The sequence below is a fragment of the Apodemus sylvaticus genome, chromosome 1 (genome assembly GCF_947179515.1).
Source record: "Apodemus sylvaticus chromosome 1, mApoSyl1.1, whole genome shotgun sequence".
NCBI classification, from domain to species: Eukaryota; Metazoa; Chordata; class Mammalia; order Rodentia; family Muridae; genus Apodemus; species Apodemus sylvaticus.
Window position 1 is genome coordinate 82820063 of NC_067472.1, and position 72089 is coordinate 82892151.

At 41.7% G+C, this 72089-nt stretch overlaps 1 protein-coding gene across 2 annotated transcripts; it reads right to left on the reverse strand.

Moving 5' to 3' along the window:
• Positions 1–27777: 27777 nt before the first annotated feature.
• On the reverse strand, positions 27778–59597 carry Rbbp6 (RB binding protein 6, ubiquitin ligase). 2 transcript variants are annotated; one of them, XM_052199807.1, is made up of 18 exons: positions 59219–59597; positions 54081–54180; positions 51308–51344; positions 46876–46920; positions 44844–44932; positions 44628–44727; positions 44157–44296; positions 41262–41434; positions 39973–40076; positions 39524–39861; positions 37869–37965; positions 37654–37732; positions 37506–37560; positions 35238–35306; positions 33054–33416; positions 32661–32762; positions 30086–31837; positions 27778–29751 (listed from the first exon to the last, which is right to left on the reverse strand). In XM_052199807.1, the coding sequence occupies exons 1-18, from the start codon at positions 59382–59384 to the stop codon at positions 28191–28193; spliced, it is 5370 nt and encodes a 1789-aa protein (XP_052055767.1). In that variant the 5' UTR covers positions 59385–59597; the 3' UTR covers positions 27778–28190. The 2 variants fall into 2 exon arrangements, with proteins under 2 accessions (XP_052055767.1, XP_052055768.1); XM_052199808.1 differs by lacking the exon at positions 32661–32762.
• Positions 59598–72089: the final 12492 nt, after the last annotated feature.

Genomic DNA, 72089 nt, shown 5'->3' on the forward strand with positions numbered 1-72089 from the left:
GCACATGGAGACCAACGGTTAAGATAGGATCTCTCCCTCACTTGCTCCCCACCTTAGTTTTTGAGACAGGGTCTCTCGTTGAACCATGGATGGTAAGGCTAGCTGGCCAGCATACCTTAGAGATCTGCCTGTCTCTGTCTCCCTAGCTCTGGGATCATGGTGTGTTCCCCTAACTGACAGTGAGATTTGAACTCAGATCCTACTTGCATGGTAAGTACTTTACCAACTGAACTCCAGCACAATGACTCATACAATACTGTATCCTCAGTAGAAAGGTACTTGATACATTAATTTTGTGTGTCAGCTTGCCTAGACATGGGGTATTCAGTGTAGATATTATTTTGAGGTATTCTGTTAGGAGTATTTACCGCTAAGATCGACATTTTACTTCCTCTCAGTATGTAGCCCAGGCTGGCTTTGAACTCTTGATGTTTCTGCCCTGGTCTCCTGAGTGGTGGCAATGTGATATCACAGCTGTTTAATGCTCTGACTGAACCACTCAGCTGTATGTTTTCCCCATCCTGATGTGGATGGACTTCCTTCAGTCCTGTGAGAGCCTGAACAAGTGAGAGACAGTAGAGGAGCAATTTCTCCTTTTGTTGCCTGCCTATCTGTCCTAATTAGCTCTCTAGTTCTGTGATAAAGGCCCTGGTCAAAAACAACATGGGGAGAAAAGAATTTATTTGGCTTAGACATCGTGATCAGAGTTCATCATAGAAGGAAATCAGGGCAGGAGCTCAAGGCAGGAACCAGGAGGCAGGAACTGATGCAGAGACCGTGAGGAATGCTGTCTGTGGATTGGTTTCAGGCTCCCTGCCTGGGGGTGGCACCCCCCCCCATTGAGCAGGGCCCTCCCATATCAATTATCAATCAAGAAAATGCACCACAGACTTGCCCACAGGGCAATCTAATGGTGTCATCTTCTCGGCTGAGATTCCTTCTTTCCAGATGATTTGTGTCAAGTTGAAAAAAAAAATACTGACTAGCACACTGCCTGAACTTGGACAGCTCATCTCATCTCCAGCCTGCACAGTGCCCACCAAGTCCTCAGGCCTTCAGACCCAGACTGAACTCCATGGCTGGCTTACCTGAACCGCCAGCTTACAAGCAGCAGGCTGAGGGGCCTCTCAGCTTCCCTAACTGTAGGACTCTGCCCTTCGTGCTCTCCCCGACCCCTCCACTGATCGTATTACTCTGAAGAATCTGACTAACAACCCCAGAAAACATCAAAAATTTACCTGAACTCTGGGTCAAAAACCAAAGCCAAAAACAAACAAAAAACCTTCCATGATAATTAATAACCGAGTGGGTTTGATCCTTGAACACATACTGCTTTTTTAAAAAAAAGATTTATTTATTATATGTAAGTACACTGTAGTTGTCTTCAGACACACCAGAAGAGGGCATCAGATCCCATTACAGATGGTTGTGAGCCACCATGTGGTTGCTAGGATTTGAATTCAGGACCTCTGGAAGAGCAGTCAGTGCTCTTAAACGCTGAGCCATCTCTCCAGCCCCATATACTACTTTTTATAACCCAGACATAACAAAAATAAGGAATGGGGGCTAGAGATATGGCTCGGTGGTTAGCAGCACTGGCTACTCTTCCAGATGACCCAGGTTTAGTTCCCAGCATCCACACGGTGGCACACAAACATAGGTGACTCCAGTTCCAGGAGACTGGTCCTATATGGTATCAGTCATATAGACACTGCGCAGGTCATACATGCAGGCAAAACACTAAGACACATACCATAAGATAAATGAATGTAAAAATATTTTAATAAGGAATAATCTTTACCAGTTGCACACCCCATAGAAGATATAAAAAGAACGAAAAACAACCACTACCACCACCACCACCACCACCACCACCACCACCACCAACAACAACAACAACAGAATCCAACCAAACAACCAAACCAAATGAAAAAACCTCTGGACATCAAGAAACAAAATAACAAAATTAAAAATGGGGTACACATCCAAACAGAATTCTCAAAAGACAAAACACAATTTGCCAAGAAACACTTAAAGAAATGTTTAACATCCTTAGTTATTCATGAAAGGCAAACCAAAACTCCTTTAAGATTTCATAGTACATGAGTCAGAAGGGCCAAGATCAACAAAACGAACGACAGCCCATGCTGGCAAGGATGTGGGGAAAGGGGACACTTGACCTTTGCTGCTGGGAGTGCAAACTTGTCCAGCCGCAATGTAAATGATTGTGCTGCTTCCTCCAGAAGCTGGGGACAGCTCTACCTCAGACTCCAGCTATATCACTCCTGGGCACACTCAAAGGACTCCGTATCCCACTCCAGAGACACTCACTCAACCATACTCACTGCTGCTCTGTTCATCATAGGCAGAAACTGGGAACCGCCTAAATGCCTATGAGTGGATAAATGGACAAGGAGGATGTGGAACATTTACATAATGTAATATCATAAGATTCTCAGGCAAATGGGTGGAGCTTGAAAAAAGTCATCCTGAGTGAGGTAACCCAGATGAAAAACTACAAATACAGTATGCATTTGCTTATTGTGGATGAGGGCTGTAAGTCTTGGAGAAGCAGGCTACAGTCCGTATAACCACAGAGATTATGTATAGGATGTGTGATAAGGGAAGCTCCCTGGGAGGGGGAAATAGAATAGATAGATATGGGGGAGGGGCACTGGAATGGGAGAATCAAGCAAGAGGAGGCAGGAAGAAGGGAGCACGGGAGGGTATATGGAGAGAGACAGTTAAAATTAAGAGCCATTCGAGGAGTCCTGTAGAAACCCAACACAGGAGAGGCTTCTTAAATTATATGCATATGTGAAAGAAATCTAAATGGAATCACCAAATAATGAGGGAGACAAAGCTCCAACAAGACATCTCTCGCCATCAAATGAGAGCTCCAGCCCCAGGAGTGGGTTACATCTAATCACGAAGTTGGCCAAAGGGGCTTCATGAAACCCCCCAACAACACAGGGTACCACCAAACCTATTGGTTTCTCTCCACAAACTGATGGTAAGGCCCTACTGCTGAAGACGATAACTATATAACTCCCTGAACACAGAGAAATCGAACTGCTGTCTACCGAGGGCCTTTGCCCCACTGACTAATGCTCACGCTACTGGAAGGTCCTCCGAACGCTACAAGAGGGACAAGGGGAAAGGCAACTCAGCTAGAAACCTTTTGACCTTATTTTATCATTTTTTGATGCCTGTTTGTTTTTTAATGAGAGAGAGAATAACAAAGGGTATGGATTTGGGTATGTGGGGAGGCACGGAGGATCTGGGAGAGTTAAGGGAATGGAAAACTGTTAAACAAAACAAAACACTGGCTGCTTTTGCAGAAGAGCTGGGTTTGCTTCCCAGCTCCCACCTGGCGGCTCACAGCCATCCATAACTCCAGATCCAGGGGACCTGATGCTCTTTTCTAAACTCCAAGGACACCAGGCACACGCATAGTGTGACACATATATGCAGGCAGAACACTCATATCCAGAAGATAAAATAAGTAAATCTGAAGGAAGAGGAGGAGGAAGGGCCGAGGCTCGGCTGACATGCTGTTCATCTAGATTATACAGGGCCCTGGGCTCCATCTTCAGCACTGCGCAGACTGGTGGTAGTAGTGCATGTCTGTAATCTCAGGTTGGGATTAGAGGCCAGGGGATTAGAAATTTAAGGTTATCCTCTGATACCTCGTGAGTTGGAAGCAGCCCTGGCCTACATGGGAGTTTGCCTCACAATAACAAAATCCCTAAAACCTAAGGATTCGTCAAAACCAAAATTGAAAATGCCTGCCATCTGATCTCATAGAGAGTGTAAGCCTGGGGTGTGCTGACCTGTCAGGAAGAGGAGCCGCTGTGCTTCCCAGGCTGTTGTCCTGGGTCCCACAGATAATGCTGGGCCAGCCCGTATTAAGAATTAGACCGTCTCAAAAAACAAACAAGCAAAATAAGAAAAAGGAAACCCACAACAACAAAGAAGTAGACGTAATGGCAAAAAGAATTATAAAAGAGCAAAGGAAATCACCCCCCAAAAGACCACAGAGGAGGGAAGACTGGTCCGTGAACAGAGTGTTCCCGAGCTCCGGGAAAGCGAGGAGGCCAGGACAGCTGTAACCCGGCGGGGCGGGGGCTCCAAGGAGGAAGAAGAGGGAGAAGACATGGTAATGGATGAAGCCTGAAAAGCTTCCAAATTTCAGATGAAAACCAACAGCGTTTAAAAGGTTAAACAGACAGCAAGAACAAGGAACAAAACAAAACAAAACATTGTAACAATCAGCGCTCAAATCAGGCCCGGAGCCCCAGCATTTGGGAAGGGAAGGCAGAAGGAATGTGGGCTCAGGGCAAGGACAGCCTGGGCTACATAAGAGAATCTCAGGGTCTCCAGAGCTATTAGACTCTCTCCAAGGGGTGGGGGTGGGGGTAGGGCGATATGGGTTATTTTTCCAGAGCCATCATCATCATCATCATCATCATCATCATCATCATCATCATCATCATCATCGTCATCAAAGCAAGGTGGCCATGGTAATACACGCCTTTAATCCCAGAACTTGGGAGGTAAGGCAGGCAGGCAGATCTCTGTGAGTTCTTGTGTCCAGGCCAGCCAGGGCTGTGAGACTCTATTTCCAAACAAAAAGAAAACCAAAGAAAATCTATACAACATCAAGGTTTGATTGTAAGGATTAGAGAAAGTTGAACACACAGCTCCAACTGACCCAGTAATTCTGAGCACAAGTATTTACCTAAATGAAATGGAAACATCTGTTTATGCCAGATTTATACAGCAGCGTTATCCCAAGAGGCGAAGGCATGACACCTCAAACATCCATCATCTAATGACTGGATCAGTAAGGTGTGAAATATGCATACAACTGTAGAGAGAAATTAAACAGCGATGCAGGTATCAGCATGGAGGAACATTAAAAAAACTGTACTAAGTCACTACAAAATACGGTGTGTAAATATCTTTATGAGAACAGCGGCATCCCAGGAATTCTGTGGGGCCAGGATGTGGAACAGGGTGGAGGTAGGGGCGGGGTGAAGAGGAAGGAAAACCAGAGGGGAAGGCTTTTGCTTGGGAGGGGTGTACAGAGATCGACAAAACAGAACACTGAACACTGGCATAGAAATATCAATGAAAACACAAGCTGCTCTACTCAAATCACAATTGTAAGCCTTTAACCCAGGGGAGAAGGAGATGAGGCAAGGCCCAATGCTAGGAATGGCAGAGGCGCTACTCCAGATCGCGGCAGTAGAGCTGATCGTCAGGGCGCACAGTGTCGTGGATGACTTTATGCTAATAAATTTGGTCATTTAGATGAAGTAGTCAAGCTCTTAAAGAGTCAAGCAGTATTTCTCTCTCAAGAATAGGTAACCTGGGGGCCAGCAAGATGGCTCAGTAGGTAAAGGTGCTTGTGGTTAAGTGTATGGAGCTGAATTCAATCCTGAAGCCTCACATAATAGAATGAGAGAAGTGACTTCCACACGTTATCCTCTGACCGCTGCATGTCCACCTGGTTGCACACACTCACGCACACCCACAATGTATGCACAAATAGATGTAAGGAAAAGAATGGACAACCAGCATAATTAATATGTATTACAGAATTTTTTTTGTTTTTTTTGTTTTTTTGTTTTCGAGACAGGGTTTCTCTGTGTAGCCCTGGCTGTCCTGAAACTCACTCTGTAGACCAGGCTGGCCTAAAACTCAGAAATCCGCCTGCCTCTGACTCCCAAGTGCTGGGATTACAGGCGTGTGCCACCACCGCCTGGCTTATTACAGAAGTTTAAACTGTGGCTTTTCAACCATTGAAAACCCAAGAGCTAGAGGACTCCACTCCTTCACTGAGGACTGGAGCAAATTCCTAAGAGAAAACTAATTCTACTTCTAAGGAGGCTTTTGCAGAGCGCTAGAGGGAGGGGGTCCCTGGATCACTACACGAGGACACCATCGCCACTAGAAAACAAGCAGAGGTGATACAGAGACAAAACAGAGACAAAATCACTGATGAACTTAGTGGGGAAGAAAACTTAATAAAATTTTAGCCAATTGAATGGCCATGTGGGATTTGTGCCAGCAGAGAGGACTGACTTTATGTTCAGACAGTGTAAATCGTACGGTACTCAGAAAGGAAAAACCCTGCCTGTGTAGCTCAGTACACAGTGGAGAGATGATTTGACAAGAGCCGACATTCATTTCTTAAGATTTGTTTTTGTTTTGTTTTTTTTTTGGCTAGGCTGTGGTGGTGCACACCTTTAATCCCAGCACTTGGGAGGCACAAGCAAGTGGATCTCTGAGTTCAAAGCCAGACTAGTCTACAGAGTGAGTTCCAGAACAGCTAGGGCTACACAGAGAAACCCTGTCTCGGAAAAGAAAAAAAACAAAAAACAACAACAACAAATCAAAACCAAAAAAAAAGTTGTTTTTTCTTTTTAAAAAAATGTGTGTGTATGTTTTCCCCCTGGGTGTGACTGTGCATGCATGTGTTGGTGCCCAAGGAGACGAAAGGAGGTGTTGGAGTCCACGGAACTGGAGTTACAGATGGTTATGAGCTGCCGTGTGGGTGCTGGGAACTGAACTCTCATCCTCTGAAGAACAACAAGGGACTTCCTGATCTGATAAAGGGCATCCATTAAAAAGTCCACAGCTAGCCTGGCATGGTGGTGCATGCCTTTAATCTCAGCACTCAGAAGACAGAGTGAGAAGGATCTCTGAAATCAAAGCCAGCCTGGTCTAAAAGAGCAAGTTTAAGGAGATCCAGGGCTATACAGACAAACTCTGTCTCAAAAACAAACAAACAAACAAAACAAACAAGTCTATAGCTAAACTACGGCAAAAGGCTGAAAGCTTTGGTCCTAGATCAGAACATACCGAGGAGGCGTGTCACCATGGACACTCAGCATCGGTCTAACCTAGACACATAGGCGCAGGAAAACCAAAAGACCAAAGGCGGATATCCAGCTTCTAAGAGGAGTGAAACCATTGTAAACAGCATGATATCTGTCTGTCTGTCTGTCTGTCTGTCTATCTTCTATCTATTGATCTATCTATCCTCTATCTATCTGTCTGTCTTGTATGTGCGCATGCATGTATCTCTTGCTATCTCTCTATCTCTAGCTCATTTCTCTCTGTCTCTGTCTCTGTATCTATCTCTATATTTCTCTCTCTCTCTCTCTCTCTCTCTCTCTCTCTCTCTCTCTCTCTCTCTCTGTCTGTCTGTCTCTCCCTCTATAAATACATAGGTGGTCCCTAGTGAAAGAAATTGGAGTTAAATGGTAAGTTTAGCACTATTTTAGGATCCAAGACTTGCATTTCCTCACACTAGAGACAATCAGACATTTTTAAAAAATAAGAAATACCATATGTAATGGTTAGAATGAAACGGCTTCCACAGAGTTCATGTATTTGAGCATTTGTTGCCTAGTTGGAGGACTGTTTGGGAAGGATTAGGAGGTGTGGCCTTGTTGGGGTGTGTGTGTCAATGAGGGTGGGCTCTGAGGGTTCAGAAATGCATTCCAGACTCAGTCTTCCCCCTCTGCCTCCTCCCTGCAGATTAGGTCTAAGCACTTAGCGACTGCCCCGGCGCCATGCCTGTCTGCCTGCTGCCGTGCTCCCTGCCATGGTGGTCATGGAATCGCCCTCTAAAACGGCAAGCAAGGCCTCAGCTAAATGCTTTACAAGCTGCCTTGGTCATGGTGTCTCTTCACAGCAATAGGACAGTAACTAAGACTGTTACTTGGAAAAGTTAAGGATAGATCTAAAAAAAAAAAAATTGTCAGTTCCTTTTATGCTAAAACCGAGTAAACAGCCGAGATCCAAGGGTATTAGCATGAAAGAAAAGCTTAGTTTATTATAAAGATTCCCATTCCTATCTACATCAATCTACTAACTCTGAAAGGCCAGTTACAATCCCAGCTGCTGCTGGTAGCTTCCACCTCCTGCTCCTCCTGCTCCTCCTCCCTTTCCTCCTCCTGCGCCTCCTCCCTTTCCTCCTCCTGTTCCTCCTCCTGCTCCTCCTCCCTTTCCTCCTCCTGCTCCTCCTCCCTTTCCTCCTGCTCCTCCTCCCTTTCCTCCTCTTGCTCCTCCTCCCTTTCCTCCTGCTCCTCCTCCCTTTCCTCCTCCTGCTCCTCCTCCCTTTCCTCCTGCTCCTCCTCCCTTTCCTCCTCTTGCTCCTCCTCCCTTTCCTCCTGCTCCTCCTCCCTTTCCTCCTCTTGCTCCTCCTCCCTTTCCTCCTCTTGCTCCTCCTCCCTTTCCTCCTCTTGCTCCTCCTCCCTTTCCTCCTCTTGTTCCTCCTGCTCCTCCTCCCTTTCCTCCTCTTGTTCCTCCTCCCTTTCCTCCTGCTCTTCCCTTTCCTCCTGCCCCTCCTCCCTTTCCTCCTCCTCCTCCTCTCTTTCCTCCTCCTCCTCCTCCTCCCTTTCTTCCTCCTGCTCCTCCTCCCTTTCTTCCTCCTGCCCCTCCTCCCTTTCTTCCTCCTGCCCCTCCTCCCTTTCCTCCTCCTGCCCCTCCTCCCTTTCCCCCTCCTGTTCCTTCTCCCTTTTCTCCTACCCCTCCTCCCTTTCCTCCTCCTACCCCTCCTCCCTTTCCTCCTCCTGCTCCTCCTCCCTTTTCTCCTCCTGTTCCTTCTCCCTTTCTTCCTACCCTTCCTCACTTTCCTCCTCCTGCTCCTCCTCCCTTTCCTCCTCCTGCTCCTCCCCCCTTTCCTCCTCCTGCCCCTCCTCCCTTTCCTCCTCCTGCTCCTCCTCCCTTTCCTCCTCCTACTCCTCCTCCCTTTCCTCCTACCCCTTCTCCCTTTCCTTCTATTCCTGTTCCTCCTATTCATCCTCTTCTTTCTTCTTTTTATTTTGTTTTGCCTTTTGAGATAGGGTATGTATCCCTGGCTGCTCTGTAACTGACTGTGTAGACTAGGCTGGCCTCAAACTCACAGAAATCTGCCCACTCTGGCCCCCTAGTTCTGGGATTATAGGCATGTTTCATAACTAGCTTCTTTTCTTCTTTTCAATTAAAAAGTTGAGTAAATAAATAAAGTGGGAATAACCCAAACACCGATGAAGAGATGAATGGGTGGATAAACTAAAGTAGGGTAAACAGACAAGGGATTAAATATTATTTAACATTAAATATTCCTTAATCTTCAAAAGAAAGGTAATTCTGACAGCATGTATGTGTAATAAACTTAAAGATTTTATTGCAAAGTGAAATAAGTTAGTTTTAAGGAGACAAACATTTTAAGAGCCTCTACTTATATGAGGAACTAAATGGTGATTTCCAGGATCTTGGAGGAGGGGAGACAGTTCTTTCATGGGAAGAGAGTTTCCTGGAATAAGGAAGTTCTGAAGTGAATGTTGTCAGTGTGAATGTTGTGTCAAGACTTATTCTCTCTCTCTCTCTCTCTCTCTCTCTCTCTCTCTCTCTCCCCCCCTTCTCTTTGGGGGGGGGGCATGTGTGTGCAGTTCCCACAGAGGCCAGAAAAGGGCGTCCTGGAACTGGAGTTACAGGTAGTTGTGAGCTGCCAGAGCTGCGTAGTGGGAACTGGATTCAGGTCCTCTGGAAGAGCACCAAGCTCCCTTAACCACTGAGCCATCGTCTCTTCAGTCTCTGGTGAGATGTTCATAAAACCACTGTGAAAGGCAATCCAAAAAATGACTAATACAAGAAATCTTATGTTATATAAATTATCGCAGTCATAATATTGAGACATCAATTCTAAAATGTATAGAAAAGTAAAGGATGTGGGAAATAAGGATAAAACTTTCAATAAAACCAATTTTGGAGGCTAGAGGAATCAAGATGGCAGTGTAAATGCAAAGACAGATGAAGAATAAGGGGCCCAGAGAGTTCACAGGCAGACCCAACAGCCAACAACACAAAGGGCACCGCAGTGAACACACAGTAGGGCCTTACATGGACGCAGTAGGGCCTTTAAAACAAATGGCAACCACACAGCTGATTTTATACCTGCCAAAGGAGAGCTCGGGTCAGGACATCGCATCATGCATCTGCATTAACCCAGAGGAACCACCCCAACGCCCTCGAGCTCATTTTGTGAGAGCCTGATACCAACGCCAGACAGTAGCAGCACAGAGAGCCAGAAGCCAGTATCTCTACAGATGGGGGAACTGCATAAAACACCAGCAAACTGAATTCAGTCATACATAGAAAAGTATCATACCCAAGTGGGGTTTTGTCCAGAAATATACAGTTAGCTTAACATAAGAAAACAAATGATTACAGTACTCTCTGTTATCAAAATAAGGAGAAAACCCTCAAAACCATGCCAACAACAGTAGGAAAAGCATTCAATCAAATCCAACAGCCTTTCAGAATACAAATATGCAATAAATGGGAGTAGAAAGATGTATTGTTTTTCTAAAATTTTATTTTTATTTTTATGGGCATGAGCATTTTGTCTGAATGTGTATCTGTGCCCCATGTATGTGCTTTGTGCCTGCAGGGGCCACAAAAGGTTGTCATAGTGCCTGTACTGGAGTTACAGAGGGTTGTGAGCCACTGTGTGTGTGTGTGTGCGTGTGTGTGTGTGTGTGTGCACGTGTGCATGTGCATGTGTGTGTGTAGCTTGTGCATGTGCTGTGCGTGTGCTGTGCATGTGTGTGTGTAGCTTGTGCATGTGCTGTGCATGTGTGTGTGTGTGTGTGCACGTGTGCATGTGCATGTGTGTGTGTAGCTTGTACATGTGCTGTGCATGTGCTGTGCATGTGTGTGTGTAGCTTGTGCATGTGCTGTGCATGTGTGTGTGTGTGTGTGTTGGGAGCTCAACTGGGTCTCCAAAACTGCTGAGGCAGCTTTCCAGCCCTACAGAGCATGTTTAACCTGATGTAAGTAGAACTCCACTGACAGAAAGATGGCAGGGAGAACTACTGGGGTTGACTGACCATCTGAGATGGATCTCACGCAGTAAGAGACAGAACTGACTCTTGAAAACTGTCCTTTGATTTACCCATGGCATGAGTGTGCACATCCACACAGATTATATTTTTTATAAAAACTAAAAGTAAAATAAAGCTTCAAAAGACCCTCAGTTTATATATAAAGTTCAGTTTATAACAGCATCAAAGTTATAGATTGGATCAACCAAGAAACACTATTTGGATTAATAAAGGATGAGTACACTATAAAACTATAAAACTCACTGAAGCAAAAATGATTTAACTTAATAGACACTCCTTGCTTGTGGATTGGAACATACAATGCTAAAATTGTGATGCCACCTGAAGAAATGTACAGATTTAATGCATTTTTTGCTAAAATCTTAGCCATCATTTTTTTCAAAGGTAGACAAGGTGACCCTAAAATTTTATGGAAATGTAAAGAACTGAGAATAGCCACAGCAATCTTTAAACATTCTTTTAGAATGCTAGCGGGGGGGGGGGCGTTCAGCAGCAAGAACACTGGCTGTTCTTGCACAGGATTTAGATTTGATTCTTTGCACCTACATGGTGACCCACAAACGTCTATAACTCCTGTTCCAGATGCTCTGATGCCCTCTTCTGGCCTCCTCAGGTACTGCATGCATGCAAAACACCCAAAGATTTTTTTAAAATAGTTAACTCTTTAGAAAACAAAACAACAAACAAACTTTAAGAACAGAATTGGAGAACTCATACTTCTTAATGTCAAAGTATCTCATAAAGGTACAGTGCACTAGTATATAGGTATATATTATCTCTCTGTCTATATGAGTGAATGGGATGAAATTGAGAATTTGCAGGCAAATGGATGGAACTAGAAAAGATCACCTTGACTGAGGTAACCCAGACCTAGAAAGACAAACATGCTGTGTACTCACTTATAAGTGGGTATTAGCTGTAAAATTCACAGACCCAAAGAAGCAAAGCAACAAAGAAGGCTCAAGGTGGGGACATGTGACTCTCACTGAGAAGGAGAAATAGAATAGACATCGTAGTGAGGACCAGATGGGGTGGGTGGGGTTGGGAACAGGAGGGATGAGGTGTGGGGGCAGGGACAGAGGGAGAGAATACTGGGAAAGATGACTGGAATGGGGAAGAGCATCTCTGGGATGAGCTGGAAACTTAGAGCAATGGAAGCTCTCAGGAATCTATAAGGATGACCCTAGCTAAGACTTCTAGCAATGGGGAATACTGAGCCTGAAACGGCCACTTCCTGTAACCAGGCAAGACCATAACTGAGGGATTGGAACATCAACCCAGCTATAAAACCTTCAACCTAAAATTTGTCCTGCCTACAAGATGTGTAGAGGTAAAAGATGGAGCAGAAATTGAGGAAGTGGCCAACTGATGACTGGTCCAGCTTGAGACCCACACCATGAGAGCGAGCCCACCCCCGACACTGCTAATGATAATCTGCTATACCTACAGACAGGCACCTAGGATAACTGTCATCAGAGAGGCTTTGCCCAGCAACTGATAGAAACGGATGCAGAGACCCACAGCCAGACATTAGGCAGAGCTAGGGGAATCCTGTGCAAGAGGGGTGGGGAAGGGTTGTAGAAAACAGAAGGATCAAGGACACCACAAAATCCCCACAGAATCAACTGGTCTGGGTTCATAGGCGCTCACAGAGGCTGAACCACCCACTAAGGAGCTTGCATGGGACTGACCTAGGCCCTCTATACAGAACGGCCTCGGTGTTATGTAAAAATCATTTTCCATAATCTCTGATTGGTTAATAAAGAGCTGATCAGCCTATGGCTGGGCAGGAGAGGACATCTGGGCCCAGTGACAGGGTCTCAAAGTAAAGAGAGGGTGGGGGGGAAGAGAAGGAAGAGAAGAAAGAAGAGGAGGAGAGGAGGAAGAAGGGGAGGAGGTAGAGGAGGAGGGGATAGATGATGATGAGGAGGAGGGGTAGAAAGGTCATGTGGATGGAGCAGGAAGATTCACCATGGGTCTTGATGAGGTTATAGCCATGAGGACAGCTATGGACCACAGTGAGCCAGGGCAAGACCAGATGGCAAGAAATGGGTGTGTGATGAGTGGTGGGCAGGATGGAAGGTTCTAGAACAGCTCAGAACCTGCCCTGCTCAGTGACAGAAGCTCATTAATAAAAATACCAGGTCTCTGTGTCATTCACTCAGGAGCTAAAACAGACTAGAGCAGGTGAAAGAACACCCTGCAATTATGAGAACAAGAGGATTATAAGAAAAACCCAAGGATTCCCTCATGGTGTAGCTTGGTCTTTATGTGGACTCCTGACAGTGGGAGCAGGGACTGCCGCTGACTCTGTTGCCTGCCTTTGGGACCCTTTCCCCTCTGCTGGGATGCATCATCTAGGCTCAATAGGAAAGGATGCAACTAGTCTTATTGCAACTTGATATGCCAGGGCTGGCTGATATCCAAGGGAGTCCTCCTCTTTCTAAAAGAGAAATGGAGAAAGAGGGTAGGATGGGAGAGACTGGGAGGAGAGGAGGAAGGGGAAACTGTGGTGGGGGTGTAAAATTAATTAATTACAAATTTTGAGAATCCAGACATAATTTTTTACTCCAATCATCGGGCAATTTTGGAAATGGTACCAAGCTTCTGCAGAGCAAATACTAGTTCTTCAGTAGGTGGTTCAGGGACATGAAACATTCCCATGCAAAAACATTTAAACGGGGCTAGAGAGATGGCTCAGCAGTTAAGAGCATTTGTTGTTCTTCCAGAAGACCTGGGTTCAGTTCCCAGCACCCACATGGCAGCTCACCAGTCCCAGGGAATCAGAAAGCCCTCTACTGTCACCTAAACATCCGTGCAGGGAAATCACAAGGCTAAAATAAATAAATCTAAAAATAATCTTTTTAATTTGACCCCCACTTCATATCACATATGGAAAAAAATCAATCCAAAGTGCACCATGGACTTGAATGTGCAGGCTGTGTTGGGAGTTGTGTCAGAAAGTGCAGAGCAGACCTCCGTGATGTTGACTCAGTCTTGAAGTTTCTTGTCTGTCCCCAAAAGCACAAATGACTAAGAGAAAATAAATATGTTGATCTTCATCCAAACTAAAAATCTTTGTTTATTTTTATTTTAATTTGTGGAAAGATAACACATGGGAAGGCAAGTCACAGAATGGTAAAAATATTTGTAATCCATTCTATGTGGCTACAAGTCAAATAGGATAAAGTCCAGTAAAATTTCAGAAGAAGCTTGACCAAATAACAAGAGCCTGTACTCCAGATACTCAGAGCTGAAGCTGGGGGGGGGGGGGAGAGGTGGGGGGGACTCAAGCCCTTCTGAGGCAACCTCGTGAGACCTCACTGAAAAATAAAACAACCGAATCCAGAAATGAACATGAAGGATGAGGCAGGAGGATCGCCACAAACTGAAAGCTAAACTAGGCTCCATGTTGAATTCAGGCCAGCCTAGACGATGAGAAGAAATCATGTCTCAGAAACAAAAACAAAAATACCAAACACTTCCTCCTGGAGAAACCAAGGTAACATTAAAACAGACATTTCCCTCAAAAACACAAATAGGCAATAAGCATGGGAAATATGGTCTTGATCTCCATTCCTTAGGAAAACACAAATCAAATCCAGGAGATGCCATTTTATCAGCTAGCAGGGCTTTGTCTGAGGCACGGGGCACCTGCCTGCAGATGCCAAAGGATGCAGAACAAGGTGCTGATGGAAGTGTGAGGAGTGAAGACGACTGACAACCAGGAGTGAAGGTGATTGACAGCCAGGAGTGAGGGTGATTGACAGCCAGGAGTGAAGGTGATTGACAGTCAGGCTCTGAATGGTGAAGGGAATCTAGAAAGAAGCTAAGCAGAAAGGTCCCATGAAGAAGTAGCGTGTAAGCTGGTGTTACTTGGGGAGATTTGCAATGCCCAGAGAAACGAGCTGAGCTGGCACAGACCTATGGCTGAGAGATGGATGAGTACATGGGGCTGATAGACCTGAGCCTGAAATGTCTGAACTGCTTTAAAAGGGGAAGTCTTTAAAAGAAGACAAAGGAGCCAGAGACCTGGTTCAGTCGTTAAAAACACTGGCTATTTTTGCAGAGGACCCCTGTTCACTTCCAAGCTCCCTCAGGACAGCTTACAACCATCCAGTTCCAGGGAATCCGATGCCCTCTGTTGTCTTTTCAGAAATCTCAAACCTGGTGCACATATATGTAAAATGCATATACATACAAAATAAGGTAAATAAGTCTTTTTTAAAAGGCAACAAATATGAGGAAGAAAAAAATTAAAGTCAAGGAGGCAGAGGCTAGTGTGGGATTGTCTGACAGTTGTAGACAGACTAGAAGTGACAATTTCTAACTGGAAGATATACTCAAGTATGCCAAAAGTGGAGCACCAGCGCACACCAGGGATGCTGGACCAGACTCTGTGGACCAGAGCTCCCCAGTCCTTCTCTGATCCTCCCTCTGCTGTGGATGGCCCCAGATCCCAGCCACTGCTAGCTGACCCCTAAACTCCCCTTTCCTGTAGTTTGTTTCCATTTACATTCATTCTGGAGCTTGTCTAGGCCTGAAAGTAGAGGTCAGCACAGCCTGGACTGGTTTTGGTTGTGTCTCAATCATGTGGGACTGTGTCCCTCTCTGAGTGAACTTTTAGAGAGAATTTCTTTACCATCTTATACCTATGCAAATTTGGCAATGCATATGATTAAAATCAGATGTATCACAGGAAGGGACACAGTCTTATGTAATACAAGCATGTCAATCAAAATACAGAACCACCCAAATTCTATCCCTTAGCACCCTGTCCCTCCTTCTCCTAAAACCCTATAGCAGATAACCCAGGACCCGTGAGTACTCTACCGCTCATCTGGTCGTTTGTCACTCTTGACAGCATATCTGTTCTACACCACCACCTTGCTTCTCAATAAAGCCCTCGTGTGACTTTGTAATCGGTATGCCCCTGACTTAGCCAGAGTTTCTATTCCTGCACAAACATCGTGACCAAGAAGCAAATTGGTGAGGAAAGGGTTTATTCAGCTTACATTTCTACATTGCTGTTTATCACCAAAGGAAGTCAGGACTGGAACTCAAGCAGGTCAGGAAGCAGGAGCTGATGCAGAGGTCATGGAGGGATGTTCCTTACTGGCTTGCTTCCCCTGGCTTGCTCAGCCTGCTCTCTTATAGAACCCAAGACTACCAGCCCAGGGATGGTACCACCTACAAGGGGCCCTTCCCCCTTGATCACTAATTGAGAAAATACCTTTCAGCTGGATCTCATGGAGGCAATTCCTCACCTAAGTCTCTTTTCGCTGTGATAACTCCAGTCTGTCAAGTTGACACACAAAAACCAGCCAGTACAATTGACCCCTTATTCATCCCCAAGATCTAAATAACTTTAAAAGCCCACAGGCTTTGCAAATTCTTAAATATTAAAATTTCAATCCTTTTAAAATATCCAATCTTTTTTAAATTTCAGTCTTTTTACAATTCAAAGGCTCTTAACTATGGGCTCCACTTAAATACTTTCTTCCTTCAAGAGGGAAAAATATCAGCTGGGCAGTGGTGGCGCATGCCTTTAATCCCAGCACTTGGGAGGCAGAGGCAAGCAGATTTCTGAGTTCGAGGCCAGCCTGGTCTACAGAATGAGTTCCAGGACAGCCAGGGCTACACAGAGAAACCCTGTCTTGGACAAAAAAAGGGGGGGGGATATCAGGGCACAGTCACAATCAAAAAATCAAACTCCAACTGTCCAGTGTCTGGGATCCACTCACGATCTTCTAGGCTCCTCCAAGGACTTGGGTCACCTCTCCAGCTCTGCTCTTGGTAGGACACACCTTGTCTTCTAGGCTCCAGCTTCCTATATTCCACTGCTGCTGTTTCTGGTGGTTATCTTATGGGATTGGCATCTCCAAAACACTGCTGTCTTCCACTGCAACAAGGCTTCGCCAATAGCCTCTCATAGGCTCTCTTCATGGTGCCAAGCCTCAACTCTTTTGCATGATCCCTTCAGTCCTGAACTATTAATTGAAGCTGAGGCTGTACCTTCACCTATGGCCTTCCATGGCCTCTCACAGTGCCTTAGCAGCTCTTCAGGACCCCTTCATGCCTTCAAAACCAGTACCACCTGGGTGACTCTTACACAATACCAAGTCCAACTGCAGCACCTTGGCTATCTCTGGAACACAACTTCTTTGTGCTCTCAGAAAAACACTTCCTAGAAGATTTCACCTCAATGATACTAGTCTCTTCTTAATCACCACTATTTCTTAGCTCTAGCTAACCAACATCAGTAATCCCAGTGATGGAAAGGTTTCGCTTTAGTAGTTCTGGTATCTTGTTAATCACAGCTGATTCTTCAACCCCAGCTAACCAAAATTACAGAATCTTTACAATCAAAATAGTAAAAGTCCTGATAAGAGTCTTGAATCTTCCTTCTGAAATTCCACAGGTCAGGCCTCCATCTTCTGCCCAGTTCTCAACATTATCTTCCAAGCTCCTACAGAACATCCCACAGAGCTCTTAACATCCCAATGACTCTTCTAGCTCAAAGTTCCAAATTCCTTCCACAGTCCTCCCCAAAACATGATCAGGTATCATGCTGTTACAGGAATATCCCACTATGCTGGTACCAATTTGTCTTAGTCAGGGTTTCTATTCCTGCCATGACCAAGAAGCAAGTTAGGGAGGAAAGGGTTTATTCAGCTTACACTTCTGTTCATAACCAAAGGAAGTCAGGACTGGAACTCAAGCAAGCCAGTAAGTAACATCCCTCCATGGCCTCTGCATCAGCTTCTGCTTCCTGACCTGCTTGAGTCATACCAGAGGTCAGTTCAAGTTCTACAGAGAAAGCCTGTTTGGTTCCCTTAAGTTCCTGGTGTGCAGTTTTGCACTGGCCTATCTTCACCCTATTCAGGAGCAGAGGATTCCTCTGTGAGCAAGAAAAGTACCCGCAAAACGTACAATGAAATGATCCATTGAGTACCCCTTTAACAGAACCCACCTGATAAACTCACACCCACAAACCTCTAATGCAAGGGGTGCCAAGAAGCATTTTTAAAAATATACCATCTTAGTTAGATTTTACTGCTATGAAGAGACACCATGGCCAAGGCAACTTTTACAAAAGACATCTAACTGGGGCTAGCTTACAGGTTAGTCCATCACCATGACAGGAAGCTGGCAGCGTGCACACCGACATGGTGCTGGAGGAGCTGAGAGTTCTACACCTTAATCCAAAGGCAGCCAGGAGAGGATTCTGTCTTCTGCAAGCAGCCAGGAAGAGGGTCTCATGTCACACTGGGTGGAGCTCCAGCACCTACACAGAGACAGGCTTCCTCCAACAAGGCTACACCTCATCTGATAAGCCCACATCCCCTAATAGTGCCACTTCCCATAGGCCAAGCACATCCAAATCACCACACATACCATACCTTCATATGTCCTATTATGGCCACAAAAGAGAACAGGGTGTTATGAAAAGGAGAAGGTAAGAAATGCAAGAAAAAGGACGCTAAGATATTATGCTACATCTGCAGAAATAAACGTTGGGAAATGTTGGAGCGATTTCTTAGCATGTGAGGGAGATCAGTAAGTCAAGATGCCTGCCGCCAAACCTGATGACCCGAGCTTGATCCACAGGACATGCACGATGGGAGGAGAGACGTGACTCCTGCAAACTGCCCTCTGACCTCCACACATGCATTGTGACACCCCACACACAAGTAAACTTTTTAAAAGATGAAATTAAGAGGAAAGGGTAAGAACATTAGAAGTTCAGTCCAAGAAATATAAACCCAAATAATGAATCTCAGGGGGAAAAAGTATGCAGAATGGGCTGGAGTGATGGCTCAGCGGGTTAAGAGCACTGATTGCTCTTCCAAAGGTCATGAGTTCGAATCCCAGCATCCACATGGTGGCTCACAACCATCCATAAAGAGATCTGACACCTACAGTGTACTTACATATAATAAATAAATAAATATTAAAAAAAAAGTATGCAGAAGCCTGGAGAGATGGCTCAGAGGTTAAGAGCACTGACTGCTCTTTTGGAGGTCCTGAGTTCAAATCCCAGAAACACAACCATCTGTAATGAGACTGGATGCACTCTTCTGGTGTGTCTGAAGACAATCACAGTATACTTACATATAATAAATAAACAAACAAACAAACAAACAAACAAATCTTTTCAAAGAAAGTAAGCAGAAACAAATGAGAATTATTATCCACGAATCATAGTTTTTAGAGTCCAAAGACATGGCTTTCCAGATGGAAAAGGCTCACGTGCAAACCAGCAAGGAGGCACCTCTTGAGCTTTACAAACCCCCTTAGATGTCAGTGGTCACCAAATGTGGGTGCCAAGGATGGACTAAGGACAGAAGACCAGGAATGTGTTTCTCATAGCAAGTCCCCAAACAACACACATGTCAAGACAACCACAACAAAATTCAAAAGAAAAACTTCAAGGCTAAAAATAAAGCAAGGTCAGTGGGGTATGGTGGCTGTGTCTTAATCCAGCACTCAGGAGGCAGAGGCAGGCAGAGCTAGGTGAGTCTGAGGTCAGCCTTGTCTATACAGTGAGTTCAAGGATAGCCAGGGCTACATAGAATTTGTCTTGAAAAGAGGGAAAAAAAAGGTAGAGATACAGATATATAGATATATAGATAAATAGATAAATAGATACATACATACATACATACATAAGAAAGAAAAGAAAAAGGAGCAAAACCAATGACTACTAGCTAGAGCTTGGAAAGTTAAATGTCATGAAGAATGAAGACATTACTAGGCTGTATTACACAGGACAGAAGGATGTGCACACTTCTCAAAGGCCTTGCTCTACATCCTTTGTAGAAAGAGCTGATTCCCCAACAGCATCATCAAAATGGACCAGTTAGTGATGATGCTCTACTGGCTCAGCTCTACATCATGATGATGATCAAATTCCCCACAGAGATCAAGATAGCAAACGGTTTTATACAACTCAGAAACAAAAAGTAGGGCTGGCACGAAAATGCACTTAGCACCAAGCTTGATGGCGGGAGTTTGATCCCTGAGCCCTACATGGTAGAAGTTGTCCTCTGGTTTCCCCCTCTGTCCTCACCCCAAGCATGTCGTGTATGTGTGGGCATGTGTGTGTGTGTGCGCGCGCCTGTGTGTATTCCATAAAACAAAGGGAAGTGCCACAAAGATTCCTGTATAGAAATGGATCAATCAAAATAGTGTTGAACTCCTTACTGATACCAGAAATTGTAGTACAGAATTCTACAATTCAAGTGTGAGTGAAACTATTTTTTACACAGAGTCCATGGGGTAGGAAGATCTCTCACATTACAGGGTGAAACATTTTTACCTTCTGTGAACTATATTCATGGATTTATTAGAACATGTGTCCTCCCAATCCAAGTGATAAGAGATAACACTGTTTGTTTTGCACTGTTCTGGTTTGTCTTTATTTATTTATTTATTATTATTATTATTATTATGAGTGAAAAGGAGTATGGATTTGGGAGAGGAAGTGGGGGGATTTGGAAGCTAAGGGAATGGAAAAAGCAATCAGACTACATTGTATGGAAAAAAATCTATTTTCAATTAAAAGAAAAAATACCTAAAATAAAGATCCTGAGTAGAACGATGATTGAAGGGAAGTGCACTGTATCAGAGAGAATTCCCAAGAGCTGGCAGCATGGTAGCTCTGTGACAGGCCTACAAGGGCAGCCTGCTTTTTCTCAATAGGAAGGGAAAGGATATTGAATAACCCAACTGGAAAGAAAACCATGAAATGACTGGAACTCTTAGCTCACTCGAGTGTACTGAGAGGAAGCCATGGTTCTGGGATCTATTGCAACCCATTTTCTAAAATGAGACATTTTATTACTTCCAAGAAAAGTTAAGATTTTATTAGGAAACTTACTGTACCGAACGACTGAGTTTTGAGGTGTTTTATACTGTCATTATGATTGCAGTGTTTATAATGTGAGGAGGGGTACAGCTGCATGTATGGATGCCCAAGGCACACGTGGGAAGGGCCAGTGACAGTCCTGGGGTTCGGACTCTCCTCTGCCTTTCTGTGGGTTCTAGGGATTGAATTCAGGTCATTTGTCTTTCAAGGAGGGCTCGATGGTGCTGAACCAGCTCACTGGCTCTCAGCTTCAGTTTACACATAAACATTTTTAAAGCCCATTTTGATTTAAGCTGATGTTAAAAGTTTTACTTGGGGAGAGGTGCTTCAAAGTACCTCTGGTGTGTGCCTTTGTAAATCTGATTTATGGAGAAAATGTTTTGGTTTTTTTTTTTTTTTTTTTTTTCTAGGATGGGGTTTCTCCAAGTAACCACTGCAGCTTCAAAGTCACAGAGATCCACCTGCCTCCACTTCCCAAGCACTGGGATTAAATGTGTGCACCACCACCACCACCTGGAAATAATGCAACTTTTATTGACTTTTTTGTTTTGCTGTCAGTACATTTAACATTTACAAATCAGCTGGCTATTGTACTTCTGTATAACTTAGGCTGTAATTTTGACAAGCTAAGGCAGAGGAGATGCTGCTGCTTGAAAGCACTGTGTGTAGCGGCCTCTGCTCTGCCCTCTAATGGCATATCCATCCCAGGGGACTGGGCCCTCAGCTAAGGAAAAGGTCCTAGTGACTAATTTAAAAGTTAAAGAGCTATGGTGTACCGGGATGGGGAGGGTGCATGTGAAAAGTTGACCTGCTTTGAGAAGGAAGGAGAGTGGCTAGGACAACTGTAAAGATGGGGTCCCTCTACAGGGAGAATACCAGAAGGGGGAAAAACAGCAAAATAAAAAAGGAAGTAAACTAACAGAAACTAGATCTTGCAATGCAAGCATCAGAGATATTAGGGATGAGCTGGCTGCGTAGCTTGCTTGTCTACCGCGCATGCCGCCCCAGGCTGCATTCCCAGGACTATCACCAGGGTGCTGAAGGTCTGTAATCCTAGCATTTGATGGATGGAGGTAGGAAGACCAGGAGTTTGTGGTTTTCTGGACTACATTGTGTGTTTGAGGCCAGCCTGGGACACACGAGAAAGAAAAAGACAAGAGAAAATGAAATTCCTTATATTAAAAAATATTATCTCTAGATAGTTATAGAGAGCTTAGGTTTTAAGCTGACTAGCAAGTTTGCAAAAATATTTAAACTAGTAAAGATGAGATGATCCTAGAAATGAAAACCTGACCAACACCAACATGCATGTAATAAAATTTTGAATTAAAAAATATTTAAAATGTGAAGATGTGAATTTTTTTTTTCCAGAAACGGTTTCTCTGTGTAGCCCTGGCTGTCCTGGAATATGCTTTTTGGTAGAACAGGCTGGCCTCTAATTCAGAGATCTGTTTGCCTCTGCTGCCTCCCACGTGCAGGAATTAAAGGCGTGAGGCACCATGCCTGGCTGTGATTTTTTCAATGTACCTTGAAAGAAAAATCTGTGCTTATGCTGATGCACAACACAATAACACAATACAGCTCTGTGCTGATAATTTCACATTTAGCCCACTTCTTTCCAAGATTAAATCTTTCCTGTAGCTCTAGTCAGTCACTGTAACCTCAGTCAGTCACTGTAACCTTAGTCACTGTAATGTCAGTCATTGTAACCTCAGTCACTGTAATCTCAGTCATGTAACCCTAGTCAGTCACTGTAACCTCAGTCACTGTAGCTCCAGTCACTGTAATCACAGTCAGTCTCTGTAACCCCAGTCTCTGTAACCCCAGTCTCTGTAGCCCCAGTCAATCACTGTAACCCCAGTCACTGTAGCCCCAGTCAATCACTGTAACCTCAGTCACTGTAGCCCATCAGTCACTGTAATCACAGTCACTGTAGCCCCTGTCGATGTAACCTCAGTCACTGTAGCCCGAGTCAATCATAATTTCAAGCAAAAAGCAAGATTCATGTTGGTTTCAATAAAGTGATTGTTTACCTTCCATAGTGTTTTTGTTTTATTTTATATAATTTTTATTTTGGTTTTTTAAGACAGGGTTTTTCTATTTAGTATTGGCTGTTCTGGAACTCTTAAAAATCAAGCTGGCCTTGAACTCAAAGATCCACCTGCCTCTGCCTCCCCAGTGCTGGGATTAGAGACCTGGTTCAGGGTCTCACCCTTGTAGTCCTCCTGGCTGGCCTTGAACTTGTAGCATTCCTCTTACACTGCTAACATTCTGGGGTGACAAGCACAAGGACCTGTGTAGCTCAATTGGGGTTTTTATAAAGTTAGTGTAGAAGAAAATTAATCCCTTTTTAGAAAATCCTTAATAATGCCAAAAAATGTCAAAAACTGGTCACTGAGGCGGCTTGGGAGGCTGATGATGTGCTTGGAGGGAGGAGGGCTTGCTTAGCCCAGAGCCCCAAGTTTGATTTCTGGCACTGCATAGACCAGTCCAGGTGGTACATGTTCATAACCAAAGACTTGGGAAGCTGTGCTAGAGAGATCTGAGGTTCAAGGTCACTCCTGGGCTACACAATGAGTCAAGAGTCTCAAAGATGAAATGCTTCGATAAACTTATACTGCGCATGACTGTAAGAACTAACTTGACATCTTTGATAGCGCTGCTAATCTTAGTTCTACTGTACCTAGCACGCTTGGTGGGCACTCACAATGGCTCTGGGATCTCAGTGGTTGTACTTGTGGAGCTCGGATGACAGCCTTGACTGGCAGGCTTCCTCTTCCACCCAGTTGCTGTTCACCTCTCTGCAGGCCAGACTAGGTCTGGGAGCTGCTGGGGATTTTCTGTCTCTCACAGAAGTGCTTGAGTTGCAGGTAGTGCTCCTGTGGCAGGTTTTTCTTGGCTTCTGCGGGTCTGAGCTCAGGCCCTCACACCTGACTTAAGCCAGTGGGTCAGCTGCTGGAGAGGACATAAACAACAGAGTCTGTGTACACTGCTGACAGGAACTAAGTTTGCACAGCCCAGAATGAAAAATAGAAAGGTTTTTTTTTTTTAAAGATTTATTCATTTATTATATGTAAGTACACTGTAGCTGTCTTCAGACACTCCAGAAGAGGGCATCAGAGCTCGTTATGGATGGTTGTGAGCCACCATGTGGTTGCTGGGATTTGAACTCAGAACCTCCAGAAGAGCAGTCAGTGCTTTTAACTGCTGAGCCATCTCTCCAACTTTTATGAAGGTTTCTAAAATGATTAAGTAGCTGGTACGGCGCTGTGTACCTATAATTACTCACTACTACTCAGAGGGGAGATACAAAGGTGGGTGGGTGGGAAGAGATCTTGAGCCAAGGAGTGCAGGGCTAGGTCAGGCAATGTGGCAACTCATCTCAAAAATAATTAGCCATATATATCAACACATACCTATAAACCTATTTGGTGTATATATCCAAAGGGAGTTAAACAACTCCTTTTCCATTGTAACACTATTCACAAATAGAAAAAAAAAAAAAAGGAAAAAAGATTGCTAAGTCTATCCAACCAATAAAGATGAAGTACTACTTATTATGCACAGCATGTTTCAGTCATAAAAAGAATGAAACCCTGGGATTTGTAATTTGGGGGGTGTTCTTAAAACATCCTTTACAATTTCATTACATCTACATGTGCATGTCTGTGGACACGCAAGAGCAGAGGTGCACATGTGAAGGTCACTGAACTTGCTTGAGCTGATTGCTTTCTCCCGTGTGGCTCTACCCGCAGCCCCGGCCATAGGCTCTAAAGGCTGATCTGCTTTGTCAGCTCACACCTGCAGGTCCAGCACTTGCGAAGCTGCTGGAGTAGTTTTGAGGCCAGCCTGGGCTACATAGAGTAGATGTACATTTTGAGTTAGTGTTTGAGACCCTGTCGTAAACCAAAAAGCAAAAAATAACACAAAACATTAATTTTACAGGTAAGGGTGCAGTACAGTGAGGTTCAGTGATTACTGAGGCTGAGGAGGCTGGGCAACAAGTTGTGGTGCACTGTTGCACAAGGTAGTGACTATATTGAGCAATGTGCCATAGATTTCATAAACTAGAAAGATTTTGAGTGCACACCCACACTCACACCCCCCACACCCACGGAGCCAGTTACAGGGCAGTTTGATGGCTGGGGCTCACTAGCAGAACATGTGCTTAGCATGCACAAGGTCCCTAAGGCTCAATCCTTAGTACAAAAAAAACAAAACAAAACAAAATCCAACAAAACAGAACCACAGAACAAGAGTTCAACATCAGGGCTGGAGAGATGGCTCAGCGGTTAAGAGCACTGACTGGTCTCCCGAAGGTTCTGAGTTCAAATCCCAGCAACCACATGGTGGCTCACAACCATCTGTAATGAGATCTGACACCCTCTTCTGGAGTGTCTTAAGACTGCTACAGTGTCCTTATATAATAAATAAATCTTAAAAAAAAAAAGAGTTCAAGGTCAGTCTGGGTTACATGATAAGACTGGAAAAAATGAAACTACCCCCAAAGGGCAGGAGAGATGGCTTAATAGCTCAACAGAGTGGTTCCCAACATCCATTTGGGGGTAAGGTAACAAAACCACCTGTTAAGTCCAGATCCCAGGGGATCTGACACCCTCTTCTGGCCTGCACATGGGCCATATACACACTCATATGCACAACTCCACAGACACAAATGACCATTATTTTTAAAAAGGAAAGGCAAATTTATAATGATAAGATGTAATATGGCTAATGGTAAGATGTAATATGGCCTTCTGAGGGACCAGTAAAACAGGGTGGAGATGTCTGATTCCTCTATACAGCAAGGTGCAAGTTGGAACCAACCAGATACTAGCATTAACCACTGATGTTGGAAAACAAATGTACCATGAAGGGTCATGGGTATTTTAAAGGGTTAAAATACACCTGACAGTGCCTAGCAAATAGTAATTAAAACAAAACAAAAATATTGAGTAGTATTTTGAGTTGTCCTCCAAATGCTATGTTCATTTATGGGAGTGGTACACATGCACTGCCTACGTCAGTAAGGGCAAGCCTGGGGTTGACCTATACCTTCTCCCAGTGTCGCTCCTTTGTGGCATACAGGTCTCTACCTTCCATCTCATTGCAGCACCTCACTGTACAACACTGGAGGTACAGATGCACATGCGGCATCTACACTTACTTGGGTTCTAGGGATTCAAACTCAAGTCCTCAGGCTTGTGGAAGCACCTAACTCACTGAGCCATGTCTCTCACCTTTGTAGGTTTCTGTTAAACAACATTCAGCATATAGGTAGTTTGGGGAAGATGGGGAAGGGGGCAGGCACAAGTTCTGTGGCTGTTGGCATAACCAATCTATACGCTACAAGAAAAAAATTAAAGAAATGAAGTTCTACCACCACCAGACAAAGCTGGGAAACTGCTCAGAATTGCAAAGATACAACACTTTGAGGTGATCGGTAGCCAGGAACCTGTCACAGGAGTGGAGCTGCAATTAAAGTGAAGGCTGGATAAGCTTCAGGAATGAGATACTGATGTAACCAGGAAAGATTTGACAGTTCTGTGCACCAAATCGTTAGTCAATGTGGGAAACAGGATCGGGTTATAGATCTGATCAGTAGGAATTAAGAGTATACTCTTGCTGGATGACCTCAAAGCCCTGACAGCAGGTGGAAGTGCTTGGCATCAGGGCAGAGCTGAGCTGTCACAGGACGGCTCCTCTGGCTCAAAGGCAGCAGCATCTCTGATGACACACACCTGTAGCACTTGTGTTACTTGGGCTCATCGGTGACAAGTGCTTGCTGCTCTTGCACAGAACCTGAATTTGGTTCCCAACATCCACACGAGGCAGCTCACAACTACCTGCGACTCCAGCTGGTTACAGAGAGCCCCAATACTCTCCTCTCTATCCATGAACACACACACTTTAAAACAGAAAAAAAAAGTGGGGGGGGATGTTATCACTTAGAAACATCTTGACTCAAAGCCAGACCCAGCAGTCATATGGAGTACCTACCTACCCACATGAGACCCAGCAGTCGTATGGAGTACCTACCCACAAGAGACCCAGCAGTTATATGGAGTACCTACCTACCCACTGAGACCCAGCAGTCGTATGGAGCACCTACCCACTGAGACCCAGCAGTCGTATGGAGTACCTACCTACCCACAGAGACCCAGCAGTTATATGGAGTACCTAACCACAGAGACCCAGCAGTCGTATGGAGTACCTACCTACCCACCGAGACCCAGCAGTCGTATGGAGTACCTACCCAGAGACCCAGCAGTCGTATGGAGTACCTGCCTACCCACAGAGACCCAGCAGTTATATGGAGTACCTAACCACAGAGACCCAGCAGTCGTATGGAGTACCTACCCACCGAGACCCAATGGAGTACCTACCCACAGAGACCCAGCAGTCATATGGAGTACCTACCCACAGAGACCCAGCAGTCATATGGAGTACCTACGTACATGAGACTCCAAGCCTTTTTTCTACCACCAAAGTCTTCTGCTCCTGCCAGCACCTCAGGACAGTGGGCTAGCAATTTAACCATGGACTGTGACAGGTCCTATTCATGCCAGGTTCTATAAAACCACTTAACCTGTCCCGAAGCCCTTTCAGTGCCTTCCCTGAGTTCCAGACACAGTGAAGGAGACACCCCCTGGGCTCACACTACTACTTGCTTTTGTCAGTGGGGCAGAGAATGGACACAACTACACTGCTTAAGTGGATTCTTGTTCATCAAGGTATTAAATATTGACCTAGCACAATTCCAAGAAAATCTTACTGCTAGAAAAGCCCATTTCCTCATCGATGGGAGTTAAGCACTCTGCCCTCCTTTTAAAAAACCTAACTTCTAATTACTAGAAACAAAGATCTTCCACCAGACCCTTCTGGTACATTTTAAACACTTAGAATTCTGCCCATTCAGCTTGACTTGCAGGCTAGAAGGATCTTGGAAAGAGAAGAAATGAGACACTACTGTCTCTAAATAATATATACATTTTCAACAAGTGAAAAGTTTACTGAAAACCTTTATTGTAATCAAAAAGTGACATAACGGGGCTGTAATGAGTTCAGCAAATCATTCTGCTGATATTTTTGAACTTATATCAGCATTTGCCAGGCAATTAAAAAAATTCAAATGTGAAAATTTCACAGTACAGTAAACTCCACCCCAACTAATTAATGGTGGTTAAAAATAATAGGCCCTAGCAAAACCTCTCATGTTCCATGGTCACAACTCACAATTCTGTACAAAAGTTCGTTATAAAGCTCTGATGTAAAAATGAAATAATCAAGCAGCAAATACTTTAAGTGCAGCACAGGGTCTTCCATTCATTATTTACAAGGCTGGAATCTCTTTACATTATAACAGAATTTAATACAGATGACTTAGTAATTAAGTCAATTAAAACATCCGTCCTTCACACAGTGACAGATTTCACTTTTTGGTCATCTTTCTCCTTCTCCTTGTCTTTGTTCTTCTTCGCCTTCTTCTTCTTGTGTTTATGTTTCTGGCTCTTCTCCACATCGCCATCCGCGGCTGCGTGCTTCTTGTGCTTCTTGTGCTTTTTATGCTTCTTGTGCTTTTTCTTGTCTTTCTTCTTTTTCTTCTTCTTGCTGTCTTGGCTTCCTGCTGAGCTGGCACTGCTGCTGTGGCTCCGGGTCTGGCTACCGGAAGGGCTATGACTTCTACTTGGACTAACACTGGGGCTACTTTGGCTCTGGCTCCTGTCTGCAACTGGCTGGCTGGCTGTTGCTACATTCTCGCTCTCTTTTGCCTTCTCTGTGGTTTTCTCTTTCAAGTCCTTGGAGATACTGGCAACAGTTTCTTCTTCCTTCACAGACACATTACTCTCACTGTCGCTCTCGTTATAGTCTGGTTCAAAAGCAGCCTCATCCGTCTCTCTAGTCAGATCAGAGGACAGCCTGGAGGAATGGCTCACCTGGGGCTTTGGCTTGCTGGCGCTCTTCTCCGTCTGCCCAGCAGCCGGCTCCTTCTCGATGGGAGGCTCTGCTACGTTAGGGATGAATGGCACTTTGCTGCCACTGGCCTCTTTCCCGTTCCGAGCGTCAGCAGCATGCTTCTCCCGTTCCTTCCCAGAGTTTTTATCTACCAACTTTGTCTCTTCACATGGGCGTTTCATTTCGTAGGAGGCTTTATGATCATGAGGCTTTTTGTCTCTTGGGGGGCTAGAATTACTTTTTTTTGACTCGGTTCCCTTTTTAGGTAAATCTCTCTCCTCCCTCAGCTTACTTTTCTGTCCAGATAAAGACTCTTTACTCCGAGGAGGAGAGTCTTTTCTTCTTGCTAATTCACTTCTCTCATCTCTTCGTTTGGAACTGGAATAATCTCTGCTGTCATAGTCCACTTTTTTGTCTCTACCAGGAGTGAAGTCTTTATTTGAAGAACCACGAACAGACTCATGCTTCTCTGAAGTCCTGGTCTCTTTGGAAGACTGAGAGAGATTCTTCAGATGTCCTTGTTCACTCAGGCGGTCCACAGTGCTCTCCTTGTCAGGCTGGGCACTGCTCTTCCTCCTGTCAGGGTTGTCCTTCTCCGACCCCGAGTGCTCCCGATCCTTGGCCCTCCCCTTCTCACTGGACGCGGAGCCCTTTGAGCTCCTAAGCTCTGGCTGCATCATCTCAAGGCTCACCTCCTTGGGAAGCTTCTGAATTTTCTCAGACTGCTCGCTTTCTTTCTCAGTGTACTTAACTGTAGCTGATGGCTTAGAAGTAACATTTTTTATAATACTCGATGGCTTCCCTACACTCTGTATAGGTTGTAAGCTTTTAACATCTTCTTCTTCAGATTCAAAGTCATCTTTATCCCATTTGGACTGAGGAACCTGAATCATAATTATAACATCTTCAGCAGGAGCTGTGTTATCATTGTTATATTCCTCCATAGTTTTAATGACTGTCCGCTTTGTATCTGTCTTTTCTTCAGATTTCCTCACAGGACTGCCTCCAGTTGAGCTTGTACTAAAACAAAGGAATATACTTTTAATTAATAAAGTTTACTACTAATAAAACATTGGTAAGTAAATTTTTAAAAATCTACCTTAAGATAGGATGTCTTCTTAGCTTTAAAAAGTTAAATTTTTCTGCCCTAAGTAAGACACATGGACAAACTCTATAAACCAACGTGGTTCACCTCCCGACCTCAGACAGTGCTGCACCCAGACTCATCTGTCCAATCCCCAAGATGCAGACTCATAAGAACTTAAGTTACACACACAGATCAAATGACATTATTTCCCATAAAGGACACTGGTTGCTGTGGTCCCACCTCCCAACCCCATCCCGGCCTCCATACCTGGTGTAATCCACAAGTGTGGAGCTGGAGCCTTCAGTCCCAGCTACCTTCCGTTTGGCCTTTCCCTTGACTTTTTCCTGTTTGATTTTGCTAGATGTTGACTCCAATTTTTCAGAGGGTTCTTTTGTAGTAGATGTGTTTTCTGCATTTCCAATTTTTTTTCCAGTTTCTCTATTGAGCTTGATTTTTTTGGCTGGGGTAGTTGATGATGCAATCTTATCCTTTTCTGGGGTCCTTTCCAGCTTTTCAACATCACCTTCCATTTTCCGCTTTGGTGATGGTTTCACTATTTCTGTTCCTTCTACTTTAGAGATTTTCATTGACGATGACTCAAAATCTTTATCTACACTCTTTTCTTCAGTTTTTCTCTTTCGTTTCTCTCCCTTGTTATCAAGTAGTTTATTTTTCTCGGGTTTCTTAGCCTTCTCCTCCTTACTGGTTAGCTTTTCTGATTTGATGTCTTTGGAACAGTCTTTTTTAACCTTCTCTTCCTTGACTGGCTTTGCCTCCTGGTGTTCTTTTGCAGATTTAGAGTGGGCTTTTCTAGGGGTTCCAGTGACCTTCTCATCCTTCTGAGATGAGGAAGGTTTTACAGAGTCGATCTTTGTAGCCTCCTCTTTGGCTTTTTTGAGTGGAGGTTCAGATCGAGGAGATTTTTCACGGTCTCCATCTACCTTTTCTTGGGGTCCTTTAGAAGGCTTTAAAACATTGTCTTTCTTGGCTGTAGCAGACCCATCACTTTTCCGTTTGGTCTTGTCACTTTTGACTTTTGGCTTATCCTTTTCTCTCTTGTCTTTTTCAGATACCGACTTGAAAGTGATAGATTCTGCATCCATTGGTTCATCCCTAACAGGTGTAGCATCATCCCTGCTTGGGAGAACAAACAGTGCGTCTGTCTTAGTCTCATCAATCCCTGATGATTCCCTGGATTTCCTGGAGGTCTCCAGTAGCTCTGGGTTCAGGAAGCTCTCAGTCTCCTCCCCCTTTCTTCGTTTCCTGTGTTTCTTATGCTTGTTCCCTCTGCCATCTCCTGGAACACTCTCACTCTCCTTCTCTTTTGATTTTGGATTATCTTTTGGATTGTGACTGTCTCTTGTTGAAAGCTTCTCTGGATAGTTGCCACCTAGATTTCTATTTCTATGACTTTGTCCAGCAGCATAGTCCTCTCTGCGCCCTCTTGTGAAGGGCGAATTCCTGATATTAAGAGGTAAGAGTCTCTCTGGAGAGAAGTCCTCTCTGTTGGCCGAGGGTCTAGGCTGCGCTCCCACTGCGTACCCTTTGTAGTACTTCTCATACCACTCTCGGTATTTCCTCTCCCATTCCCGGTAGCGTTCTTTCTCAAATGGGTCTCTAAAGTCGACACTCCGCCCATAATAGGCTTTGATGTCATAAGGGGGTGGAACTTCTCTGTATCTATTAAAATACTCACGCTCTGTCTCTCCTTGAGGTACATTACGTTTAGTGGGAGACTGTCCCCTAAATGCTTGAGGGGATCTGGACCGTGAGTGGTATCGTCTATAGGGAGGTGACCTTGACCTAGATCGGTGGTATCCATGAGATCTGGACCGTGAGCGGTAGTTGCGGCTCTTGCCTCTGCCTCTCCTGGGGTATGGGGGTGATCGTGAATAAGATCGAGAGTGGGAGCGGCTGAAGGACCGAGAGTAAGAGCGAGACCGTGTTGAGCCAGACCTTGACTTTGAGTAAGTGTATGAACTTCTTGAATACGATGACCCACTATAGGGAGATTTAGACCTAAAACAAGAGCACAGTTGATGGTTGAGAAATATACACAAAGTAAAAACACAATCTAGTATTCTTTTCTCACGGTTTTATCTTTCTTTGCATCAAGTTTTGTCTTAGATGATTAAAGAGGCCCAGTGACCTCTACTGGAATGGAATAAATACACAAGTCACTTAGTACAAAACAAAAGCCAAGGCTTGACATCAGAGTGGAGTGCATTAATGTACCGTGAGTTTTATGAGCTATTAACATCAAACAAATGCCAATTAAATTTAAGTTTCACTTCCTGTCTGATTATTTAGGTAAGAATCTATTTTTTATCTTATACTAGCCAACAGTCTAGCTTTAAAAGGAAACACATTTTAAGTGTTAAGTCTAAAAAACAAAGTCTTTAAACAAATTTCCAGGGAACTTCTATAATTTGTTTTTCTTTTCTAATAGTACAGCAAGGCTTACTCTACCACTTTCTTTTAAAATCACACAGGTTAATGTTACAGCAGGAAGCTGCAGCCTTATGACAAAGGCCCTCAGAACACTCTCTGGCTAGCCCCCTGTCTTTCCTTCCATAAACATTTCCCATTTATTTCATATTATGAACAGCTTCAAGGGACAAGGACAACTTAGTCCCCAGAAATGCTGGATCTACACAATAAAATTTACACTGAGATTATTTTAATGGACATATTGGGGAATAAGCTACATCTCCTCCATTCTATAAAACTAGATCGAATCAGAAAAATCTCATAAGTGCAATGTTATTTATATCCATAGGTAATCCCTGGATATTCAAAGTCCCATTTGTAATTCTGTTGTGAAGGCTTGCAAAACACTAACCTGGAAAATGAGCGCCTACGCTCCTTTTGAATCTTTTTGTATTCCATCAATTCCTTAGCAAAATCATTTGTAAACTCATCTAGCTTGGACTTTTTCTTTTCCCTAGTAAAATAAAGTTAAAGAGTGAAAGTTAACAAAAACCATTTAAGAAAACTAACAAGACAAATGTAATTAGATCATGAATGAAATGAATGAAATTGCCATTAGTTTTCTACTTTAAAACTATGAATAACTAGGTATCCCTGAGGAAGTTGCTTGTATGGCTTTGGTTTAAATTTTAGGTGAATTTTCTTTACTAACTGGAAACACTGGAAAATGTTTCCAAAAATACCTATTTAATGTTATATCAGAAAATGAAAAAAGTGTATGGTAATTTCAAACTAAAATACTCACTCTTCCTTTAGTCGTCGTTGTTCTCTATAGAATTCTTCCCTGGACAAAGGAGGTGCTTGTGTTGTAGGGATGGTATTTGAATGGGCAGTCTGCACTCCTGACGATACCCAAGGTGTTGATATATTGGCAGGAGCTGGTGGAAACCCTGGAGGAGGGACACTATATCCTGCTGGTGGAGGCTGGCCAGGAGGAAACTGAGGAGAAAACTGTGGGGGAGGTACACCTGGAGGAAGAGGAAGTGTATGGGGAGGAGGCGGATACAAAGGAGGTGGTGGAACAGGCACAAAGACTGGAGTTGCTGGTAGTGACGGGCCTTGAGTCCTCTGTGATCGTTCGCTGTGGTGTCGCCCGCGGTTTATACTTCTGGAGAGATAAATTCCAAGGTATTATACCTTTACATTAAATTCATCTAAGACAAATGAGGTTTTCTTTTTCTGTATATAATTATTTTCCAAAGTGCAAAAACAGGAATAGAATCAACTACTTCAGTACAAATGCAGTTAAGGTGCATTTGTACACATTAGTCCTACAGGATAGGTAGATTGATACAAGTCTACAGTCTCAATTACTCAGCAGACTGGACAATCACTCTAGTACGTGAGTTTCAGATCAGCTTGGGTAAATAACCAAGAACTTGGCTTAAAAAAACTTCTCAACAACTCTATTTTAACATCTTGGACCCTCTGCCAGAGTAGCCAGTGCTTTTTAGCACTGAACCTACCTCTCCAGCTCAAAGATTCTAATTTCTAAGGCCTTTATCGACAGACAGGAAACCTATTTTGAAGAAGTAACAGGCTAACATGGCTGTAACCTACTTCTCCCCCAGATGCTTTTCTAGACTCAAAGTTTACATTAACAAAAACCTCTGCAACTTCCTTTTGGAGGAAGTGGGTGAAACCACACAAAACAGAATCATACTAATCCCAATATTTGTAATCAAAACTGAAGATTTCAGTATTAAAAGTATTAAAAGGTTAAGCAGAAATAATAGTGCTAAAGTGTCTGAATTGTCTTAAAGAATTTGAGTGCTTTTGCTAAACTAATTGGGCAAATGGTATATAAAGCAGCAGGTGTTCAGACTTGTCAGCTCAGAACCATATCCATGATTTAGTACACATTTCCTTTGTTTAATGCAATCTGTCATGAGATTAGCAATTCTGAGTAGCCCACTAGAAGATCTATCATAGCCTTTATCAAGTTGGCAAGTTTCTGAATCCTGATTTAAATAACTATCACCATATAAAATCTAGTCTTTAAGACAAATTTCCTGGCCTCTTCTTTTGGAAAAGAGAAGGCAAGGAAAGATTGAGACAAACACAATGTTTTCTCCATCTGGAAACAGAGCTAGCTAACTTTCATAAGCGGTATCCTGCTATATACCAATACAGACCAAGTAACCAGTAGAAGAAATACAAAGAACAGAGTCTGAGGGGCAAAGGAGATGGCTCAGAGAGTAGGCCATGGTGCTTGCACAAGTGCAAGGAGCCAAGCCCAAACCCCCAGCACCCACATAGAAAGCCAGGTGTGGCCAGGAATGCCTACAATTAATATGGGAGTGTTGTGGGGGCAGAGACAGACAGATTCCCGGGGCTTGCTGTCCACTAGTCTAGCTCCAGTTTTAGTGAGCTACCTTTTCTCAAGAGTAAGGCAGGGAGTGATAGAGCACAGTACCTGACGTCTTCCTTGGGCCTCGGTAAGCATGTATTCTCATATACACATGAGCATACATAGCAAACATGGGCGCACTTAGCAAAATGAAATTTATGCTTTACTATGTTCCCTCCTTTTCCCCCAGGCATGGGGGACAAATTTCCTGGACAAATGTCATGTCTTGTTATGTCATGTAAACTGGCTTCCAATTCACAATCTTCCTGCCTCAGTCTCCCAAATACCGGGATTACAGGTGTGCTCTATACTTCCCAATAAACAGTTTTTGCAAACATACCTTTAAATGAGACTTTATTCTGCATCTGGTAGGGATTGAACCTAGGGCCTTACATAGGCTAGGCACGAAACTAACCACTGAACTGGAACCCCCAGTTCCCAAATTTCTTAAGGACAACTACTAAAGACTTGAGAAGGAAGGAGACCAAATGCCGTCTCCTCCTTCACAACTCTTGTATTATTTCTTTGTATATTTCCCAGTGCTGTGGGGTTATTTTCCTAGAGTTTTAGCATGCTTACCTGTAACAGCTTCTTTCTCCTCTTCTAATTTGCTGTGGTGGAGAAACTAGGTACCCAAGCTTGTTGGAACTGTGAAAAGTTTAAAACAGGCCAAAAAAACCCCTGAGTATGTATTTGTCTTAGTTATAATGTATCGTTATTACATTACATTACAACCTATCAGTACACACACTTAAGTATCTATTTTAACTTGCTTTGAAAATTTTCCTAATCTTAAACTCTTAAAGTCGTTTCAGAGGAGATCTAAGCAAATATCATATTTACAGAAGATAAGTAAGGATAATGTAGTTTTGATGCAGAACATTTTCTGTATTTTCTTTAGCACTGTACACATTATATAAACTTAGTGTTTAGAAAAGAGCCCTTTACTTTTCAAGGCTCTATCTAGGTATTTTACATGCTTAAGTAGAATACTTTAAGCGTTCAAAAAATGAGAAAATAGAGGTTGAAGAGAAACCTACACACCCACAGTCCTGTACTACTGCAGATACCAAGTACAGTATGTCTGTCTCTATGTTCAAACACAGGCGCACCTGTCTCTAAATTTCATATGCTTTCTAATGACATATCCTACTAGTCTTTCATCGGTCTATTTTCTTTTTTTTTTGGTTTTTTGGATTTGTTTTTTTTCGAGACAGGGTTTCTCTGTGTAGCCCTGGCTGTCCTGGAACTCACTCTGTAGACCAGGCTGGCCTCGAACTCAGAAATCCGCCTGCCTCTGCCCCCAGAGTGCTGGGATTACAGGCGTGTGCCACCACTGCCCGGCTTCTATTTTCTCTATAAGAAATTTTGTTTATCTTTTCAAATAAAAGAAAACAAGATTTAGAATATAAGTTTCATAAAAAATATCTTCATAAATTAAAATATTAAATTAAAAAACACTTAAAAGTGTGTGCATTAGTATTTTGCCTACATGTCTGTCTGTGTGCCAGGTACATGCAATGGCAGCTGCAGAGTTTCAGAAGAGAGCATTAGATACTCTGGAGCTGAATTACAGACAGCTGTGGGTGCTGGGAACCGAATCCAGGTCCTCTGAAAGATGAAGTACTCTTAATTTCTTAGCTATCTCTCCAGCCCAAATCTAACCATTTTTAATGACATAAAGCATCCTACAGACATCAATATTATTTGTGTCAAATCAGAAAAACCAAATCGTGTAGATTTTAATAGCTATTAACAAATCAGGAAAAAAATGAGGATCCTCGTGTAGTAGATACTAATCTTACAATGTATTAATTTACTAAATTGAATTATGATTATCCAAATTAAGACAGAAAAGAGTTCAACCGTTTAGGAAAGTTAAGAGTCTGGAAAACTTAAATATGGGATCAGCTTACTAATTTGAGGTCCTTTCAAGACCCAAATGTTCTAAAGGCAGAAAAGGACTAGAAGTTTTTATTTTACTATTTTGGAAAAGAATTACAAGTGACCTCTGAAATGGGTATAAAATTCATGAGCCCACTTAATGTGGACCTTTTTTTTTTTTTGAGATTTTCAGATAGAAATCTGAAATATTTGTAGACATATCAGATAGCATAAAAGCACTAAAAGAATTAAAGGAGTAAACATATAAAATGTGGTTAAAAGTTTATTTTATTGTTTCTTTTTAAACCACAAAACATCTAAATTTTTAGGTTAAAATTTATTGAACTTCACAGAGTATACACAGCACCATCCAGTCAAGAAAATGCAGTATTAGATCAAAACTGGATAAAATTAATCATTATGTGACTCTGAAGGCAGCTTCCGTTAAGAAGTGCTGCAAAGCACTTAAGACTGCTGCTGATCTCTATATGCAGTTTGCCTTTGCTCAATGGGTTATCATACATTTTTCACCTTATATAATACATATAAGAAGTCAATCAACTATGTTACTAGGGGAAGGTCAGTCAACAGACTGAGTAGCTTTGGGGAGTCAAAAGTGAAGGGCTGTGGGCAAAGCTCCAGGGCAGAATATGTCCCTAGCTGAAGTATTCCCTGTGCTAAAGCCCCGCATTCAATTCCTAGTAACACACACACACCATACATGGAGTTATGTGTACATTTTCTCATGTATAAAGGTGAGTGTCTTAAACCAAGTTTTTCAAATATTATTTTTAGAAAATAATTCAACATATAAATCTGAATTTGTGACATAAAAACTATACTAATCTGGCATATTTAAAGAAGTTTACAATAAAAAGCATTCAGCAAGAGCCTGTCTAATTTGAAGTTGCCACATTTTAGTTCAAAGGCAAGTATCTAAAATTATTTTGAACATGTACTTACTGTTCCCAACCTGGTCGACCACCGCCTGGACGAGCAGCGTTTATTCTTACTGGACCTTATAAACAAAACAAAAACAATGAATAAGAAATTCAATGTTAATTATTTCCTAAAGGGAAAAAAGATCCAAATCAACATTACTTTTACTCACCAGTTGTGGGGATCAGCTGTCCATGTAATAATGACTGTCCCAGCAAAGATGGAGTTCCAAGGACTGGCACCTGGTAACCCTTTAGGAGTAATCATACACAGAGAGAACAGGAATAGGCAACGTTTTAAAAAGTCAAAGCAAAAATTTTTTAAAAAGGTTATTTGTAAACAAACAAACAAAACAAACCCCTAGATTTTAAAGGCAGTAAAATCTACCTTTTCTTCCATAAGAGCAGTAATAGCAATTGAAGAGGCTCCTTTTGAATGTTCTGATGTAAGGGCGGCAGCTGGTAATAATTTATTATCAGAATCCCTAGAAAACAATGTAACATAAAGAAAATGTCACCATAGTGGATGATAATGAGTAAAATAACAACATTCAGTAATACTGCTTATCTACTATATCCATATCCTGTGTTATGAGTTAGTAATGGTGATCACATCTGAGGACAGTCAAATGTCTGGGTGTATAAACAGCTCTTTATGCATAAGAGGTAGGGCCAGTGAGGTGCTTTAATAGGAGGCATCACATGTAGGCCTAACAATGGAAATTTGCTCCTCAGATCCTACAAGATGGCACTAGAGAACCAAGTCCTTACAGTTGTCCTTCGCCTCTACCCACATAGCTGGGGCCGACCGACACACTCCTGCATATACACTAAAAATGACGAAATTGCCTGAAAAAATACTACATATGATATGATAGAAAAATAAGTGCAGAAATGCAAAACTTCAAAATACTGCTACCCTATAATATGGTTCCTCCTATTGTTGTGACCTCCAACCATAAAATTATGTTACTATTTCCTGTAATTTTGCTTTTGTTATGAATCGTAATGTAAATATCTGTGTTTTCCAATGGTAACCCTAAGGTTGAAAAGGTCAGTTAATTTCCAAAGAGGTTTCAGAACAAGTTAAGAACTAACCACTGCTCTAATGTAATTCTTTGTATTTATTTCCTTTACTGATTAAATAAAGGCTAGCCTAGAACAGTGAGGTATCTTACATATATAAAGATTTCACCTTTAAAATTTTCTTTCAGTATATATGAAACAGGACCTGACACCTGTGTTTTGAAAGTTAGCTGTGTGAACGGCTGCTCTATCTGTATGTACACTTGCATGCCAGAAGAGGGCATCAGATCTCAGGATAGATGGTTGTGAGCCACCGTGTGGTTGTCTAGAATTGAACTCAGAACCACCCGAAAAACAATGTTCTAAACTGCTGAGCCATCTCTACAGTCCCAAAAGCTGGCTAATTGTTAATAAACTTTAATGGGTCCATTAAAGAATGGTAATACTTTAGGGGCTGGAGAGATAGATTGGTGGTTAAGAGCATCACTTGCTCTTCTAGAGGATCCAGGTTGTTTTTTTTTTTTTAAAGATTTATTTATTATATGTAAGTATACTATAGCTGTCTTCAGACACCAGAAGAGGGCATCGGATCTCCTTATGGATGGTTGTGAGCCACCATGTGGGTGTTGGGATTTGAACTCAGGACCTTCGGGAGAACAGCTGGTACTCTTACCTGCTGAGCCATCTCTCCAGCCCCAAGGACCCAGGTTTTATTTCTAGCTTTCATAAAGGCTCACAATCAATTGTCTGTAACTCAGTTCTAACTAAGGGTTCCAAAACCCCCTTTTGTCACTGCAGACATAGACATATATGCAAACCATACACTCATACACATGAAATAACAAAAATTAGAAAAAAAAATTAACTTTCAACTTAGCAACCAGGAGGCAGCCAAAGGTAAAACTCTGAATTTAGAGGCTACTTGGGTCTACCCTACCTCAAAAATAATAACTATTATCAAAGAAAAACTACACCACTGATCCCATTTGTTTTCAATAATAAGAGATACAGACTTACCGAAAGGGTCCATCTGATTTTTCTGAATGGACTGATATAGATACTGTTGCAGTTATATCAGGTACTGGAGCTGGGGCAGAAGATGGATTTCCAGGCACAGAAGGAGCCAAGGAAGATGGATTTGAAGTTAATGAAGATATAGAGGGAGTTGGGTGAGCTGAGGAAGATGTCACTGGAATCATCAGAGGATCCTGCTGTCTTGATATGGGAGACCTCATCAGAGGCTGTAGGTTCCGCTGAATGAGTGGTCTTGGCGGTGGTATTGGGGGTGGGGGTGGAGGTAATTGTTTTCGTAGTCTTTTTGTATAGCCAGTTTCATTTTTAAAGTTATTAACAGCCTATAGACACCAAACATAAAAAGGCAAAATATGTAATATATCATTCATTAAAATGGGTTTAATCAGTAAAAATGCTAAAGATACTTTTGTGTAAAAAGGTACAAAAGCTACCTGTCGTAAGAACTTGTTGGCAATTAAAGCATCAGGAGAAACATCATTTTGATGACAAGTTGGACATGTATGCTCATCTGATTCCAGAAGTGCTGTTCTTATACCTATGTATGATAAGACAGTAAACATGAGCTGGCACAGCAGCAACTTGGTGCTGACATAATGAATTAATGACACCTCCTAGGCCTAAATCATGACACTGTCTCAAAAACAAACAAACAAACAAACAAACAAACAAACAAACAAAGCAACTTTACTGACGAGAAGGGTCTAACCCCCTGGAACTGGAGTTAAAGCTGATTATGAGCTGCTATGTGGTACTGGAACTGAATTCTGGTCCACTGAAACAGCAGCCAGCATGTAATAGATGAGCCATCTCTCCAGCCCCAAATATGTTTCTTTGAGACAAGGTCTCACTGTGCAACCCAGGCTGATCTTGAAGTCAACAGATTTCCTCCTGCCTCTACCTCCAAGCGTTTGAGTTAAAAAAATGTGCCACCATCTATGGACCTCAAACGAATGTTTAAACAGACAGAAAATGCATTAACAAATACTCATCTTTTATTTTGCTAGAAATCAAAATATTATTTATTTTTGGTTTTTCAAGACAGGGTTTCTCTACGTAGCCCTGGCTGTCCTAGAACTAACTCTGTAGACCAGGCTGGCCTCGAACTCAGAAATCCGCCTGCCTCTGCCTCCCAAGTGCTGGGATCAAAGGCTACCACTGCCTGGCATAATCAAATATTATACAAAAAATAAAAAATTAAAAAAAAAAAGAACTAAGTCTAGAGAAGAGTGATAAACATTTTACATGCCTTTAGTTTTTAAAATAGCTTAACAAAAACTGGGCATTAAAAAAACAAAACAAAGTAACGAAGAACTAAATAGGGTCAGTGGTTAAGAGCACTTACTGCTCTTACAGAGGACTGAGGTTCAGTTTCCAGCACCTATAAGGCAGCTCACAGTTGTTTCTAACTCTAGTTCCAAGGTATACCTTGCTCTGTGGCTTCCAAGTCACAGACACACACACAGTACAGAGACATACAGGCAGGCAAAGCAATCTCTCCTCTCTCCTCCCCACCCCCACATAATCTAAGGGTCTTGTTAAAAAGTAATGATAAAAGATCAGGGCAGATATTAAATTGAAGGCCAGCTTAAGATTTAAAAAAATAAATAAAAAAGAAAAAAAAAGGGAAATTAGCAAAGGCAAAAATAAAGACCAGTTATTAAAAACAACCATCTACCCAAACATGTGCTACACATCTTTACAAGGGACCTCAATCTCTTACATTCATCACAGTAACTGTTTCCACAGCAGGGAATGACAACGGCATCAGTCATAATGTCCTTGCAGATGAGGCACAAGAGCTCGTCTGGGATAGGATCATCTTCTTCTGAAGATGATGATGGTTCCTCCGGTAAGAAGGGTGGTTTCTCTTTCTTCCCAATTGCATAGGCCTCTCTGTAAAAGCCGCATTTAAGATTGTCAGAAGGTAAAGTGGTCATGTTTTATGCTCAGTATACTATATCAAAACAGGAAGACAGTTTCAGTACATTGACTGTTTACACAAGCATGTCCTCAATGTTAAAGGGCAGTTATAGCTATACTATACAGACACAAAATAGAGTTACAAATAATTAAACAAAAGTAAAGAAGCACTTAAAATAAACTAAAAGGATCTTAGAATCTTTAACTATAAGATCAGGGGTGCGTGTTAGGCTACCAGAATTTCTACCTGCCAGACAGACAGAATTTGAACTAGGAGAATACCCTAAATTACAATTTTCCTTTACCAAGTGTTTCATTAAAAAAAAAAAAAAAATCAAACAAAAAAACAAAAATACCAAAAACTCCTTCTCCCATATTATAGCATTCTGTAACAGCCATGCAGATACCACATGATGGGAACTGTATTATCTATATCTATAACCAGGCCCTCAACCCAACTACATAATCAATCATCTGCCTCTTACTACTTTAAAAGATTATTCTACTTAAGTCAATTAAACATGATTTAATGATCATAATGCATTACACAAATATGAAAGATCATTACACATTCTGAGTCCAGTGTTTTTGTAGAAATGCATTTTCCAGGAGTGGTGGGAATTAAATATATTTAAGAACACACACAAAGTTATTCTCAGACTTGCCTCTGCTGCTTCTACAAACTCAAAGTTGTAAACCATAGGAATTCTTAGAGAAAACCTTTGTTCATTTAGGACAGGATGTGCTCATCTCAGTGCTGAAATGAAAGTCTCAGCTGGATGGAGGAGGGTACCTTAGGTGTGTTATTTGTGTTGCAGCTGCTCCATAGACATCACCACGATTCCACAAATAAGTATCAATTTGCTTATGCCCCATTGTTCCCAATTTGTGAAAGAGGAGTCTCCCACTGCCCAAGAGAAAAGAAAAAAGGGAAAAACAAAAAAGAGGGAGGGGGAAGAAAACAGAGGATAGAAAAAGAAACAGAAGAAGAGTCTGAGTTGCTTATCAGTGGTGTTAGTGGAAAGAGTGAATGTTTCATTTAAAGTATTTGGGCTCCCATCTCTCCCCAGTATGGGCTGTGTGTCTGACACAAATGGGCTTTTCTCCCCCAGGGCTCAAAAGCAATGAATTATTAGTTAGGGTTTCACAGATGATGTTAACTTTTCCAATACAAACTTCTATTCTTTAAGAACTTTTACATAATATAGATGCAGTCTGCTCTTAAATTGACTGCAAAAATCAATTGCAATTTAAAATTGTTCCATAGCATTTATAACATGTCTCTGAATCAGACAGATATAGCATAACAACAGACTGCTTTAAGATGAACCACAGAAAACTCAGGATGGCGGCTGATGAAAGCAGAGGAGTGAGCAGAGCCTGTGAGTGGAGCTGGAGTGGAGGAACAATCATTCTTATTTGGAAACCATCTGAATATTAAAGTACACATCCATCCCTAAATGCTACATCTTTTCAGCAGCAATCCCACCTGCTAACTATGCTATACCTCAACATTCACGTACAAAGCCGGTAAACTAACCTGTCACTTAGAACATGGACACCTAGCCTCTAAAGTGTCATTACTCAAAGGATATTCTAAGATCTCAACTTTGTGATCTTCTGGAAGGCTAGTTTAACAATGAAGAATTGGGATCTTACCACAATTTCTAAATAAAAACTGGAGTTCTTGGTAGAGAATCTAGAATCACGACCTAGAGGAACACTTAAAATATACCTGTGTGTTCAAGCTGTAGAAGATAGTAAAAGAAGGTCACCAAGTACATTACTAAGAGTAGACCTATAGGACACTAAGTTGAATCAGACCACCAGATTCTTCTGTTTGTTCTTTTGTTAAACATTGGCTTGTACGGAACCTAACAAAATGGTTCAGCAGGTAAACTGTCTGCCAGACTTCCTATAAAGTTACAAGAAAACCAATTCCACTAAGTTGCATTGAACTCCACAAAGGCACAATGACACACACACACACACACCCTAAGAAGGAAAAAAACTGGTTTAAAAATACAATCTGAAAGCATATTAAAAATAAGTAAGTGCTAAAGCCTAGTCTGGAGGTGCACATATTTAACACCAGTAACAGGAAGGTCAAAGCAAAGTGAACACAGGAGACTACTTTGAACTACAAAAAAGTCTCATTTCAAAAAAAAAAAAAAAAAAAAAAAAAAGAGCATGAAGGCATCGCAGAGAGCTGGCTGAACTAATAATGACTTGTAAACTTAGCCTGCTTTAGACTGAAGCGTCCTCAGTATTTCAGTTCTGCAGCAGCATTTAAACTGCCTTGGTACCTTACTGCACTTTTACTCCTAAAAGTCTGTTTCTTACAATGATTACTTGTTTTATTCACTTAGGAAATGGAAACGGCTTATGTTAAGAAAATGTAGGAGCATGTATGAGAATGAGGAAGAAAGAAGTGACAGAAAGAAAAAAATCAGAAGACTACAAGGGAAGTGGCACTCACTAATGACAAAAGTCCCCAAATTCATTTGAAATTTGCATAAATGGAGCAGACTGCAGCCTCTCAGAATTAACACAGAAATATAACATGTGGGAATGAAAAGTTCTGGAATGGAAACTTCCCAAGGAATCCGAGTGGCCAAGTTACAAGCCCAAGTCTGAAACACTATACCCTGGGACTGCCTAGTCCCCACAGGTCACCGCTAAGCCGCATACTTACGCATCTATAGTCGGTATGGCATATTTTCCAGTGTTCGTAAGCATTGCACCTTTCATGTTAGGATCTTTCACTTCCATCATAAAACTTCTAGGAATTCCAGTGCTCTTTTTGATCCTAGGACCAGATTCAAAGTTCTTATCCTATTTGGAGGAAGCAAGAGGAAAGGAAGACAAGACAGTCTTCTTTAGCAATGTCTGTACACACCTCCCAGTGCTTCTCCTCTTTTACTTATGATGCCTCACACACAGGAACTGCCATGGGAGCTAAGTACTAATCACCTCTATTTCAGAGAAAACAAGACTTAGGGACAAGGAACACGCTCTATTCAACAAGACAGCCAAGACTTGGGCCTGGCCACCGAGACTCCAAAGTGCTCATCTACCATCTTAATGGAGGAGAGTTTTACCATGGTAAATATAGTTAAATAATTCTAAGGAAAACTACATGTATCAGTTTCTACAAGGAACTTACCCCATTTGTTGGGCAATTCTTAATATAATGACCAGGTTTACCACAACGAAAGCAGGTGTAAGATGGAGGTGGTGGACCTACTAGAGTTTTCTTCATGTAACTGAAAAGGAAAAAGAATTCACGTGTACATAGATACTTAGGAAAAATAATGCTTCTGATTACGGGGGCAAACACACCCCAAAATTCCTATTAGCATAAAAGTATTTATGAACTTACTTGATTGGGTCGTATTCATGGCCAGATTGCGACATCATTGCTTTAATTTTGTCTTCCTCAGAAGCATTGGCTTCAGCCAGATTGGCAGTCTGTTTAACAGGTAATTATTTGACACACACATTAGAAACACATTAAGACCACACAGCAAAGACAACACACACATTCTACACAGAGCAGCTTCTGAATGAGCTGTGCTTAACAGTAGTCTCTGGGCATTCTTATATCACTCTATGCTATCTAGGGGAGCTTGGGAGGCTGCATAAGTCTTTCTGGGGGATTCAAACCTCAGACCTTGTCTGTACCTTACATTAAAGGCCGGGCGAGATTAAAACTCATGATGTCAAATTTTTAAAAGATTTGAAATGCCACAGCACTGAGATTATAATTTACATTTAGAACTTAGAAGGTCGGGGTGGAATAATGATTTAACATTTCTATACACTACAAGTCAGAGGGCTTTTGGTTAGTGGTGTCAGTTTGTACATTTAAGTTCAAAGGTATGCATTAAGCATTCAAAAATTTAAACTATAGATATGAACCTTTATTTTTAATAAGTAAGTCTAGGTATAAACAGGGCCTAAGGGAGTGATTTTCTAATAAGCTGGATATTCACGTATCTATCACTCATACCAGCCACGCACTTCACTGGGTTTTATCTTTACATTCATCCACAAAACAAGCAACCAGTTTTAACACTTTATTGTAATTTTAAATACACAGAATGATTAATATTAACAGAACTTGCAACAACAGTAACATTTACAGAAAACTGATTACAGATGTTCAATAACTAATTTGTTTGAACCCAAACATTATTTTACAAATAGATTAAAAAAAAAAAAAAAGCAACCCAAATCTTCAAACCTTCCCGACTCCTCCCAGCCAAGTAACAACAGTAGAAAAGAACAGCACTCAAACCCGGCCCTTACGACACATAAAAACAGACAGCAGAAGCTATAAACTGCCAAAGATGTGACCTCTGTGCTAGACCACCTTAAACTAGAAACTGACCAGATGATTCATCCAATCTATTTAGGATCATTAATTTTCATGTTTAGTTCCTTAGGACTAGAGCTTAAGTAGCAATTTGTTATCAGGACATCCTATCTAAGGCTACACCTAGAAAAAAAGGACACAACCCACAACCAAGTCAAGGAGAAGATAGGGACATCACTAAAGGATAACTTTTCATGTTCTTCTGATGTTGGCTGTTAAATTGGACTTTACAGTTCTTGATAGTAGGAAAAAAAAAGATTTTTGGGAATCCTTTTGAGCCCTCAGTTCTGCCTGTTCTGTTCTTCTAAAGACACTCTGCAATCTAAAATGCAATCTGTCTTTTAAAAAAAAAATCCATCACTAGTGCTTTCCCAAACAGAAGATATCAGATTATCGAGCATGAATGTAAGCAACCTTATCAAACAACATGGCGAATACAGTGATTTCAGGAGGTAACAATTTGGCCCTCTGCCAAACATACACACTCTTATTCCTGCAAACAGCTTCATAAGTACACACTTAACACAATTCATGTAGTCTGTGTTCAAACAAATTAGGTTAAATTTTTCTAATGCAGACAGACTACAAGTCTAAAGCATAAAGAAACAACTGTACCACATTTAAAATATTGACCTTGGTGGGATCAATTAAAATTGTCAAGAATTAACCACACAACCGTCCATGTAAGGAAATCTTCTGTTTTGGCTATTTTAAAAGTCCACATAATTCACAGCCAAAACTAGGAATTCCTCCAGAATTACGTTAGTTTCCAGTGTCTAATTAAACAAAACGGTGTAAAGGGGGAAAAATGGTTAAGTGTAGCTTCTTGTGTTTCTTCAGTCTTGAAGATGAACATTACACAGGGGCTGACCATGTTACCCCTATCTTCTCAAGCCAGCATGGCCGGAACAGTACATACAATGCATCCACAAAATACATCCTCCCCCACCCATCTTAAAAAATACTGCTTTGCATCTTTAAAATGTTATAAAAGACTTATATTTTCAAGAATATATATATATATATGTATATATACCTTTGTAAGCTGGGCCAGAGAAATAGATGCAGAAGAGTCATCAATCTGTTCACAAAAAATTAAACACACATTCAAGTTCCACACTGAAAACAGCTGAAAGTGATTATTTAGCCCCTAAAGTCACTTTAGTTCAAATATTGGGCATTTTCTTACTTCTCTAAAGACTGTTATATTTTGTTTGAAACCTGAAAATAAGCTCAAGCTATTTTATCTTCTGTTTACATTTCATACCCAGTTTAAAAGGCTACAATGTATACAGTGAAAACTCAGAGGATAAAAAAGTTGACTCAATACTATAATGTAAGTCCCATGTCTTTCAATGACCTCTAAAATCTGATAATGCGCACAACAATGGACAATGCAAGAGAATTTTTTGGGGGAAAAAAAAAAAACTCCCTTTAATTGTAAAAACAAGCCGCTTGCTCTTTAGGGCTCGGGCCATTGCTGTGAAGGGAAGCACTCCCAGGCAATCCCTGCTGTTTTCCTTTTTCAACATTAGCTGCTCAGTCTGTTTGTCCTCTCTGTCCAAGAGCAACAATAGCTTCTCTGGTCAAGAAACCACAAGTTTCTTTATCAAAGCAAAAGATTGCCAAGCATACTCCAATCCCAAGGTCCCAAGCCCGTCCCTCCCACCAAAGAAAGAAAAAAGAAAAACAGGAAAGATAAACCAAAAAGGTAACCTGGGAAAATGTCAGAGTTGTCATACACAATGACAGATTTTAGCATTTGAAGAAGCCATCAGGGCAAGGATATATTAAGGACATAAGAGGGCTTTAAAAATGTATTTTTAAGATGTTAACATATTTAAAGTTCTTTCACTTGATCCCATTAAATGACTGTTTTTTTTAAAAGGTGCTAGTCTGCATGCACAAAGGTATTTTTAGTAATTAACATCTGGATAAGATATCCCTAAATCTCCTTATTTAGTATCCTATTCAATGTTATAAGCTTCTCATGTTAGTGGTCAGAATTCTTTGGAATGGGCAAACTTCAATAAGATATCTGTCTCAAGGAAAATGTCTTCAAATATCTTCTATAAAGTACTGAAAACAAAAACTGAAATCCAACAAGATTCAATATTAAGTCCTTTCCAATGTTCACTATAGAACAAATTCAATAAATACGAGAATTATATTGGCTAGATTTAAGATACATCTTAGCTAGCCAGATGGTACCTGCCCTTGAGACTGAGGCAGAGAACAAGTTCCAGAACTGGGCTACATAGAGGGTCTGAGGTCAGCATGAGCTACATGGCAAAACTCTTGTCTGAAGATAAATCTTACAAATATCTTGGGTTTAGTCTGATGGGTATTAGTACTGGGATGTTTATTGAAAACAAATAGTTCTTTGTTCCACACTTAAGGACTGTAGAGTTCACTGTGCACTAAACTCACATTTCTAATGTATAACCAACCACTAATGCACCAATCAAGAGCTTTCTTGCTTACTTTTACAATTTTTTACTTAGGACTAATCAAGTAAAAGGAAAAAATATAAATACCCTTATCCATAAAAAAGTCTAAGTTACTCAAGTTTCTTTGCAAAGGGCTATATTTTAAATCACCAAGATTTACAAAAAGGGTCTGAGTAAGCAGTTGCTGGCGCAGTCAAATCTAACAACACTGACACTGTCACTTTGTTCTCTTGTCCTTTTTCCCTTTTGCTTTCTTCCACTTCTTTTATTATGGACTTCATGAGTTCAAAGTGGTTTCTCACACAAACTGTATATTAATTATAGTTGTTCTCACCAAATAATCTCTATACTATTTAACAACCTTATAATCTAAGAGATTAAATGTAGCAGGGCATTAAGACATGAGTAAAAAATGTTCACAAAGTTTGCCTGAAAATGTTAAGAATTTAAATTTCCTAAAATGTAAATAAAGTGACTTCTCAGTAAAATTCTGTTAAATCTGCTATGCTTAAAAGATCTTCAAAAAAATAATGTATTACTACAGATATCACTAAGATTAGCCCTCCTCTGTATTAGAGCCTTGTTTCTGGGAGCAAAGACCTGATATCTGTTTAGGTCAACTATATTTGAATGAAAACTAAAAGAACCCAAACAATATAATCACAGTGTTTAGTTAGCAAGAACATCTAGCTTTAGAGTACCAGACCAACATGGAAGGAAGGATGACTAAGGTTTAGAGAATAAACAGATAGTCATCTTTGATCAGACTTGACTTATTATCAAAATTGCACAGGGTATGTGGTGATCCACTTGCAAGGCTGAGGCAGGAGGACTGAGCCATGAGTTCAAGGCTGCTGGCCTGGCTGCACATAAAGTACCAGACCAGCTAGGATTGTTACACGGCAAGACCTTGGTGTCTTCAAAAAACAAAAAAACAAAAAACAAACAAACAAAAAAAACAAAACCCAAAATGGAAAAAAAAAAAAAATCCAAGTTGGGCACGATGGTACAAGCCTACAATCCCAGTACATGGGAGGTGAGGCATAACTCAAGAACTCAGGGGCAGCCTCCTATAGAGAGGCTAGCCTGAGCTACCAAATCTCAAAATAAAAATACTCAAGTATATGAACATACTTTTCCTAATCACAATTTTAAAATTTTGTTCAGGATCTCTATTTTGTGTATGTATACCTACACCATCCTATTCCTAAGTTATGAATACTAGTAAATGAACATGTCTCCGTGATTCTGAATGTCAACAAAAACCCAAGCAAAAAAAGATGGAGACAACAGATTATGTTATGACTCCATCTCACTTAATTCTATCTAAAATTAAAACTGTTTAAGGCACTAAAAGGAAAAGAGAAATCTGAATAAGCTTACAATAAACTTCTTATAAATGTAATACAGACATGCCAGGGAACACACAAGGCTAAAAGAATGTTAACTTTATTTATGAACATGTGACTTGTGTTTATACACATGCTAATAAACAAAAAGGAAATAATTATTTTCAAGAAATAAAACTTCATCTGAATTAATTTAAATACTATATAAAAAAGTTTATACAAATGTGTTACATTGGCTACTACAGTCACCAGGACAGTTTTTCTAATTTGTGCTAGCATTTGGATACATAAAAATCAGTTTTAAACCAATCACCAGCAAAACAGAAACTTGGACAGTTTTTACAGCATGATGCTTTAAAAAACAAAAAACCCAAAGAATAAAAAACAACTCCCCCAACCCCCAAAAAACTCATTTATCCAAAAGTGGGGAAAACCCCCAACCCCCTGAACTTTTTAAACTTGAATCACTGTATTTAGACAGGAACTAAAAGCTCAGTATATTTTAGAGAACAAGTTCCAAGTTGAGATATTCTCCTTATCATGTTTAGATTCAATGATCCAAGGTTAGAGAAATGCCTCACACACAAATGTCAGCAGGATTTTTAAAAGAGTAAAATGAAATAGCAAGCATTACCCCTGACTTCAAAATGAAGATTTCAAATACTGTGTTTTTGTGTACAAGTATTAAGCCTGAGCAGCAAAATGTTTATAGTGAACCATTACATTTACAGACCCCAATTGAGACAGCTCTGTGTTCTGCACCTGTCCCACAGTTTAGAAATGGTGCTTTTACTTAAAAGCTCAAAGTCGAAATAGTGTCACACTTTGGGTTAATCTGTAATTATAAAAAGATGTTACCCCAGTTGATGGGGGTTGCTTCTGGTAAGATACAGCTTTTGATAATCTGTAACTAGTGAAGTAGTTTAGTATTTTCTGAGAAAGGGAACTTTCTAGATTGTGTATGAAATGTATAAACCATCAGAATCAATGGCATGTTTATGCACTCTGGGTGGTGGAGACGCAATTTCAGTCTATTCTGTATAATGCAAGGGTATATACAAAGGCACCAAATAAAGCAAGACTGATTCTAAAGCTGCATCAGAAGTCTCTCAAAAGCTCTCTCCTACTATGTGTTTGCACTTGGAGAAAGGATCAAATAATGTAAGTTCTGCATGGTGCTAATCCATTTCTGAAAGCCATCAATTAGGCAGGGAAAAAAAACCTAATAAACTAAGTGAAACAACGTGGAAATGGCAAAATATACACTCCAAACAATTTTTTATTGCAAGAAACAAAAAGCACAAAACAGCCTGTACATACATACAAAATACTAACTATAGACAGACAGATGCAGAACATGTTGTCATGTTCTTCAGTGTTAAGCCTACATCATCTAAAAAGGATCATACATTACTGTACAACAGTGTCATATAGGGAGAGAGCTGTCATAGTTAATATGAAACAGTAAAGGGCACAAATTACCCATTTCTACAGAGTAACTGCAAATTATACCACATTTATATCCATATTTCAACTGAACTGTCATCAAAATACAATTTATTTACAGTGGGTGCTATGGTCAGTGGTTATTCTAAGTGAGTTACTTCACTGAAACATTATAAAGGTAAAAGCAATTGTGTAGAAAAAGGGTGATTGTGTTTTTACATACTGCTTTTGTAGTTCCCATCACTGGTTCAGTTCGACTTCTAAAAAATAAAACAGAAACAAAAACTAACATTAGCTATTTATGAATTTCATGTCCATATGTGTAAATGTGTATACATAAGTGTGGGTGTGCAGTGTCACTTAGCCTGCGCCAGCCTTGAACTCACTATACAGTCAAGGCCAGATCCTCTTGCCTCTTCCTCACAAGTGCTAGAGTATGTGTGCATCATGCTATCATTGACAAATATAAATATATAGCTCTAATCTTACAACTTTAAGAATGTAATTTTCTTTTGACAAAACTTTAACATAATTTCTGATATACTGAATAAGCAACTCTGATCACTATTTACTACTTCCAAATGGTTTAAGATACATTCATAGTTTCTAAAACAAAACAAAACTGTATCAAGTAATTCTAAGAGACGTATTAGCTGGACAGTGGTGGCACATGCCTTTAATCCCAGCATTTGGAAGGCAGAAGCAGGAGGATTTCTAAGTTCGAGGCCAGCCTGGTCTACAAAGTAAGTTCCAGGACAATAAGTACACAGAAAAACACTGTCTCGAAACTACCCCCCAAAACAAAACAAAACAAAACAACAAAAAAAGGAGATGTATTAGTTATGACATATCACTTCTGAAAGGTACTGTATTTATAATCCCAGTGTTTTACTTATAATGGATTAAAGAGTAGTTTTTCATTTTTTTTGTAAACTTAGATATAAATTTCTACATACCCAGTTTCTTAAGCAAACCACTGCTGGTACATTTATAAATGGAATCTCTGATAGACTGCAGTGCTCAAAACTAGCTTTCAAATTCAGATAGACAGGGTAATGATTATTTTAATTTAAAAAACATTTTACAGATGGTCAGTGATGGCATATGCCTTAAATTCTAACACTTAGGAGTTAGAGGTAAGTGGATCTCTGTAAGTTCCAGGACAGCCAAAGCTATATAGACAGACTGTGTCTCAAAAACCAGACAAACATTTCACAACTATAAGCAAGTAAATAACAAAATTTAAGGTGTCTGGAAAACACAACATAGTCATTAAAGTATTTTAAAACCCACTTCATGCTTATATGTAATAGGACAAATTGTTGCTACAAGAACATATAAACAAATCCAAAGTTTCTTTAGCCTGAATAGATTAGAAGGGGGGAACTGAGGTCATCGTAAAGATTACTGTAGAGAAATACTAGACAGCACCAAAGCTTACACATGATTTTGAGCTACTGACAAAAACAACTTGAACTTTCTATCATTTGCTCAAACTGAGCATTTTATGAGGCAAACATTATCAACAAAAATTCTATATAAAAATTAATAATCAATTTTATATATAAAGTACCTTAAGATGGCCATGAACTTAAAATATTCCTTTTCTCAAGAGTTTCTAAGTACCAAAAGAATTTCAGAGATGAAATATTTGATACTTATTTTTATTATTTTTTTTTTAAAAAGACAAAGTCTTTCTATATAGCTATATAGACTTGGGTGTCCTGATACCTGCCGTGTAGGTCAAACTTGCTATGTAGATAGATCTACTTGCTTCTGCCTCCTGAGTGCTGGGATTAAAAGCATGTGCCACCATACCCTGCTTGATACGGTTTTTGAAAAATCCACACAGCAAGTGTAATTTCATGCTAAGACATAGAATATAATTCTACCTTATTTATGTATTTATGTATTATAGTTCTGCTATCAATATAAAACTTCTGAGATGACCATGCCCAGTGGTAAAGAACTGTAATTCCAGCTACTCACAGAGCTGAGGCAGCAGGGCATCAAATTCAAGTTCATAAGAGCTACAGATTCAAATCTACCACCACCAACCTGAACAACTTAACAATTGGACTGTCTTGAAATACTAAAAGAAGAAAAATTTATGAATGTGGTTCGATGGCAGAATGTTTAATATAAGCAAGGGACTAGGGTTTAATCCTCAGTATTGCATTAATAATAAAGAGAAATTGTTAAGGATATAGTTAATACGAATTCTAAAATACTCGAGGACTGCCCTAAATTTATTTTAATGATAAGTATTCACCCTATGCCAAGCACTACTTAATTCTTTGTAGAAGAGTTAGAGGACAATTACCCCTAGGTATTTATGGGGAATTAGATATAGGATTCTTACTCTTATCAACAATAGATAAAAGGATGCTCAAATCATTTACAGAAAACAGCATGCTCTTTCATATAAACTCTGCAATATTCTATACCTTAAAACACCTTCAGACTGCTTTTATTTAAGAAAAAAAGTGTTCTATGAGCAATTATGACTTTGTTACTTTATACTTATGCTGACAGAGTAGGTGGGTAGAGGTTCTGAGTAGTGTTGCCAGTTGCATTCATAACAAAAATCCTGAGATGAGACAATAGTTTATTCAAAGTTCCATTAGGTGAAGCAATAATGAAGTCAAATATGAACCTGACTCATGTTACTCTATGGCCTTCCAGCCAAAACCTCTGAGAAAAAGCTTGTTGACATTACTTAATATTAGTGATGCTGTCAAAATATGTAAGACAGATCTATGACACAATCATTTTGGGGGTGAAAACACTCCCTATGTAACTGTTTCTAGTAATAGCTCCCTTAACTATAAACTATGCCAACTTAGCCTGGGGGGAGGGGATTAAAAAGAAAAAAAATAAAAATCAAACTCCTATTGCAGTTTTCAGGTTAACATGATAAAATTTTAATATTAGTAAAATGTTTTGAAACCTTTAAAATAGGACATTTTTATAAATGTATGAGCTTTTATACTCACATAACATATGTCTTGCTTGTAGACTTAACACCTCCAATAGGAATTCTTCTGACAATCACAGATGAATTTTTAGGAATGAGCGCATTATCATCAGTATATTCTGTAAACAAAGAATCAAATTTCTATTCAGGGATCTAAGTTCTCAGGAATGAGAAAACTTCAACCGAACATCAGTTTTATCAATATGCGAGCTTACAGTACAAGAACACCAACATCCACATTTCTTGCAATTAGGAATTACTATTATTAGAAGAACTGATACAATATGGTCAGTCAGGGCCTTGGCTCTAGAACCAACTTGGAGAAACTCACGTGCACAATACTAAGCTGCTTTCCAGCTCATTTGCTTAACGTGCAAACTATGGGGCTACTCGAAATGAGTGTACCTCCTTAGTCCTTAACCATTAGCTAGATATCATGACCCCTGTTTGCAGGTTGCTTACTACAAGACAACCTAAACAAGAAATTATAATCTATTTGGTTTTTGTTGTTGTTTTCAGAGACAGGGTTTCTCTGTATAGCCTTGGCTGTCCTGAAACTCACTCTGTAGACCAGGCTGGCCTCGAACTCAGAAATCCACCTGCCTCTGCCTCCCAAGTGCTGGGATTAAAGGCAGGCATCACCACTGCCCGGCTGAAATTATAATCTATTGTTTTTAAAACTAAAGAATGGACAGTGACTAACACTTTGGATAGAATGTTGTACACAAAGCCCCTCTGAAGGACAAGCCAGTCAGACTCACACAAGTAAATGAAATGAATAGTTACTCAGAGAAAGAACAAAGTGAGAAAAAACAAATGACACAAAGAAGACTGCAATGTTAAAGGAAATTAAAGAACGACATAAAATCAAGTATTAAGTATAAACCATTTACTGATTTATACTGTTTCCATGTAAAACAAGGAAATCACTCGTGGATTTTACGTGATATGACAATTTACATTACTCTGGTATCTGCATGGGAGACAAACTGAACAGAAACCGGGTGAGTCACTAAGAAGGCTGCTTTATGGTCTAGTGACAGCCAGCATTGGTGACAATGCTGTGGAGGCTGATCGGGATATGAGTATTGCAATTATGGAAAAAGAACAACTATGCATAAATTTCTATGTTCACAGCTATAGCAAGTGGGTATCATTTTTTGAGCAGATTAAGAGGAGGAATAAGTAACATTTTTCTACCCCATAATTACAAAAGTGGGCCTTAAGTATAGTAAAAAAGAGTTAAGGAAGGAATGAGTAAAATTATCAAGAAAAACAATTTAAGAGATGCAAAAATCTCCCTTAATTCCATGACCTAAAATAAAGTGGCTCATCTTTCAGGCTTTTAATGTTTATCAGTTTTATTATTTTTGGTCATCAAGCATTTAGTTACTCATCATCGTTCTACAGCACATTGCCCAAGCAAGAGTTCTTTCAGCTGTTGACTATATTTCACAGGCATCCAAAGATTTCCTAGATGTAGGCATGTGAGACTGTATTTTGGACAGTTTCCAAATGCCAAGCAAGATGAGTAAGAAAAATCAAAAGCAAAAAATTGGGGTATTTTAAATTTAACAATTCTAGAACCCAAACTTAAGCGTGTCAAACATTTGGCTGTTTTTTATGTGTAGCAACCCTCAAATGTATTCACAAAACTTTCAAAGACAACTTATTAGTTAGGTGGGGTAATGACAACATGTCTGCAATTCTAATACCCAGGAGGCTGAAACGGGAGGATTGCCATTGAGTTCAAGGTTAACCTAGATTACATAAGGCAAGAAGACAAATAACAATTTGATCAACACAGTGCTGTACTATATAGTAGTAAGGTCAGGTGTCCTAATGCCCCTCAACTATAATGTTCCAGCTGGCTAATTAGAGTTTTGCATTTACATGGTTTCCTAAACCCAAGAGTATCTGACATATAAATTCTTAACAAGTAGCTCCTTTAGATTCAAAAGGATTAGGGGCTGGAAATTGATAGAGCACTTGACTTCGCACCAGGAAGAAAAAACAAAAAGGCTTACCAGTGTATGTTTCATCTAAAAACAGGGAAATTGTGGACAGAATGTAAAACAAGATGAATTTGAGAAATAGATAGCCAGAGTAAGGATAAAAACAAATAAAACCCCCTCATACTCAGCTTCCAAAACAACTAAGTTCAATATGAAAGTTACTGGATAGATGGGAGGGCCAGTGTATTTTTGGCAGTGAGCCTAGCCTCCAGTTTTCTTCAAAGACCATTTGGAATTCATTGTAAAATAGTGTAGAAACAAGCAGGATTAAGTCTAAAACAGAACTCTGACAAGCATTTTAGCTTTCCCAAGAGTTCATGGTCCTTGATACCTGACAGATTTCTATAGCTAAAGGAATGCTTTACTGGTACATCAATAATTTAAACTTTTAGGCAATCTATAAAATTTTAAGTATCCTAACCATTTTTTTTGCAACCTTTAATTCACTAGATGATTCTAAACCAAGTAGAATTCTAATTCAACTGCCTTGTAAAGCTTGACCTATTTCTGTGCCTACAAGCATTCATGGTGTCTGAGAGGCCAGAAATAATCTTCAGGGTCCCAGGGAACAGATGTTAAGAGTTTTGAGTTCCTGTGTGGTGGGCGCTAGGAACACAAATGGGGTTTTCTGCAAGAACAGTAAACCAGGCAGCGATGGTGTATGCTTTTAATCCCAGTACTTGTGAAGCAGAAGCAGGCGGATTTCGGAGTTCAAGGCCAGCCTAGTCTACAAAGTGAGTTCCAGGAGAGCCAGGGCTACACAGAGAAACCCTGTCTCAAAAAACAAAACAAAACAAAAAAACCCTAAACCAAACAAAAAACAAAACAAAAAAAACCAGTAAGTATTCTTAAGGACTGAGCCATCTCTCCAGCTCACTGAATTTCTGCACCACCACTACCAATACCCTCCCCTAATCTGAGTGTACATAACAAAGAAAGCTCGGACATCTCTCTTCACCAACCTAACATCAAACTTTCTTCAATTAAAGGCAGCACAGAGAAGAAAACTTGCTGTGACGCAAAGAACTTCCCTGTATTTTAGGTTTTGGATATGTTCTGAACTAGAAAAATTATGCAAAGTCACATAATGTCAATTTGTGGACAAGAATTTTTCAATCACAACTTATTCCAGTCTAAAAGCTGCCTATAAATGTTGGTTGATAGCCAGGCGGTGGTGGAGCAAGCCTGTAATCCCAGCACTCTGAGAGGCAGAGGCAGGCAAGTTCAAGGCCAGCCTGGTCTACAGAGTGAGTTCCAGGATAGCCAGGGCTATACAGAGAAACCCTGTCTCAGGAAAAAAAAAAAAAAAAATCAAAACAAACAAATAAATAAAATAAAAGATAATAAAAAATAAATGTTGGTTGGCAACAATATGGAAAAAGCCTAGTTTCAAATGATTCAACTATAATTTGTAATAAAAATGAAGCCTGTGTAGATGGTATAAGTGCCCAATATCCCTTAATTTCATTTGTATTATTTTTCCTCATTCCTAAAGATACCTTTACATAACAATGTAACCAATTATTCTTAAAAAGCCATGTGTTTTTAAGGTCTGCTTTTGGTGGACTTAAAAGTTATTTCTTAGCTGCTTATACTGTAAGCAACCTTTCTTCTTCCTATGTAGAGGGAAATTACTAAAAAATACAACTTTCAAAAAAGTATTTATTTTAAGGAAAACAGAATATTCTTTTAGTATTATAATTTGCTTATGTCTGTACTACAAATGAAAAAACTAGTCTTCTACCTGACAAGATTTGGTTGACCTACCAAACTACAGGCTATTGAGATGAGACCACACCCCCAAAATCCCACAAAACAAAAAACCACTCCACGTATTGTATCAAATTTAGCTTGGTGGAACAATTCTTTGATACCAGCACTCAGGAGGCAGGGGCAAGCTAATCTGTGAGTGAGAGGCTAGCCAGATCTAAGTAGAAGTCCAGGCCAATAATTAAGACCTTAACATAAATAAAGCTCCATTTAGAACTCTTTCTTCCCATACTATCAGTGAATGTTAGAAATCTAATCTACTAGAGTCCATCCAATAAGCATTATTATTCTGAGAAAAAGAAACCAAAACAAACTCAAAGTCAGAGATGACTGTGACATTGCCACCATTCAAGTCCCTATACTATTATGTTAATAATAGTCCCAGTACTATTATGTTTTCAGGGGTGGTGGTGTACCCCTTAGATTTCAGCACTCAGAGACTGAGGCAAGAGAAGCTCTAAGGTGTACACCTTTAATCCCAGCACTAGGGAGGTAGAAGCAGGTGGATCTGAGTCCTGGGACAATCAGAACTACATAGAGAAACTATCTGGGGGTGGGAGGATATTACTTTTAAAATGAACTCAAATATTATAATCAGTGGCTTACTTATATTCATATTTTTTAGAAACACACACACATTTTGGTGGTGCTGGGTTAAGGACCCAGGGCCTTGCACTTTGAAACTTTTCTGAATTGCTGAAGAGTTAAAGTGTGGTCTAACACCTGCATTCTCCACACTTGAGAAGCTCAAACGGGTTGTTGGGTTGAAGGCCAGACTGGGCTACAGAATTCAACTTTTAAGTAAATATCACTAATTCTGGAATTTCACCTCAGAGTGTTCACCTCAGAACATTTTATAATACAAAACCAATTCCAACACTAATTCCTCAAAAATATTTTTTCCACAAGCAACCCCATATAAATAAATAAAAGGGGGCAGGCAATTGCTATCAGTTTCAAAACGCTACTAGATTAGCAAACCAGTTATATCTACTGCTGCTGTAACAAATGGGAAACCTTACACGGGCTTTCCTCTCCTGATGAAGTTAGGGACCACCACCAGGCAAACACTCAATAGACTTAGATAACAACCCCTTTCTCTTTTCAATCCAATCCCACTGTTAAAAAAAAAAAAAAAAAAACTTTTTAATTAAAGGAAGAGGGGCGACATTTTGAGAAGAACCAGCCTGCTAGGTTAAGACCGACCCCAGCATTCAGAAGACCAGGTAAACTCCAAGGTCCGGTGCTGCAATCCTTGGCTATCAATGAAACTGTGTATGACAACGGGTAAGAACGGAGGTTAGGTCTGTAACAAGCAACTTAAAATACCCACCTCGACCCAATAAATATCTGCGGCCCATGTGCCTCTTACCTTCTTTCGTCTGCGCGTTGGTGATCTGCAGATCGCTATCGGCAGCTTTCAGCTTTTCTCTCCCCATAATCTGCTTCTTTAAGTCGCAGAGGGAGATATGAAGCCCATCAAAGGTGACGGTGTCGTAGTTGAGTTTAGAGGAAAATTTATAGTGCACACAGGACATTGTGGCAAAGATTCCTAAGGTTCAGCGAGGAGACGTGGACACTCTCAATATATGTATATTTATAAACTTAAGAGCAAAATATGTACACACACAAAACACTCAAAAGACAACGAAGGACCCTAAGGCCTCAGATTAAATACCCCCCCAACCACAAGCGGGGGTTCGTGAGAACAATAATCCGGAACCCCCCGCCCCGTACTCAGAATCGCTTCATGAGGGAGGAGCAAGACAGGAAAAGGGGCAATCGAGGATCCGCCAACCGGCACAATGTCACCCGGCTGGGTCCCACTCGCTCATGCTAAGGGCCGGCAGGAGACGGGGGCAGGCGGTGCAGTCAGTAGCGGTCAGTCCACACGTTAGAGTCCGAATGACCCCGCGGGGTCAGGGGTCCATAGCGGCCGCACCTCCCGGCAAGTCTCTCTCCGTGGATGGGGGTGACCCAGGCCCCGGGAGAAGGTTGCGGGGAGAGGGCCTAGGCCCGGAGTCCACGAGCGGCCTCTCGCCTCCTCCCGGCTTCCGGACGACCGGCGTCGGCGTCCCCAGGCCCAGGCCCCCACCGCACACACACCCTGGCGCCTGCTCCCCGGAGGCCACGAGCGGCCCGCGGCCTAGGCCGAGATCGCGCGGTCGGCGGAGGAGAGGCCTTCCAGCGGCCGCCCGGTTCGGCTCCGCCTCCCCCCACCGCCGCCGCCTGACACAAAGCCGGTGCGGGGCCCAGCTAGGCCGCGAGGCCCTTCCTCACCACCCCGGGCCCCGGAAGGCGGCTTCGCTGGCCCCGGGGACACCACCGAGGCTGCCCGACTCTTCCTCTTGCTGCTCCTCGCGCTGCTCCCGCTCCTGTCGCCTCTGAGCCCACGACCGCGTAGGGAAGCCCGGAAACGGTCGGGCGGCGGCGAGGGCTTCGCTGGGTTCCCTCTTTATTATTTTTTTTTTTGTTCTGCCCCCCCGGCCGTTCTCCGGCCCGCACCCTGCGCCGACGGACACCTCCGCGCCAGGCACTATGGCGGACGCGGCCTGGCTTCGGGCGAGCGCCCCCACTCCGGGGTCTCTTAAGCAGGGACTGCACGGGCCGCGCACGCGAGGCGGGGCTTGGGCGTGCGCCGATAGGCGGGCCAGGGGCGGGGCCGTTGCGTCACAAAGTGCACCGGCCCGCCCACGTGACCCCGCGCTTTGTGACTTGCTGCGTGGAACCTGAGGCTACGCGGAGAACAGGAGAAACTACGTGGGTCTGCAGAGAGGGGGAGACGGACCGTCCCACTGGACGGGTCTGGAAGGGGCGCTCAAGCGGCCGAGGCCCCAAAGTGCAGAGGGATGAACAGCTAATTCCGCCCACGCACAAGTCTCATCACTGTGATGGCTGCTGTGCCAGCGCTTACCAACTCCCCTCCTAACAGACTGCTGAGCGCCTCCAAAGCTGCTGGTGAGAATAGACCATCATCACCAACAACAGCATTTAGGGGATGTGTCCGACTCTTACCTTTTATTAGGCACGGCGCTGATCGCTGATGTTTGCAAATTCTGGAGCCCAGTCTTCTGGGTCGGAAGTAACTCGGGTCTCCCAGAGACGCTGTCAGAGAATAAAGGATTTGCTGGGTTGCTGTAGATTAAATCCATGAATATATTTCCATATTTAAGACCACGTCTGGCATATTTGTGCCTCAATACAGGGGGCTGAATAAATGTCAAACAACAGCAAAAAAAATCTCCAACTTAAAAAATAGAAACCTAAAGCCGACAGCGGTGCATTTTTTCGAGTTTTCAAAGAAGGGAAAACAGGGCTCATGGCAGGGTCCTCATTCCGTTTTAAATTACAAAGTCCCTCCGGGCAGTGGCGGTGCCTTTAATCCCAGCACTTGAGAGCCAGAGGCAGGCGGTCTACCAGTTCTACCAGTGAGTTCCAGGACAGCCAGGACTATACAGAGAGACCCTGTCTCAAAACTGTCTCCAAAAAATGTATTTATAAATTCATAAATAATAAAAATTACTCTAAAACCGTACAATTACTATCATTTATAGTGCCTCATGTTCGACCTCTCTGAATTTTACAGGCTAGGCTCAGAGAAGTTCAGCAACTGAAAACAAAATCATAGCCGGGCGGTGGTGGCGCACACCTGTAATCCCTCTGGGAGCACTCTGGGAGGCAGAGGCAGGCGGATTTCTGAGTTCGAGGCCAGCCTGGTCTACAGAATAAGCTCCAGGACAGCCAGGGCTACACAGAGAAACCCTGTCTGGGGGGTTGGGGGGGGGGGAACAAATCCAAAAAACCAAAAATAAAATAAAAATAGAAAAGAAAAAGAAAACAATCATACATCCAAGAGGTGGCAGAGTTTTCAGGAACTTCCTGGTGCTAACACCCCAGACTCTGACAGAACTTGGTTTAAATGGATCCTCTTGTCAGAGACTCCTTCCTAATAAGGCCATCTTATTAAGATAGTCATGACTTTTGACCTTCTTTATTGTCTTCTTAGTTGCAAATGAATATACCTGTTTGTTCTTTTGTTGTTTTTTATTATTAATTTTTTTTTTTACTTGTTCTGAGGTCTCACTATGTAGCCAAGACTGGCCTTGACCAAAAACACCAAAAAAAAAAAAAAAAAAAAAAAGACTGGCCTTGAACACTCACAATCTTCTTGCTTCAACTTCCAGAGTATCCAGTATTACTGGGTTTTTTTGTTGGTTGGTTGGTCTTTCCTATTCTTTCAGCTAAGAACATAGAATTTACCCCGATTTTTGTGACATTCCTAAGTCTTCCTAAGTCTTGAAAGAGTATTTGGACACTGTAGGTATATTTGATATTATCTATAGAAATACCATGGCACTATTAGGTAACTGTCAGGGATAACCCCAGAGACAGAAACACAGCTTAAATAAGTCACTTATAGATTAATTTTTATAAGTGATTAGTTTCTCCCTCTTTTCTTTGGTAATTCAAAAATGTCTTGCTCTATGGTCCACTTGAGGGCAACTTTCTTTTCTTTCTTTTTTTTGGGGGGGGCGGATTTATTTATTTATTTATTTTTTTTTTTTGAGACAGGGTTTCTCTGTATAGCCCTGGCTGTCCTGGAACTCACTCTGTAGACCAGGCTGGCCTCGAATTCAGAAATCCGCCTGCCTCTGCCTCTCAGAGTGCTGGGATTACAGGCATGTGCCACCAACTCCCGGCTCAGGGCAACTTTCTTAAAAACCTGGGTGAATGGGTGAATGTCAGGCATGGTGTACCCATGTACTTGAGATGCATAGGCAGGCTGTTCTCGGTGAATTCTAGACCAACTTGGAATAATGCCTTTTAGGCCAACCAGAGCTACATTGTGAGATCCTGTCTCAAAAAAAAAAAAAAAGGAATGAAAGAATGAAAAGGGACAGTAGAAGTAGAAAGGGACAGTAGAATTGCAGAGACAGGGACTAGTTCATCTTTGGTAAGAGGGAAGAGTCCTTGGTAAGAGTGTCTATGGCTGTGGTAAGAATTACAACTCACCACAGTTAATTCCGTTACCAAATCTAATAGCTGATCCATGAGCCGCACACCCTGAAGTTGTCAGAATCTAATCAGAGGAGGAATTTGTGTCTCTGGGAAGCATGCAGTCAATAGGATATGCTGAAGCTCTTCTTTCTCCCTCAGAGACTTCGTCTCCTGGATTTACAGACACACTGAGGAGTAAGCATTAAGCTACCACAGAAATGTCCTCTTCATAGACATTTGTTCTTTACCATTTTGCTATAGTGTGGTTTGATTTGCTACAATTGAGGAACTAGTATCACTGTATTGTTATTAGCTGAAGTCTGTAATTTACATCACAGTTCACTCTGTGATGTAAAACAGGCTATGTTTTTGTTTTGTTTGAAGGATTTTAGTCTGTGTATATAGGGCCTCCTTCAGGCCGTGTTGGCGCTCTTCCGCAGAGCTACATAAGTAGCCCGATGCTTTCCTGATTTAGTTTCTCCATCCTACCATCCTCAAACACCGGCAGTCACTGATCTTTTAACTGGTTTCATAGTTTGGCCTTTTCTAAAATGTTACATAGTTAGAATCACAAAGTATCCAACCTTTTCACTGGAATATTGTCCAAAGAGGGCAATAGAGGTGGGGAGGGCTGGGGGCACGGGGTCGATGGTAGAGTGCTTGGTAACAGGTGTCACCTTTAGGTCTATATTCCCAGCAACACAAAAACACTTTTTGTTACAAAGTTTTTTTCAAACTTTGTTTTTGAGACAGAGTCTAGTGCAGCCCAGGTTACTCTTCAACTTGTTTTTGTGGAGCTACTGACAGCAGTGAACTTTTTGTTTTGTTTTGTTTTGTTTTTTGAGACAGGGTTTCTCTGTGTAGCCCGGGGTATACTGGAACTCGCTTTGTAGATCAGGCTGGCTTAGAACTCACAGAGATCTGCCTGCCTCTCTCTCCCCTGTGCTGGGATTAAAGGCATATGGCACCATTGATACAGAGGTCAAACAACAATGTGTAGGACTAGCAGCAAGTGCCAGTACATGCAGAGCCATCTCAATGGCCCTAGACTCGAGTTCTTAGTATCTATATTTTATGATTTATATCAGATAAAGATGATGTTAATTTTTAGATTTTTAGAAACACTGCTCAACTGGGACTTTCTGTGTAATCCCTCCCATTGGTAGATTGCTTGTTTATTAGGCAAGAAGCCCTGGGTATGATTCACTCAGCACCTAATAAATTGGACATGGTATCAAATACAAGTAATTCCCAGTGGGAAATCAATGTAAGGTAAAGGGCATTGTATGAGTTAGGCTTCTCTAGAGTAACAGAACAGTATGAGTCTCTCTCTCTCTCTCTCTCTCTCTCTCTCTCTCTCTCTCTCTCTCTCTTACTCTCTCTCTCCCTCTCCCTCTCCCTCCTCTTCTCCCCCTCCCTCTTTCTCATACACACACACACATTTGGATCTATATATGGGACTTACATATATGGGATGTATTAGCATGATTTACAGAATGTGTGATACATGACTATGAATGGAAAGTCCAAGAATCCAAAGTTGCTCAGTCCACAAGGCTCAATGTCTCAGCTGGTCTCCAGCGAAAGCTGGAATCCCAAAGCAATAGGCTCTAATGCCAGACAAGGAATACACTTGCTAGCAAGCCGAGAGCAAAAAGCAAATGTTTCCTTCTTTCAGATCCTATTTATTTAGGGTACCAGCAGAAGGGGTGGCCCAAACTAAAGATGTGTCTTTCTACTCAAGTTCCAGATTAAAGGAGCAGGAGAGATGACTCCATAGTTAAGATCACTTGGCTGCTCTTCCAGAGGACCTGGCTTCAATTCCCATCAACCACATGGCGGCTCACAATCACCTATAACTCCACATCCTGAGGAAATTGACACTCTAACAAGAGACATTGAAAAAGGCAAATCACCAATGCACATGAAATCATTAAAATGAAAATTTCAAAAAAAAAAAAAAAGCCAGATTAGAAATGGATCTTCCTTCAAGTTAAGTAGAAAATCCCTCCCAGGTGTGCCCTCTATTTTTTAATTTTAGTTAATTTGAGATGATATAATCAAGTCAATAACCAAGAATAGCCATCATAGGCATCCTCTGTCAGCCTCAGCTACATAGCAAAGTTGAGTCTAGCCTGCTATATGAGACTGTCTCAGAAGAGAAAAGGAAAAACAGAAAGGTTGGCATACAAGTCCCAAATTGACACTACGTTGAAATAGGACAGCTAGTTAGGAAGTAAAGGGGACAAGAAAAGAGAAGGGCCCCTCCTTCTCCTGATTGGTTTGTGTTGCTCAGCAGCTGACATCCAGGGTTTCAGCACTTGCCCAGGCCACCTGGGTGTGAGCCACGCATGTTCCCTGGTTTGAGACACATCACAAATAAGATTTTAAAAAATGGCTGATGATCCCTGGTCTAAGTTTATCCTGTGTATAAGGAAGGTATGAGTATATACACCTATACCTCAGGAAGTGGAGGCAGGAGGATCAAAGTCAGTCTGGGCTTCAGGACACTCTGTCTAAAAAAAGAAAAAAGAAAGAAAAAGAAAGGATTGCTTTGCCTGCCTGCCTGCCTGATCTCTGCCTTTGCTCCCTTCTTAGCTGCAGACTTGAACAATACACCGATAAAGTCTCCTTTGTTTGGTTGTTTGTTTTTTTTTTTTGAGACAGGGTTTCTCAGTGTAGCCCTGGAACTCACTCTGTAGACCAGGCTGGCCTTGAACTCAGAAATCTGCCTGCTTCTGCCTCCCAAGTGCTGGGATTAAAGGTGGGCGCCACCACTGCCCGGCAAGTCTCCTCTTTAAGAACAGAATTCTGTGGTTAAGAAAAATAAGAGGCTGGAGAGATGGCTCAGCAGCTAAGAGCGCTTACTGCTCCTGCAGAGGATCCGCGTTCAGTTTCCAGCACTCACACGGGAGCTCACATGTTTTATAACACCAGGTTGAAGAGAATCAATCCTCTCTCCAGACCTCCACGGGTGCCAGGTTCACAGACATTTATGCAGATAAAACACTCAGAGACATAAATAAAATAAATCTAAAAATAAAAAAACAGAAAAGTAACTTAGGCCTAGTAATGGCTTAGATTAAAAGACTCTAGTGCACTTCCAGAGGACCTAAATTTTGTTCCCAGCTCCTAGGCCAGGTGGCTCATAACCACCTATAACTCCAGCTCCATGGGGAATCTGACCTTTATTTGGACCTGCATACACAGACACATACACCACCACCACCACCACTACGACAGAGATAAAAATAATAAATCAATACTCTGTTTTGCTTTTTTTTTTTTTCCCTGAGACAGATACTCTGTGTAGCCCTGGCTATCCAGGAACTCCATTTATAGACCGGGCTGGTCTCGGACTCAGGTCCATTGTCTCTGCTTTGCCTCCTGAGTGCTGGGAATAAAGGCATGCACCACTACCACCTGGCTATAAAACAATTCTTAGAAAAGAAAATGATAATACCACCACATGGTTTTCTTAATACTTAAGCACCCATTGGAGATTAAGTAGCTTCAGACCTCCCCAACCACATCCATTACTTACTGTGGCACTTAGGCAATTGAACTCCTTTCCATAATCCTTTTTACTCAGCACATCTTGCTTTTCTGCTCATTGAATAAACTCACTAACTTTGCTGCTCTCTGACTTACAGTGTTCTGTGTTCTCTTCTGTGGTGGTCATTACAGTGGCTCCTCATTGAACCTGCCGGTGAAGCCAGGCAGTGGTAGCGCACGCCTTTAATCCCAGCACTTGGGAGGCAGCGGCAGGCGGGTATCTGAGTTCAAGGCCAGCCTGGTCTACAGAGTGAGTTACAGCCAGGGCTACACAGAGAAACCCTGTCTCAAAAAAAAAAACAAAAAAAAAAAAAAAAAACCTGCCAGTGATATAAACTGTTCCACGCCCTGGGGCTGGGAGATGGCTCGGCAGGAGGCACAATTGCCTCTCTTGCTAAGGACCCGTTTGCTTCCAAGAACCACACATGACAGCTCCCAAGCATCTGTAATTACAATTCCAAAGGATCTGATGTACTTTTCTGGCTTAGGGCACCAGGCACACACGTACATACTAGTTCAGGCTGAACACTCATATACATAAAAACAAAAATAATCTAAGACTAATTTAAAAAGTCAGCAGTGCCATACATGAGACATTGACATCAGAGTTCTTTTTTTTTTCTTGCAGTTGATACGCACTGGAACAATCAATCACTTTAGAAAACAGTCTTGAACTCTCTAGGAGGTATGAGCACCCCTGTACTCTATAAATTAGTCAAATTAGTCAACTGTTGGTTGTACATACAAGGAAACTCACTGCTGAAGAACTGCGTGGAAGTTCTCCTTTGTAATATAAGGCTGAGACAACTCCAAGAGCCATTCGCAGAAGCTGGAGAAGCACATTATAATCTATCTAGATGGTGGAATATTACAGAGCAGTAAAATGGATAAATATAGCTTTATGCCACAATATGGTCGGCATTTTAGGTTTTTTTTTTTTTTCCTTTTTTTAAAATAGAGTTTATATCCCTGGCTGTCCTGAATTCACTATGTAGATCAGGCTGGCTTCAAACTCACAGAGATTCTGCCTCTGCCTTCTGAGTGGTGATATTAAAAGTGTGTACCATTATACCTGGGGTCAGCTTCTTAAGTTAAAAAAACAAAATACAAACAGGTATCAAAAGATGGCATGCTGTTGGATATGGGACATGCTTATAATCAGGAGACTGAGGCAAGAATATTGAGGTTGAGACTAGCTAGGACTATGGAGTGAAACTCTGTCTTCAAAAACAAGCAAAATATAGCCAGGAGGTTCTTATAAACCTGAGGCCAACCTGAGCTACAATTAACAAAACAAATTAACAATTAACCCAAACAAAATAAAACCACCACCACCAACAACAAAAACTAATAATAAAAATACAAGGCAAATTATAATTGTTTTAATTCTGTGCACACACACACACACACACACCACAAGATCACAAGTGAGAGATGGGTCCAGGTCTTCAGAGCACTCTAGCCAGTTCTACACAGCTCCTGCATATTCATGTGGTCCTTGAAGGCCACCTGACCAGGAATGCCCTCATGTTTTCTAGTGGCCATATGAGCCAGTGTCATCAACAGTGGCCCCTGCCACTGGATAGCCATAGACTCAAACATGGCCCTCAGTGGCAGCTCAGGAAGGGACTTCACCATGGCCCCAAGTGGTAGGGCTGGCCACTCACAATGGGCTACTCCTCTCCACCCTCACTTCTCCAGTTCCATCTCTTCATAATGCTCCATGACTGCACTTTTTTTTCTTTCCCATCTGACCACTACACACTTGCATATTGTTGTGGCTTCTGTTGCAGGCTGTCCAATGGATGGCGGGTTCCTGGGTGACATCCTCCAGTCCTACTGTGTGGCATGGCAGCAAGCTGGCCTGCTGTGCCATATTGCTGAAGGGCAGGTCTGTGGGTGATATGGTGGTCCACAGGTCTCTGTCTGTCTTCCTTCTCTTATGTTGTACTTCCTAGATTTGAGTTTTATGAGTCCTAGGCATAAAACAGCTTTGGCCACTATGGTGATTTGAGTATGCCTGGCCCATGAAAAGTGGCACTATTAGGAGGTGTGGCCTTATTGGAGGAGGTGTAGCCTTTGCAGAGGAAGTGTGTCACTGTGAAAGTGGGTTTTGAGGCTCCTATGTTCAAGCTCTGCCCAGTGTGGAATGAGACCTTCCCCCTGGCTGCCTACAGCATTGAGTCTCCCCCTGGTTGTCTTTAGATCATGATGTAGAGCTCTCAGCTCCTTTTCTAACACCGCGTCTGCCTGCACACTGCCCGGCTTCCCGCCATGATGATAATGGACTCTGAAACTGTAAGCCAACCCCAATTAAATGTTTTCCTTTATAAGAGTTGCCTTGATCATGGTGTCTCTTCACAGCAAAGGAGACCCTGTCTAGAATAGCTACTAAGCCAGGCATCAAGCTAGGACGAACAGAGAACTGCCATCTGTTCTGCCCCTGACTGATAGAAGAGCAACACCGGTGAAGCCAGGCAGTGGTAGCGCACGCCTGTAATCCCAGCACTCTGGGAGGCAGAGGCAGGCAGATTTCTGAGTTCGAGGCCAGCCTGGTCTACAGAGTGAGTTCTAGGACAGCCAGGACTACACAGAGAAACCCTGTCTCAAAACAAAAACAAAAAAAAAACAAAACAAAAAAAATTAAAGGCATGTGTGTCTTTTAGCCTCAAGATCTAGATCAAGAGCTGTGTCTTCCAGCCTCTAGATCTGGATCACAGGTATGCCCTCCATTTCTGGACTGTAGGTCATTCCGGATAAAGTCAAGTTGACAACTGGGAATAGCTATCATACCAACTCTGATTCTCCAAAAAAGCAGCAAGTGCTCTTAACTGCCAAGATATCTCCCCAGCACCTAGATGACATGTCATGAAACAATCTTTTTATGAATTCTAAACTCATGCAAAATTAAGCACTACATTTCTTTTCTTTCTTTCTTTTATTATTATTTTTTAAATTTTTTATTTTATTTTATTTTATTTTGGTTTTTTGAGACAGGGTTTCTCTGTGTAGCCCTGGCTATCCTGGAACTCACTCTGTAGACCAGGATAGCCTCAACCTCAGAAATCCACCTGCCTCTGCCTCCTAAGAGTTGGTATTAAAGGTGTGTGCCTCCACTGCCCTGCGAAGCATTTCCTGGGGTTTCTAAGGGTTCACATTTAATACACCTTTTAAAAACACTTCAGGGGGCTGGAGAGATGGTTCAGCGGGTAAGAGCACTGACTGCTCTTCCAAAGGTCATGAGTTCAAATCCCAGCAACCACATGGTGGCTCACAACCATCCATAAAGAGATCTGACACCTACAGTGTACTTACATATAATAAATAAATAAATATTTTAAAAAAATAAAAATAAAATAAAAACACTTCAGGGTGGCAGTTACCTTTGAGCTTCATGGTGGTGACCCAAGGGAAGCCTGCAGGAGCCAGGTTACTCCAAAGGATCTGCTCCTGGGCAGATGAGTAGGGTTACAAGTATTCATCACTTAACTAAAAGTTCAGAGTGAACAATTAAACTTGCAGGAAGTCGTGCAGAGAACAAGGATGACAAGACACCACTAGGAGACAAAAGCCAGCTTCCCCTGGGCAGTAGGGGTGGGGTCAATTGTTGGGTCCCGAGTGTGTTGTGAGCACATGTGACCGACCCTTCCACTGAATGCATAAATAACTCTCTGGTTGGGCTGAGGGAACATACATAGGTATATGGATTCCTTATTGGCTCAACCCATGATTTATTCAAAATATGATCAATATCAACAGAGGCCATCTCCCTTTCCATCCTGCCATACACTTCAGGGAACCCACCAAGCAGGACAGGTGTTGTCCCTAGTTCTGTCTTGGAGCAGCTCCTACCCTGGTAGGGGGGTTGTTTTTTATTTTTTATTTTTAAACAGAAAGAAAGAGATAGAGAATTATATTGGGTATTGGAAAGATGGCTCAGTGGTAAGTAGCTCTTGGAGAGGACCTAGGTTCAGTTCCTGATACAACCATCCACAATTTCAGTTTTAGGGTATTTGGCCTCCCCTTACCCCTCTTCAGACCTCCTTGGGCACCAGCAGCATACATATGGTTCATATACTATACACACAGACAAAACACTAATACACATAAAATAAATATAATAAAATATTTTTTAAAGATTTAGTTATTTTTATTTTATGTATATGAGTAGATTTCCCACATGTATATCTGTGCACCACCATGTGTGTCGTGCTGAGGAAGCCAGAGAGGGTGTGAGAGCCCTTGGTGATAGAGACAGTTGTGAGCCACCATGGGATGCTGAGGACTGAACCAGGGTCCTCTGGAAGAACAGCCAGCAGTCTTAAGTGTTGAGCCTCCAGCCCACACTTTTTTTAAAATTAATCTGTGTTGAGTCTATTTACTCCTTTCCCAAGTTTCTTTATTTTTCTTGGGTGTGAGAAAGGGAATTCTTGGAAACTACTGGTTCTGGGTGGCTTTGGTGGGTATTGAGTTTTTGGAATCCTAGTTCGGTAGTTGAGCCTACTCCAAGAACCCACATCAGTGATGTCAGAAACATGACCTAGTCATTTCTATGACCTCATATTCTTTCCTTCCTCAACTGCCAACAAAGACTTTCACAAGCATTAAGACGACAAAAAAAAAAAAAAGAAAAAAAAAATAGTCCTTTTCAACGGGGTATGAATTAGGTTTGCTTCTTAAATCTACTTAAGATTAGATTAGTCTATTTAGTTAGCTTAGACTAATTTTAAGTAACCTAGTTAGGCTTTTTTTTAAGGCAGGGTATTGTGTATCATGCAGTTTAACCTGGAGACCCTTCTCTACCTCTCAAGTGATGACGGCATTTGCCAGCAAGCCTGGCTCTTTAACCATAAATAAAATTCATTTTTTTTTTGCTTATATTTAAAAATGTGATTCTTTGGAGTTCTCTGTTTTCTCTCTCTCTCTCTCTCTCTCTCTCTCTCTCTGTGTGTGTGTGTGTGTGTGCAATGTGTCTCTGAAGAGTACCCCAGAGACTCTGGAGCTGGAGTTACAGGCAGTTGAGAGATGCCGGGCATCCAACCTGGGTCCTCTGCAAGAGCAGCATGTGCTCTTAACCATGAAGCCACTTCTCCAAACCCAAAACAAGGCGCTTGTTTTAAAGGATAAAGTGTTTGCTTCTCTGCTTCCACAGTGAGAAGAGCCGAGACTGATTACAAGTGATCTCCTTCAGTGATGCAGGCCACACACCCTGAACCAACAGCAGCTTGCAGAACAAAAGGAAAGCCCATTACTTTTATAGGCTGTTTTCTTTATATGTGTGCGGTGTACATGCATGTACGCATGTATGCATGTACTCGGGCACATGTGGGTGTGGAGGCCAGGAGTTGAGGTCAGGAATCACTCTGAATATAGTTCTCTCACCTTATTTGCTAAGACAGACTCTCTCAATCAAACCCAGAGCTGGAAGATATGGCTGGTTTTCCTAAGCAGCTTGCTCCAGGAGCCCTTGTCTGCCTTTGCTGAGGCGCAGCTTATGTGTGGATATAGTGTGCAGACATTTATGTTGGTTCTGAGGACTCAAGCTACAGCCTCATGCTTGTTTGTGGGCTTTAATCACTAAGTCATCTTCATGGCCGAACTTCTCAAGACTTGTGGGGAGGGGGGTCTTGGAATCCTAGTGTCCATCCCTACCTTGGAGCTGTGACATGCCAGAAGTGTAAGCAGCGTTG

Coding starts and splice junctions, on each gene's coding strand:
- Rbbp6 (XM_052199807.1), bottom strand. CDS start 59,384: ATGTCCTGTGTGCACTATAAATTTTCCTCTAAACTCAACTACGACACC. Junction 39,862..39,972: donor CCAACAAGTTCTTACGACAG/GTAGCTTTTGTA, acceptor TGGTGTCTATAG/GCTGTTAATAACTTTAAAAA. Junction 32,763..33,053: donor CAACGACGACTAAAGGAAGA/GTGAGTATTTTA, acceptor TTATTTTACTAG/GGAAAAGAAAAAGTCCAAGC.